At 48.4% G+C, this 52,198-nt stretch overlaps 1 protein-coding gene across 1 annotated transcript; it reads right to left on the bottom strand.

The window, feature by feature from the left end:
• Positions 1-22,124: 22,124 nt before the first annotated feature.
• On the bottom strand, positions 22,125-45,706 carry MOGAT2 (monoacylglycerol O-acyltransferase 2). The gene is made up of 6 exons (XM_074146271.1): positions 45,613-45,706; positions 36,776-36,954; positions 25,940-26,144; positions 24,478-24,652; positions 23,792-23,991; positions 22,125-22,279 (listed from the first exon to the last, which is right to left on the bottom strand). Exons 1-6 carry the CDS (start codon positions 45,704-45,706, stop codon positions 22,125-22,127), a joined length of 1,008 nt encoding a protein of 335 aa, XP_074002372.1.
• Positions 45,707-52,198: the final 6,492 nt, after the last annotated feature.

A 52,198-nucleotide genomic window follows, 5' to 3' on the forward strand; every position in this document is an offset into this window, starting at 1 on the left:
AGATGGGGACAGATGCGTCTGTCCCAACTCCCAGGACATTAAACCAGATTCTTTGTAGTAGGGTCATGTTGAGCCCAGTTATTAAATGGGGGGCTTTGCTCCAGCCTGGAGCAAAGCCTCAGACCTCTACCCCTTTCCTAATCTCAGTTTCATCTTCTGTCATTTGGAGAAAATAAAAATAATGTGCATTTGAGCAGCATTTTGAGATCCCTCAAGGGAAAACCCATTGAAAGCAACGAGCGTGTAGAGCTCCCCATATGCAGAGGACGGGTGGCAATCACCACCGAAACACCCCAAAAAGAGACTTCAACTTCTGCCTGGTTTTTAGGGTGGGAGCATGATCCTGCCTTGCTGAGCCAGCAGTTTTTTCCTGCTGCCCCTGGGGATGCCACCGCAACATCCATTTTTTGGCCCAGAGAGACGTGTCTACTAGTGTGTTTCGCAAAAAAAGTCTCTTTTTTTTCAGCTGTGGAGAGCTTAAATCTGAGCTTTAGAAGTGAAAGAGTGATTTATTTTCTTTCTCAGTCCCTTGCGGCATTCCCTTACCCATCTCTTTGAGTCAAACTGGCACCAGGACTTGTTCGCTCCCAGTTTGGCCATAGGGCCGCCTTCCAGCAGTTGTAGTGGCCTGTTGAAATGTGTATAAAAATGGAAAATTGCAAGAGCCTGTCTGAAGAAAGGGCCTTGCCCAACAGATTTTGGATGAAACCTCTAAAAGGGAGCCCAGAACAGAAATAAATCAGTGCTACAGTACTGCTGAGTGAAAGGGGAATGGTCTCCTGCCTGACTGTGTCCCCTGATGACTTAAATAGAGTTATCTGCAAGTGCAGAAAGGGCTGAGGTAGCTTTTCTTATCATTACCGGAATGAAAACCTGCAAAAAATTAGACTGCCAGGTTGTGACAGCGTGAGAGAGGTAGATAAAGAAATGTTAGTGTGCTGGGGCCTTCATCTGCCCAGATCCATCATCTTTCTATCGATTTATACCCACACTTTCTTTCTTACATTTTGGGTGCAAACTCTCTGAATCCTGATCATCATAGAATCATAGAATGGTCGAGGTTGGAAGGGACCTTTCAGATCATTGAGTCCAACCATCAACCCAACGCTGACCAAAGCCACCACCGAACCTTTTCCATACGCTGTAGTGGGGTTTGAGTCTGGAAGGAGGCATTAATAAAATAAATTTTAAATACTGATTAATAAAAGCCCCCTCCCTTAATGGAGTATTGCAACCTGCAGGAGTAAACCAAACCCACCACCACCGTAGCCCCAGGGCGAGCAGCAGCTCCAACACCTGACTTGTGAGTGCAAAACCGTGACGCCGCGTTTCTCGGGAGGAAGGAACAGTGGAGCCCAGACCCGTGACGACAGGACCGAGCCCTGGGGACAACCTCTGCCTTCACGCCATCCGAGCAGCGTCAGGGACCTGGCTGCTGCCCAGCTCCCATCTTGTGCTACAAGTTGTTGGTTTTGTTGCTTTCCTTCCTTCTCTCCTTCACCGAAAATCAGAAAACAGTCCCAAATAATAGATTAGAAATATCTTAACTCTGTTCCCTGCCAGGATATTTTTTTTTTCCCACCCAGAACTGTGGTGCTGGTTCAATAGATGGTGTTGGAAATGCTCGTGGCTTGTTTTCCTTGATGCTTACGTTGGCGCAGGAGATATACGACCCTGTCTATTATTAACCCGCATGTCTGGCACAATTATTCTTGAACAATAACATCCTTTCAAATACCCTACTATTACCTCACCTGAGCCTGAAAAACACGGGTTGTGGACGGAGTAATATGGGCAGGAGCCAATCTTCCAGCTCCTCGCAGCCAAGAACAATCCACAATAGTTTTAAACTCCTTTATTTCTGCTTTTTCTTAGCAGCAGCGGAATCTCACAGCAAAGCAGCAACGCACCTTTGTGCAGTCACATGTATATTTTTAATGCATGTATGGAATTTTTAGGGCTATGCCTATCGAATAAAGCTTTTGAGGACACATTTCTTTTTTCTCTTCCTGCTCCTGTTCAGGGACTTGAGAACTATTATGTATATGTCGAGTCAGCCATCGGTGTACAGCTCTGTAGTTTTGTTTCTCTACGGTTATTTATCAGCAGAAAACACCCTATTTTCAAGGCATCGGTGTTCAGCACTTTCACCCAGGGGCCAGGGTTTTGGCTACATGTATGAAATTGCCTGTATTTGGCATGTTGGGACACAACCACTCCAGTTGAGCTTATCTGTCTTTGTAATTCTCCTTCTCTGGCTTAAAAATGTAGAGTCATTTCCCTGCCTGTGGTTAACCCTCTGTTGATGGATGTTTAAGTTCCTTCTTTCCAGGCAGTATTATTTTTAGTAGATTTTTGTTTCCAGGGCTGCTAAGAGCCTTAAACACAGAGGGTTTACAGCAGCCGGGGTTGTCCATTAATCCATCCATCCCTCTGAACTGACTGCAATGGGCCTGTTCTCCCGAATTTCTCCTCCTGACCCCACTGAGAACATGATGGGACCATCTCTGTGGGACACACCATAGCTGCAGTACCGTGATCAGGTCCAGCTCACTGTGTATTTCTTCTGATGGCTACAGTGAGATGAATCCAGGTTGGACGTAAGGTCTGCTCTCATCGCAGACCACTCATGGTGCGTGAAGAGCATCCTTGTGGACAGGGAAGGCCTTGCATTGAGCAGGAGGACTTTGTGCCCCACCAAAGACCTCTCAACAGACCACAAGGACCTCCAGATCGCTTCTGCTTTCATCCCTGCATCTTCCTCTGAGCCGTAATCATCCCCTCACTGGGAGCGATGAATGTCTTATCATCAGGGGTGTAAACGACAAACCAGACGATAAGAGCTGGGATTTACCGAGGAGTTTGAACCTGAGTCAGCCAGTCAACAAGGTTTGCTTTTTCAGATTGCCAAGCAGACAAAACAGCAACAAGACCCTTCCTCACTCCTGCACCAGTTATTTTTCTACCTGCTGTATGTGTGACTTTGGCCAAGCTTACTTTGCATTGCGTGTCACCTACAGTCTTCTCTTTCCTCTGCTCTCCCTCCAAGGCCTTGTGTTCTCTTCTTTGCCAGTTAATTCAGCCATGGGAGCCCAGAAACGCCTCACATGAGCCCAAAATGTAACTTGAGCCTCAAAATGCCACGTCACAAGCAGCAATGCTGACAGAACATTGCTTGGTCATCTGCGCCCGCCTTGATGAAGGTCCATCCATCACCTCCCCGGAGGTATTTTTAGCATTTTGTACAGAGGTAGCAGAAAGTCACAGGAGGGTTTGTCTTTCCTTCCAGCCTTTTTCCTGCCTCGATGGGAACAGTTTGCAGTCCGGGTCATATTTATGGAAGAGTGCTGTTGGCTCATACATTGCCCAAGTGATGGACCTGAATTTTGAGCTAAGGGAGAAGAGGCATGTTCCCACATCCCCACACATCACCTGCTTCTCTACAGAGCTTCAAATAAGCATAGAATCATAGAACAGTTTGGGTTGGAAGGGACCTTAAAGATCATCTAGTTCCAACCCTCTGCCATGGGCAGGGACACCTCCCACTAGACCAGGTTGCTCAAAGCCCCATCCAGCCTGGCCTTGAACACCTCCACGGATGGGGCAGCCACAGCTTCTCTGGGCAACCTGGGCCAGTGTCTCACCACCCTCACAGGAAAGAATTTCTTCCTAATATCTAATATAAATCTCCCTTTTTCAGCTTAAAACCATTAGCCCTCATACTATGGCTCCACTCCCTGATACAGAGTCCCTCCCCATCTCTCCTGTAGACCCCCTTAGGGACTGGAAGGCTGCTATAAGGTCTCCCTGGAGCCTTCTCTTCTCCAGGCTGAACACCACCAACTCTCTCAGCCTGTCTTCATAGGAGAGGGGCTCCAGCCCTCTGACCATCTTCAAGACCCTCCGCTGGACCTGTTCCAACAGGCCCATGAACTTCCTGTGTTGAGGTCTCCAATGCTGGACACAGTACTCCAGGTGGGGTCTCACCAGAGCAGAGTAGAAGGGTGGTGGTCTGTCTGCAGGTATCTATCTCAGTACAGGCTCTGCAGAGGTGTCCTGGTGAGGGAGGTGGTTCTCCCTGCTCACTCAGCTCTTCCTGGCTCTGGATGTGGTGGTGGATGTCTTTGCACCCTGGCAAAATCTGAGATGGTGTCACTGGACCATGCAGATGGCCTTGCCCAGAGTGACTTTATGCATCTGTAACACATTGTCCTGTTATGCTCCAGTTAGGAAGCATCTGATCCATGGCTGTTGTCTGTGCAATGAGGGATGGGCCATGAAGAGTTTGTTGATGGATTCAGACATACCCCAGTTGGCACTTAATCTGCGTGTCTGAAATGTAGCTGGTTCCTGCCCTTATGGAAAAGACTTCTCTGGGGGTGGAGCACTTGAAAGAACCAATCTGGGCTCCTAAAATCATAACACCTAACTCAAAAGCATGGAGAGAAAATAGAGCCCAGGTCATTGCACTGGTTGGCTTTTTCATCTGGAGTTGGATCCACCTCATGTGGCCAGAGACTTGTCCAAGCCCCCACCCCACAGGCTGATTTTCAGCCAAGTCATGCTTTACGCCCTCCCCAGACCTTGGTGTCACGCCGACGTGTCATCTCGCAGGTATTTATCAGGTTTGGCCTTCAAAGAGTTTGCTTAGCAAGGGGATATTTGCAAGGCAGAGCCTTGCAAAGCCTTCCCTCCAGAGGGATTTCTGCATGTAGTACGGGCATCTCGGGCATGCATCAGCACATCCCCGGGACTTTTTCACCTGGACATCCCCAGGAAAGAAAGAAACAAAGAAAAAAACAGCATTTGGCCAACCTGGCAAAGCTTGCGTTCATCCAGATTGTGTTAAAGGCAGGTTTGAGAGAAGAGCAGCCCATCGGTGCAGGGAAGGGAAAAGCAGAGGGTCAAACCCCAGTGTGCATCTCACAGCTCTTCTGTCCACCTGTAGGACGCTGGTCCTGTATCCTTTCTGGATATATGCTCACCATATATTAGGTGCAGTCTGGGGTAGGAGCACCAGCGCTGCAAACCCCCACCTCATGCTCAGTGTAGACACAGCCACTATTTTTGGTAGTATTGGGGCAAAGAACACATCCTCTGCAATTCACTAGTTAATGGTACAACCACTTTGGAGCCCAAAGCTGGCATCAGCTATTTTCATAGCGCTTACTTTTTGGTTCACGGAGTTAAAAGCTATTTGACATTACAGAAGTTTTGAAATGGAGCCACTTCTTGTCCTTTTAAGCTGCACTTACACCTCTTTTTTCACAAGTGGAAGCAAAGTTCAGGCCAAAATTGCAAGAGAGACTTCACAGCTAGCTTTGTGCTGGAGAGCATTAAAAACAAAATAAAATACTTAAATATTTTTTTTTTTTTTTTTAAAAAAAAGCCCCACCCTCACTTTTCCCCACCAGACAGATAGGAAGATTTATGCAGGTCACTGAGCAGAGCCAGATTTTGGCTGTTGGCAGCAAGTCAGGGTATAGCTGCCTCGCTACGCTCTAAAATTAGAGCACCTAAAAATTAACTGTACGGCTACAGGACTTTGGTCCCTGTGCTGAATGAGCACTGGAAAATTCGTAATAGAAGGTTAACCAGCCCCACTTTTTGTCCAATAGAAAGGTTTTTGCAAAACAAGAAATGACATTAAAAAAAAAAACAACAAAATTTGACTTTAGTGGTTTTTTCAATTATGTTTGCTTCCTTCATTAAGAAAGGTTGGGGGGAATGAGGCATGGGAAACTGGTTAAATATAATAGGGAAAAAAAGTTTCCGTTTGTTGAAGGTGGGAGGCTTCCATGTTCTTTTAGGAAGCGTCACATTAATCTCATGTTATACTTCTCAAAAAAAAAAAGAGCCTTTTCAGCTCTCCCACATGACAAAGACTGCATTTCCGTAAAGGCTTCCCTGTAAACTCCTCAAATCTCTGTGTTTCCAACCAGAAAGTACCTTGGGACCACCACAGGTGGGGAAACTGAGGCACAAAGCCCAGAGGGGTGACCATCCAAACCCAGAATGTGCATTTCCGATGAAACCAAGGGCTCCTCCTCGCCTCCCTGCCTCCATCTCAACTCCCGCACCAGGAGAATCCCTCTTGAAAGCTTCTTACACCCTTCCATCCCCTGGGCTTCTCCAGGGCCAGCGAGGAAGGCTGTAATGCTATTAGCTGAGGCCGTCTGTCCCTCCCTGACCTTCCAGCCAGCACCACCTCTTGAGGGCTCTCCACCACCCTGGGGAGGACAGCTCTGGCCCCAAATCCTGTGCAGGCTCCATCGGTCCCAAAATGGTCAGGGAAAGTGGATTAAATAGCAAGAAATGGAAAAAAAGGAGGGGAAAAAATGACTCTCTGATTCTATGATAAATTGACCCTACAAACCACCCTCAATTTGCATGGGCATAACCAAGAATCGCCCAGAAATGGGATTTGCCCATTTCTGGTTCTTTCCATCTTCAAAGGGTTTTACCAAGCGTAACAAACCTTCCCGCCCCACTCTGGGGACATTTGGGCAGCAGCCCCCATGTGCTTCATGAGGAGAAAAGCAGAGGCTGGGAAAATCCTCTCCCTTTACCCCAGATTCCTGCAATCCTCCCGTAGGGTTTCAGCCCCGCCCAGAGCAAGGGATGACTTCTACTAGGGGAGCAGGGGAGAAGGAAAGATGCTCCCCATCCTTGCCCTGTAGCCTGGTGAGAAGGGACCACCTTTCTACAGGGCAGAGAGGCGAGTTTGCCACTGCTGCACAGGTATCTGGTTTCTCAAGGCTTAGGATAAAATATATGTATATTATATATACATATATATATATATATATATTCTGGGTACCTCTGGTCTACAAGAAGAGGTTTTGGGTTGTTTCCTTGGAGACTGTCTCTCTCCAGCCAGGGGATCTCTGCTCCATTAGGGTCTGCTGTTTGTTTCTTCCCTTGGCTGGAGAAAAGCTGGTGCTTCTTAGAAATTGGGACGATGCTTGTGATCTTTCTAAGAGCTAATAAAGGGCTCCTTTCTTAGATTTCTCCAGATTGCAAACTGGGAGATGTCAGTTTGGATGCAACAGGGGTTGCCTTGGTGTTAAGACCGTGTACATATCTATATCCAGGGATCTGTCTCAGTGGGAGGAGAGGAGATGGAGACTGCATGTGGGTGACCCTAAATATGTGGCTCTCAAAGGAAAAGAGCAAAGGGATGGGCATGAGAGCGCAGGGTTCCCAGCCCTGAAACATTGCAAGTGAAATTTCCTCTGGCTCCATCTTCCCTGGCCCATCCTCAGTCACAGGAGCAGAGCTCATGCGAGCTGCTTTGCAACGGGGAACGGTGCAGGAGAAGGACATGGCATCTGCTACACCTTGTTCCCCATTGCATGAGGTATGGGTCAGCCTGCAGGCTTAGGGACACACTGTCATTCACTTACCTGTGTTTTATATGGAGCTCAGAGGCCCAAGTTACTCCGTCCCAGCTGCCCCTTGAGGTCTTGGACCAAATGGTTTCTGCTGACGAGGGGTTGGGACCCAACCAAGGGGACACAGATGGTTCTCAGACCAAGTGAGTCTCCTTTCCAAGGATGTTCTTGCACACACCATCAAGCATGTTGGAGGTCTGGCTGGGTGTGAGCATCATCACGTGAGCATCGGGGCTTTGGTCTCTTTTGCTATGGGAAATTTCACCATTTCTACCAGAGATTTCATATTTTTTTTTCTGTATTTTCACAGGTTTTCACACTTGGCTGAGTCTGGCTGTGATTTCTATCACCAGCTACAAGGCAGGATCATGACACGAAATGACTCAATTCGCACTATGATACTCCTTGGACCACAGGTGAGAAGCTCCTGCAACACACATCAGTAAAAAGGATCTTAAATTTACTGGGACATCCAAAAGAGGCCCCAGATCTGCTGCAGATACTCTTTTAGAGTCACTCACCTTGGAGAAAAGCTGCAATCAGACCTGTGCTTGCTAATTATGCTGCGTAAACATAGTTTTGCCTCCTTTCACCCTGTCGCAGAGCTCTCCCCTGTGAATGCAGGAGAGCCTCACTCTTGGTGGCCTGGGAGAAGGCAGAAATGCTCTTGCCCTGAAGTGCCTCCTTCTATCAAAAGCTGAAGTTTTGGCTTCTCTGCACCACAGAAATAGCTGAGGGGAAGTTTCAGGGGTTGTTTGCAACGTTCCACTTTGTTGTTTTAGAGCAAGTGTGTTCACCAGTTTTATTTCAATTAACAATAAACACTGATTAAAACTGAGGGTTACTTTAACAAGGAAAAGACTTAAGTTCTCGATTACAAAATCGGAAGTACAGCTGCCAAGAGAAAAGCATAAAACCACTAGAGCAAAGACCTAGGACCTTCCTGACATTTCTCCTCATGTTCTTCCTGCTACTGGGGCTTCTTCTTAGGCACTTGCTGCTAAGAAAGCAGAAGGCCCTGCTTGGCAGAGCTCTGCTACTAAAATGCAATTTTCTCTGGGACTTTGACTCTCACGCATACTTGGATATTTTATATTGGCCCTTGACTTTCAAAGCACATCTCCAGAATCCATGCATGGTTGGAAATGCCTCCCCCTGATGAATGAAAAAGGATCTTGGAATAGAAATTCATCTCCTTCCCTTGGGAAGTCAGCTAACAAACCCTCCCCACAGCAAGGTCTAGAGCAGAAAAGGTTTGTGGACATCCCACAGGAGGTCATCTTTTGATTGCTCCTGCCTCAGCTGATCTGAGCAATAACCTGAGCCTTCCCAGGGTGTTAGAACAGCTTACTGCGAAAAACACATCATTTCTGCAGTATTTTTTCACGGTCCTGCAATTGCAGAGCTCTATGCGGCAATCACGTGCAATGGATCAATGGTGCCTCGGTCCCCCCACGGCGTTAAATTTAGCAGGGGCAAACATAGAACAACTCAGAATTAACAAAGTCTGGAGGGAAAAGGCACCAGCCTTGTTTCACAACTCCTGTGGGTGCCAGCGGAGTCGTTCCCTAGATGCAAGTGGGCAGCAGGCAGCAGACAGACCCGCTCCTGCCACCCTTTCCTCACCCAGGGAGTCACGTTGGCTGCAGCAAGGCTGGTGCTGGAAACGCTCTCTCTGCATCCCACGGCTGGTGGATCAGCCCAGGAAACGCAGCATTAGGGTGGTGCTCCTTGGTGGCATCTACAAGCTGAAGGAGAAAACCTGATCTGGCCACTTTAGGTTGTCTTTGCTCACTACAGAGCCTCTAAATGGCTCTTTGTCTCATCCCGGGATGCTGGAGTGTCTAAGAAAGGTTTCTATGAATACGTTGTCCTGATAAAAGAGAGCATCTATCGGTCATTTTACTGGCCAGCCCAGCTGAAACCACAACATACATATAGCTATATAGAGAAAGGGAGAAGGAAGAGTATCAATCTAGGAAGAGATAGGCCAAAAAACTTGAAATTAAAATTATTTTCATAGAATCATACAGGTTGGAAAAGACCCTTGGGATCATCGAGTCCAACCATCAGTCCTACTCTACAAAGTTCTCTCCTACACCACATCCCCCAACACCGCATCTAAATGACTCTTAAACACATCCAAGGATGGTGACTCAACCACCTCCCTGGGCAGCCTGTTCCAATGTCTGACCACTCTTTCTGTGAAGAATTGTTTCCTAATGTCCAGTCTAAACCCACCCTGTTGCAACTTGAAGCCATTCCCTCTCGTTCTATTGCTAATTACCTGTGAGAAGAGACCAGCACCAACCTCTCTACCGTGTCCTTTCAAGTAGTTTTAGAGAGTGATGAGGTCTCCCCTCAGCCTCCTCTTCCTCAAACTAAACAGTCCCAGCTCCTTCAATCGCTCTTCATAAGATTTATTCTCCAGGCCCTTCACCAGCTTCGTTGCCCTCCTCTGCACTCGCTCCAGCACCTTGATATCTCTCTTGGATTGAGGTGCCCAAAACTGGACACAATACTCCAGGTGTGGCCTCACCAGTGCTGAGTACAGGGGCACAATCACCTCCCTACTTCTGCTGGTCACGCTATTTCTAATACAAGCCAGGATGCCGTTGGCTTTCTTGGCCACCTGGGCACACTGCTGGCTCATATTCAGCCGCTTGTCCATTAGAACCCCCAGGTCTCTTTCTTCCAGGCAGCTTTCCGACCACACTTCCCCGAGCCTGTAGCAATGCACGGGGTTAGTGTGGCCCAAGTGCAGGACCTATTTTAAAGCAAGCAAGTTGAAATCACTGATTATTTTAAAGCAATCAAGCAGAATTGCTAAACTCTTGCTTAAAAAATGAGAAGGAAAGGGATGATGACCAGATTTGTCAGATATTTGGTACAAAACTTGTTTCCTTCCTCAGACAGTGTAAATAACACAGATAAAGCAAGTGTCCTCTCCATGCTAGCCCTGTGGCTCAGCAGTCCCTGCAGCTTCATCTCCTCTTTTGGTGGCCAACTCTGTTAGTCTCCATTTCCCCTCTCATTCCTTCTTAACCTGCCGGTCTAGTTGGCACCAGCTCCCTTGTAGAAACATTTGCAAGCCTGTTGTATCAGACCTCCTTGTGTCCGGGATGTCCACATCCTTCGGCCAAGGGCTGAGAAGGGATGGATTTCACGTCTAGCCGAGAGCATGTGTGCGGCACAGAGGTCACTGTTGCCCCGGCACACGACACTGATGGTGCCAGCACGTGCTGCTGGTTCTCCCTTGCTAAAATTTAGGGCTGGGCATGGCTGGAGCAGCAGCAGAAGAGGTGGCACAGCAGTAAAACAAGGAAAAATGTGGCCACTTGTATATCTCAACCCAGATGTAGTCCCCATCGGGGTCATTAAAAAGGACTTTTCTGCTGAAAACTTTTCCTTCTCCACCACCAAATCTTTCCCTCTCCACCCTGGCCATGGCTTCCTTCTCCCTCCCAGTCAGAAGGTGCTTTCCTTCATGGTAACCCCCAAAGGCCACGTTCTCCAGCCTGACCCAGGGCTTTCCACTGCTTCCCACTGGGTCCCAGCAGACCACCAGACCAGTATCCAGGATGAACCACTTAATCCAGTTCACAGGGAGTAATTTTCTCCTGGGATTCCCAAACTTTTCTGGAAAGTATTCAGGGACAAATACACATTATATGTTTAAATACTGGGGAGACTGAGTGAAAAGTAAAGGCCTGTGAGATGTGGAAGATCATAAAGCCTGTGGATTTCATGATATTTCCCAGATATTTTCTTTCCCCTTTGCTTTGCTATGGGGATTTAAAATTTTACTTGGCTACTTCTCTTCCACTTCTCATTATCTGGGCAGGATTTCAGGCTCGCCATTTGAGGTCATGTATATATGAAGAAGCTGATTGCGCTTGCATGGGTAAGAAAGAGGACAGATGACTAGAAAATGAAAATTTATACTGATGCGTTTGTGCAGGGATTGCACATACAACACCCCAATTCTAAGGGATTGTTTTGGTGCTAGATCATCTCAATTTGATTTCTTCTATGGCTCTTGGGAATGGGCTTAAGCTACTTTTTATAAAACCTACAAAACACGTATTCATGCATAGCCCAAGCAGCCAAATGGTGATGGGATCTGAGGAAGGAGCTGGTGTGTTTGCTTCAGTGTTTCAAAGGACATGGGAGTTTAAGTAGGTTTTGGGTCACCCTGGTGATCCATCAACCCATGCCCTGTCTCTGCTTATGGCCAACAGTGGGTACTTACAAAAAGGGAAGACTGGCTTTGCTGTAATTTTCTCTCCCAGAAAAGCAGGATATGGCATTTCAGGTTTTGCATTTAGGAGTCCCGTAGATGTCTCTTCCACAGATTTTTCTGATTCTTTTTGAACCTGCATGCTTTTGGCCACCCCAGCTTCTAACAGCTTGCTGACAGTGTGCTCTGGAAAAAGGGAAAACAAAGCAAACCCTTTTTCAGTTTGCTCCAAAACTGTCTGCCCAAAGATTTCTGTGGATGTTCCCCATTTCTGAGCTCTGAGAAACAATTCTTTCATCACCTTCTCTTCTCCATTCAGAGTTTCACAGGCTGTTGCTGCCATTCCCTCCATCATCTCTTTCCCAGGATGAGGACTCCTACCATGTGCTCTTCTATGGAAGAGATTTGTAGCTCCAATTATCCTATTTTGTCCTCCTCTAGAGGACAATGAGTCTTCTGAACTTCACTCATTGTTTGACTATTAACTCACATGATTAGTTTATTCAGTTGCACAGAAATGCTTTCTTTTTCATTCTTTATTCCTTTCCTAAGAATTCATATCATCCCATTTGCTTTTTTTTCAGCCAGTGCTAAGCAAAGTGCCAGTCTTTTCGGAGGACTACCCACGTGGACTCCAAGATCTCTTTCCGATGTGGCGGAACAAATTTGAGGTCCAGATGTGTGAAAGTTTCTGACTTTGGAAATAATATCAGCTGTGAAGATAAAAGGTTTGGAAAAAGTCTTCTAAGGGAACTGGGAAAAAAAAACATTCATAGGATTTACTATTAAATACAAAGATACCACCCAGTCAAGAAGACCCAGATTACAAACCTCTGGGAGCCGGGCAAGTGTTACGGAGGACATTTACATTGTGCTCATCTGGTTCTTCCCAGGCATCTGCAGTAGGTCACCAATGGAGAAACGCTACTGAAGTAGCTGGACCTTTGCGCTGAACAGATAAAACTATTCTATCTTCTTAGCCAGTGGGTGGGAAGAGATATGAGGACAGAGCCAAAGCTGGAAATGTTCTGTATATGCTGGAGAAGTAGCATTTGAGTCACTGTGGCCTACACACAGCTCATCAGTGTGGGGAGAAAAGAGACCTGGACCCCAGACACTTTCTCTGTGGTCCTCAGAGAGCTGGAGCCCAAGACATAACTTTGAAATCTCTCAGATAGAGCCAAATCCTAGGGCCAAGAGCTGGAGAAATGAAGACAGCAGTAAGTCCTGAGAGCCAGCTGCCTTCACCTCCCACACTGAGGGCCCAGATTCTGGACCTCAGTCCAAAAATAAACTTTTAATCTTCACTGAAAGCTTTATTTTGATAAGGAGTCTTCTTATCATCTCACTTTCTTTTTCATTGACCAGCGTAGAGCAGCAGAAGCACTGAAACCCAGTAACAGGCAAAAACATTGGACACTGGTGTCAGTAAGAAGGAAGAGGTATTGATCACTTCCTAGCAGGTCATGCTAAAGCTGGCCTCATGAAAGATCTGCTGAAGCCTATTAGCTAAGGCACATCCTGGAGGAAATCCTCTTAGAGCAGTGGAGGTGAGAGTGCGGATGATATTACTGTTCCCAGCATGGCAATCATAGAGAAATAGGGCTGGGAAGGGACATTAAGAGGTCGGCAGGGCCATGCCCTTTATCTCAAAGGAGGATCAAGTCCATCCATGTCATATGTCACCAGGCGGAGACGGTGTTAACGTGCTTCTAAAGACTCTCTATGATGAAGATGCCACAACCTTTCCAGCCAATCTATTGCTGACCCAAATATTCCTGACTGTAATTAAGCCCATTGCTTTTTTTTCTGTCTTCATGTCTTCATGTATCATGTCTTCTCCATCCGCAGTTCTGCAGACCATATCATGTTAATTTGTTCCGTTGGATCCAGCAAAACCTCCATAATCATCTGTAGTAGTAGGTGTGCTTGGGTGTACATACATATATATGTGTGTCCATGTATCTATATTTTGATGATCATCTCAACTTCTGGAGCTGGAGAACATGGGGTTTTCAGGACTGCCGTGAGTCTGAAAGTGCTTCCAGCAGAAAAGCGCTGTTGGGAGTTGGCCTATGAGAGGAGTATTTCCACTCTTCCCATTTATACCCATTTGTATTCTGTTCTTGGGCATCCCCGAAACACTGGCCCTTTTTTGGCTAAGAAATTTCACACGTGCAGATCACTGAAAACACCTTCAGCATAAGGTGCAGATGACAGATTCTGGAAGTGATCAGGAAAGGATCGGGAGGGTGCACAAGGTACTTTTCTGCTTCTTTCCTTTGTATGTGTTTGTGAGCCGAATCCATCCCCATCCTCACTCAGAGCAGCCCTGAGCTTCCTCTGATTTCCACTCCGTTCTCCCAAGGTCTCCTCCAGGGCTGGGAAAGTGAAGAGTGGCAGAAGCACAGGCTGCTCCAGCTATAAGTGTTTCCCATCTCAGGGGGTAGCCTACTAGAAGAGCCTCATTATTCAGCAAATTGCTGTAAATAACCTCCATCCTGGCTACCTTGCAGTGACTGCCACAGTTAGTCATTAATCATAGAATTGTAGAATCATCTAGGTTGGAAGGGACCTTTAAGATCATCGAGTCCAACCATCACCCTAACGCTGATAAAAACCCTCACTAAACCATGTCCCTCAGCACCACATCTGCCCAGCTTTTAAATACCTCCAGGGATGGTCTTCCCTGGGCAGCCTGTTCTAATGCTTGATAACCCTTTCAGTGTAAAATATATAATGTGCAGCCCCTCTGGTTTATAATGGGATGGTCTCTGCCCTTTGAGGACTTGTAGTACGATGACCGATTGCTCTAAGGCCAAGGCCAGGATTTGTCTGTACGTGAGAGGTGGTGAGGAACCCAAACTTTCCAGGTCTGAACAAGCCCTGCGTACAGACGCTACTATTGTGCTTTCATGGAAGAAGCTCATTTTGCTCTGGAGAGGTGATTTCTTAATGTTTTGGGGCTGGATGACCATCTGGCTCGATGGTTAGAGCCTTATAGCCAGATTCAAGCTGAGACGGGAAATGGGAATCTAAACCAGGAGTAAACCAACATCAGTGACAAAATGAGACAGAAAAACGAACCAGGAGAGGACACCAAGCTCTGAAGCACCAAAGTCACCCAGGGAGAACATCAGATCACACTTGTTACCCACAGGCTCGGGTGAGACACCCTACAGATTCCCTGCCTCCAACCCTGCTTCTGTGGGCATGTCCTTGGAGCAATCAAGTGCACCTTGGCCAGAATAGCTGTCCCCATGCGTCCCGGTTTTAAGTACAACCGAACCAATTTTCTGTTCTGTAATTTTACATCCTAGCTAGGCCTCCTCTAACTCTCTGACATTAACAGCATATTGTGGAGAAAACTGCTCGTTCTCAGAATGATAAGACCAATGTTTGTGCTCCATGCCAAGGGATGGTGTGCAGGGAGGCCCTTGCTTATCCTTATTGCTGTAACAACCAAGGGCAGCCAATTTCGTTATTTGCCCCCTTAGAGGGTTGGAAATGGAAAAAAACATAGAGGGGTCACATCAGTGGGGAGGAGTGGACAGGAGAGGTGACCCAAACCTGACCAACTGGGGTATTCCATCCCATCTGCCCCACGCTCAGTATAAAAGCTGAGGGATCAAAGGGTCAGCCCCCTTCCTGCGATGGCCGACGTCCAGAGAGGACTCTGTTCATCTGCCTTTGATCCCGATCCGTGTGTTCCTGACTCCAGAGCTGGAATCCAGTTCCCATCCGTTGCCGAGTCCAGTCTGGGACTCCCCCAGTGCCTGCCGGTGACGTGACTGTCATCCTGGGAGCTTGATATGGTTTTGTGTATATTGTATCTATTTCATTATTTTCTTCTTTATTTTTATTTTAATATTAATTCTTCATTAAAGTAGTTTAGTTCATTCTAAACTTCTGAATCTCCTTATCTCTTTCTCTCCTCTCTCTCTCTCTTGAGGCGGGGGAGAGGAGGGGGGGAAGGGCCATCTGTCGGTCTGGTTTCGGTAAATTCGGCCAAAACCACAACACCATGCGAGGAGCAAAAACGTCCTCAGAGGACAGTGCTGCTCCCATGGGAGAAGGGGATTTTCTGATCCTGCTCTAACCAGCTTTACACCCAGGAACTTGCCTTTTTATAGGACTTACATAAATGCCTCGAGGATACTTTGCTCCATGGGATTATTTGGCAAGGAATCTCCTCTCTGCCCAGAATAATTATGCAAAATCCAATTTCAAGATATGGTCTCAATTTCCATTCCATCTTTAACCACAATATGTGCCCTGTAGAGCCACAGGATGTCTCATAATGACTTAAGAAAACTCAAGACATTTGCTGGTTTCATGTATAGAATAATCCATGTTTGGCCTGCGTTTATACAGAGGTCCCTTCTTGCCGATATGAGGACAATTTGAAGACAGAGTAGAAGTGTGTGTTGTGCACTGAAATCCTAAAGGCAAGTACAGATGCTGGGAGGATTCTTCTGATTCATTCAGCTCCTGTTATCATTAGGTGTTGCTCATCACTTCTCATCTACAGAGAAACACCCCAGATGTTCCTGGCATTGGCCATGGGTGATTAATAGCTGGAGGAGTTGGTGGAGCAGATGTGACTGGTGCTGGGAGACACCATCACTTGCTTGAGTGCTTGGGAGAGAAAACCTCTCTCTGTCTCATTCAAGGCTCCTTCCTGTAAAGGGGTAAGATCCACAGGACCTGGAAAAGTGTCTATCCCACCCCTTTGGTTTATTTGCCAGGCTCTGCAGTTTGGGTACCCCTTCCTCCTGCAAATCCTTTACAATGACAGGAGCCAGGATGTCCAGCTGCTGCCAGGATGAGACCTTAAAACTGCAGCTGGGCAGGAGGGCCATCGAGGAGAGGACATTTAAAAGGATGCCTTTGGTGGTTGAAATGGGTCAGATATCTACCCCCGATCTTGTCTTCAGGGCTTAGCTATAAGAGGAAGGGCAGCGCCGTGGTTAAGACCCTGGGACATGGGATGGGGGATTCAGGTCTTAGCTTTGCTACAGATTTCCTGCAGCAGATCAGTTGGGTCTAGATGCACCAGGGATTTGGGCCACAGGGTCATGCTCATTCTTGCTCTCTGCCCCTGTGACACCCACGGTCTCAGGTTGACAGCAGCCCAGCATCAACTGAGGGGTTAAAGGAGCTCCCGCTCGACCTCTCTGGGGATTATGGATCGCATTTACTTGTAAAGTGCTTGGCAGTTCTTGGAAGCAAGGCACACCGTGGGATTTGTGGGTAATGTCACGGGACTGATATAAAATACAGCACGGAAAAACCCATAACGCAGCTCATTCCCTCACCTGAGGGACACATTGTGACTCCAGCGAGTGAGCACGTGGTGACACCGGGTCTCTTAAGTCAAGATTTTGAGCTGCTGGTGAGTAAAATGAGGTGCTTAACCTTGCTTGGAGATCCTACGGTGAGGCAGCTTAAAGGCTCTTTTTTTTTTTCAGAAGGGAGAAGCTAAGCACTTTGTAAACACTTCTGGAAATCCTGACCTTAGGGTATCTCCTCGATGGAAGAATCCTACAGCGGTGTTTAAGTGCTCTTGGCAATGCAGCGTTGTTCTCCCAGTTCAAAGTACTCCGTGATGTGGAGGTGAATTTCTCCAACATCCACACGTACCCTTGGCCATGAACAGTTTGTTTGCAATAAGCAACCAAGTTCTGAGTTTGCTGATGGTGGTGAAGATAAAAGCACTGCTTGCTTGCATTTGTTCCCCTTCAATTTTAGGTGACCAGAACAGACCAGTAACCCAGAACACTGTCTTCCCCAAGACCTGGCTGTGTATATTCTTTCTGTGCATGCAAGATTCTCTGTGCATGTATGATTTTATGCACATACATTTCCTGCAAGCATTTCATAAAAACAAGTGTTTTCAAAGCATTTCCATTGTGCTTTCTGTACCTAATTTTCAGTGCATCTTGAGTTGTGTATTAAAAATGTATTTGGGCTGCTTTTTGTTGATCTCATATGATCTAATAAGTTACAGGACAAGGGGTAATAGCTTTAAACTAAAAGAAGGGAGATTCAGGCTAGATATAAGGAAGAAATGTTTTACACTGAGGGTGGTGAGACACTGGCCCAGGTTGCCCAGAGAAGTGGGAGATGCCCCATCACTGGAAACATTCCAGGCCAGGTTGGATGGGGCTTTGAGCAACCTGATCTAGTGGGAAATGTCCCTGCTTATGGCAGGGGGGTTGGACCGCCCCTAAAGGGCCTTTAAAGGTCCCTTCAACCCAAACCATTCCATGATTCTATGAATCCGTTGAGCTCACAGACATTATTTTGTACCTCAGCATCCAAATGCTTGCTCATGACTACCTTATTTTACAGATATTTCCCCTCCTGATAAGTGCATGCTGCATTTTGAAGGTCTCATGCTGTCTGAAGCACCCGAGACCCCCATGCCCCAGAGATGTGGTGGCTTATCAGGTTGCTAGCACAGAGTTAATGGTTTAGCAGCTCTCAGTGGGCTGGAAATGGGACATGAGCAGGAGTAAGACTAGGCACAAGCTTGAAAAATGGATCAACCATGCCCAGTATTTCCTTAAATCCAATATAACATAGAATCATAAAATCATCTAGGTTGGAAGGGACCTTTAAGATCATTGAGTCCCAACATTAACCCAACACTGACAAAACCCACCACTAACCCATGTCCCTCAGCACCACGTCTGCCCGGCTTTTAAATCCCTTCAGGGATGGTGACTCCACCACTGCCCTGGGCAGCCTGTTCCAACGCTTGATAACCCTTTGATGAAGACATTTTTCCTAATATCCATCCAAAACCTCCCCTGACATACCCTTCTGCTTCATGTAGTGCATTGGTCATTGCAGGTTATTTCTCCTCTGGTGTTTTTTTATAACCTGAACAAAGCATTCTACCAAAGTCCTGTATCAGATGGGTCCTCCCAGAAAAGCTGTGTCAAAAGGCAAGCTCAAGTGATGGGAGATGCAAAGAAGTGGCTCGTTGGGTTCATATCAGACAGAACTAAAAAATTACCTCCCCAAAAGTGACCACATTCCTGTGGAGACCTGCAGTTTTTGTTGATTTTTAAGTGCTTTAAATGGTTTTGAAAGTAAAGTGATGGGTTTCAGATGGATTTGCAGTATTATTTCCTTTTTTGAAAAGGAAAAGGCTCTGCGGCTTGAAGGAGGGATGTTTAACATACCACATTTTGGGTCTTTATTGAATTAAAAGCAGGAAATCTTTCCCTGAGCAGAAAACCACACATTTTTCTAGCTGTTTGCCACAACAGCAAGCAACCTTTTAACCCCATTCCCAGGGCAGTAAAACAGTTTTGTGGGACTAGAGCCACAGAAGGGCAAAAAAAGCATTTTGCTTGGCTTTCCTCCTCTTGGGGAATTAGTCCGTATTTTGTATTCATCAGTCATGGGAGGTTTTCTTCTGAGCCTCATGATCTGAACCCACTAAGTAAGGCAAATCCAGATTAGAGCCTCTCACAACAGAAATACTGGAGAGATCATCAGGGAAGCGGCCGGAGGAAGAGAGAGGCAGGAGGGGAATACCCAATCACTGCACTTGTATTTTTTTCCCTGTATTTTCCAACTTGGAATTTCCATGGAAGTCCTAAAAAGGCTGGAAATTTGAAATTTCTGCAAGAGAGGCAATGAATTTATCCCTTCTTCTTGGGCTTGTTTCTTAAATCAAAGCCAGTCGCAGAAATAGGGGGTGGACATTCCGGAAGGAAACGTTGCGTTGTTTTAACTTTAAATGGTCCTTATTTGGAGGTGACAGCTTGGATACCCCCTAGTCATACCATTTTTGCCTCCAACTGAGCCAGTCCCCAGCTGCCGAGTCCAAACCCTGATATTCTGGTTTGACTGGCTGATCCGGGCACTCCTCTTTTCTTAAGTTTTTTCCTGCCTTGTGTTGCATTGGAGGAGTTTTAAGCCTCCAGACAGCTCCGAGCGAGGTTGAAATAGCACAAAAACTTCTCTTCTTACGGCGTTTTGCTCCACGAGAGCTCTGGCCTCTCGAGAAGATGAGACCTCGCATCACACTAAGCCCCCTGAGTAACCCTGGCCACAAGGAAGCCTATGAATTATTATTCTTAATGTTATATTTAACACAAGCCCGGGCACTGACCTCTCCTGGGTTATATAGGTCCCTGAGGGATCGAGGACACGTTCCAGTCTGTGAGATAAAACTGACCTCAAAGGAAGCCAATTATATATATAGCTAACACCCTCTGCTGACCCCTCTTCTCCAGCGCTGAGGTCTTCCTTTGCCTTCGGGTCTTGCACGCCCCTGGCCACCCCATCAGCCCTCAGACAGTTCCAGCATCCTCCTCCCCGTTCCTCACTGGGATTTTTTCCTGACCACCCATTTTCTGCCTTTTTTCTCTTTCAGCATGGCACCACCGGTAAGGAAGTTGATGGACCACCCCACCGCCCAAGTAGGAATGTCTCTGGCATCGGAGGGATCACCATGCCAGGTCCCCAAAGGGCAAGACTGAGGCCCCCATGGACGATTAGGGAGCACACCTTCTAATGCAGCTTCTCCCCTGGATTGGGGCAGAGTCGTGTCATTCCTATAGACCCAATCCCTCCTGTCTGTACCAATGCTTGTCGTCCTTGTCCATGACACGGGCTGGACCTTGCATCCTGCTCCCTCCCCATTTTTTACATCCCTACAAAATCACCACATCCAACCACCCATCTGACATCTCCCCAAATCCTCTCCCTTTCTCACTGCTGATTTCCACCCCAACAGCAACACCTTTACTCCTTTACCCATTGCACCAAGATTTCAACCCCTTGTCCCCTGGAGACCACTCCCATCCCCACAGCACCCCTTGGGAACATCCCCACCACCCCCCTCCAGCAGTGTTCCCCGTCAGGATGTCTGCAGAAGGTCATGGTGATGTTCCTGAGATCTGCTGATAGTAGGGAAGGCAGAGGAAAGGACAGGAAAAAACCAGCTGGATTTAGGGTAAAGCTTGCATGGTGACGAACACCAAAAGAAAAAGGTGGGATATAATTATTTTTATTTTCCTGGTGCATAAATCTTCCTCCTGCTTAGGCACCTCTGTCCTTAATTAAGGACAAAGGAAAAAGTCTATTAATAGAAAGCAAGCAAGAAATCATAGCAGGTGACCTGCTTTATTTGACTGGATTAAGCGTGGGATTACAGGAGTGTTTAGAAATGTCGATAAGGGCTCCATCAAATTCTTCCCTGTTGTTGCTTGTTTTCTGGGAATAGGAGGGATTTGCAGCAGGTCATTCAGATTAAGAAACCAGTGGAGTAATTTGATCAGGGCAGGAGGAAAGAGGAAAAGAAAACAGAACACAACGATGGCCCTGGTATTGTCAGTTTAGAAACAGTTCTGTGTGATTTCCTTGTTAAACTCAATTCTTGCAGCTGCAGTAACAAAAACCATGGATGCAACGCAGTGCTTATTCTCTTCAGGATTTTTGTTGGTTCCTTGCAGGTGGGGAATGGGATGTGCGGAAGAGAAAGAGAAATGAAGGGAGAGAGAGAAGGGGGTGATGGTATAAGGGCTCTACAGGGGCGATGTAAAGCTGATCTGAGCAGATGGCTTCCTGCCACCTAAAACTTCCACGTTGTGAAATTCCATTAAGCGCAGAGTTTAACAAAGTTCTGGATATCAGGAAGAAGCTGCTATTTAAAGCTTTGATCACCTTCCAAGCGTGGCTTTATGGGCCACATTTCCTGTCCCAAAATGCTTCTCTCTTCTCCCACCTAGCTGGTGGCTAGTTCAAGGCATTCTCAAGCAGGGGAATCTGGGGTTAAATTAATAAAATTATAAGCAGGACTCCCAGAGCATCCCAGGTAGGATGAACCCTCTGGATGAGCCCTTGCCCTTTATGAGAGTTTTATTTCTTTTGCCCCAGTAGGATATGGCATCATGTTGCTACCAAGGGTGCCCAGCACCGTGCTGGGAGTATGAAAAACCATGGGAGTCTGATAAACCATGTTTCAGAGGAGGAAAAAAGAGTCCAGAGCAATTAAATACATGAAGAGCACCAAGCAAACAATGATCATTTGTTGATCTAGACAAATTTTATTTAAAAAAAACAACAAACTATATGCATTCAGCAGAAATCATGGCTCATCATCCCATTTCCGAACGGAAATAATGCAAAGGGAACTTTCAATAACTCATCTCTGCCTGGAAATATCTTGAAAAACTGGCCTTCAAGGCAGACTGGAAATGTGAGTTTTCTGCTGGGGAGTTTCAATAGTGCTGACCACAGATGGGATTTTTGGTTTTCTTCTTCTTTATACTTTTTATGTGTCCTACAGGGAGAAAAAATGAAAACTCTGGCCCTACAGCCATGCAAATGCTGGGAAAATCAAGTCCTTCTCGCTACGCCATACAGCCCATATGTTCACTGTGACTAAGATGAAGTTGTGAAATAGTTCCAGAGATAGGGGAAAACTTGAAGCTTGAGCTCCATGGTTTCACCTTGCGTGAGGAGCTCTATATAAATTCCAGGTGTTTGTCTTCTGGGATGTTATATTTAGCTTTGTGCTCCTCAAATAGCTTGCACAATTCGTTTAGGTATTTCTGATGTACTTGATCAACCTCTTCTTCGGAGGGTCTGTGCTTCCTCTTCACTGGAATTGGCTTCCCAACTGGAAAACAAGCACAGGTGTTAGGAGGATCCCATGTCGGGTCCTTTTGGATACTTTACACATCTTGGTACAGAGCTGGCGTCTACCTCTCCAAGGGTACGATTGATGGATTGATAAGAACAGTCATGTCCTGGGGCCTGGGAGGCAGGAAAGTCAAGAAGATAGGGAGCTTCAGATCCTGTCTCTGCTGTTGGTCTTTAAGGTCACATCTCTCCTTGCCTCAGTTCCCCCATCTGAAAAGTTGGTTAACGCCAAAGACTCTCTGCGTAGCTCTTTGAAGTGAAAAGTACTGCATCTCAGTGCAGTCCCTACAGCTGCTCCCCTCATCTCGGATGTGCTGTGGAAAAAGACAACATCATCCTAATATTTGGGTTGGGCTTCCCAAGCTGTTCCCACATGGCCCTGGGAATCTGCATTGCCAATGGGGAAACTGAGGCACAGGGGAGCCCAAGACTGTCTAAATATCCCAGGGGTGCTCCCACTTTGCTCAGATTAAAGCTTCTGTGAATCATTTTATTTCTATTAGGCACAGAGTACCCATGTATCTTTAGAAAATCGTGCTTTTTTAAGGGGAAAATCTAATTAATTTGATTCCCAGCACTAGAAGAAGCCTCTTCCCATCTCCCAGAGCCACCAGCAGCAGGACTGGGTGCTTGCAGGGGACAGGGAAGTCCATGAAATACCTCTTTTGCTCTGGTGTCTTACTCAAATTGTGTTTGTCAAGTGGCGGCAGGTTTCATCATCATGTAACGCTGCTCCTCATTGAACTAATGAAGAGCCCTTGTGATACCGCACAGCTCATAAACCCATTGAGATAATCCAAACAGGTTGTAAAACAATTACAAGTAATTGCTGGACGTCAAACCTAATCAGTGGGGAGAGCTCTGACCTTTCCAAACAGCATTATTAATTAGACTAATTCACAGAGCATCAGCTGCACTGGTGGGCCAAGCATGGAGCTGCTGAAACCAGGCAAAACTTCTTCAAAACCAAAGACTTTCTTGAAATTTGGTCTCCTGTGGAGACGCTCTCTGGTCAAAACACCTTGCCTTATTCACGTGAAAAAATGTTGAGGTTTGCGGCTGTGTCTGCAGAGGACACTGAGCAAATCTGCAAACTGCTCAGGTGTTGTCCTACTTGTGTTTGTAAAATGGGCTTGGAAGAAGTTGAACCCAACGCTATTGCAGTGGTTCATCTCACCGGGTTGCTCTAGGGTTGGCTGCAGCCCACATGGGTGATGGGATGGCCATGTTTGCTCAGGAGCTTTCCCAGATCAGCCCAGATGATCTGGGCTCTGTCATAAGACCAAGCCAGAGTCTCAAACCAACGTGACATGGGAGCCATTGGGGATGCTCCTTTGCCAGCATGTTTCTAGCCCACCACAGCTCAGGCTCTATGTCATGAATCTCCACCTTGGCAGGAGGATGACACAGCCCAGGGACTGTCCCTGGTCCCATTTTGGGCAGGCTGAGTGTGGCCAGCATTGTGCCCGTGTGCCAAGAAAGGACTCACCCACAGTGAAGATGGGCCGGCGGTAGGGTATCAGCCCAAAGCTGTACTGGAAGACGCCTCGTGCGTGGAAGAGGGGGAGGGAGATGCCCATGATCTGCTGGAGCCGGTGCTGGAGCTGCCGCAGCCAGGAGCCCTTGGGGTTCCTCACCTGATTGAAGAGGTCATTCTCCCCAAAGGAAAAGATGGGGACCAGCGGGGTGCTGTGGGGAGATGAACCCAATGCAGGGGCGTGATTAGCAAAGCCCACCCCAAAACACCTTCTCTCCCCTCTCCAAAACCAACAGGAACACCCCATTAACCAGTCACAGACTGGAGCATCCCTCCCCAAGCATCATAGAATCATAGAATGGTTTGAGTTGGAAGGGACCCCAAAGATCATCTAATTCCACCCCCCTGCCCTGGGCAGGGACACCTCCCACCAGACCAGGTTGCTCAAAGCCCCATCCAACCTGGCCTTCAACACCTCCAGGGATAGGACAGCCACAGCTTCTCTGGGCAACCTGGGCCAGGGTCTCACCACTCTCACAGGAAAGAATTTCTGTCTGAGATCTCATCTCAATCTCCCCTCTTTCAGTTTAAAACCATTACTCCTAATCCTATTGCTATGCTCCCTGATGAAGAGTCCCTCCCCATCTCTCCTGTAGACCCCTCTCCTCTACACTCCTTGACCCCCTCCCCTGCATCACCCATGCTCGATGGCCAGGCGGACAAATCCCTTTCTGTTCTTCAGCAGCAAGGTGTAGGATCCTGGCCGGGCATCCAGCGCCTCCTGCGCCCCACCAACGATGATGGCCAGCACGTTCCCACCTTCCGGCTTCTGCAGCACATAGGATGCGCTCTCCTTGTCTGAAGACACAAGGCCTGGAGGGCAGAGAGGAAGAAAAACTGAGCATCTGTAAAACCCACACGACTGGTTTGCTCTGTACCTTTTTTTCCCCATTATCCAGCTCCGGAAGGGGTGCTAGACACTTTCTTTTCAGAGTTTTCCTACACTTTGGCAATGTCAGACGAGCTCCCCTGTAAGGCGCTGGACTTGTGCACAGCTCTGCTGTGTGAATATTCAATTATCCTTTCACTGTCTGGCCCAGAAGTGAAAAAGATAAAGAAAATCAGGGAAAAAAGTAAACTCAGAACTATCTACACTTAAGCCCCAGGGAAAAATCTGTTTCGGTTTGTTGTCGAATGAAACCGTGTCCAATCCTGAATCATTCTAAAGTCAGTGAAACATTTCCTTTAGGTCAAAACACATACGAATTTCACTGGATGCTGCTAATTTAAAGTGGAATTTAATGCAGAATTTGGTCCCTTGATGTCTTTTAGTTGCAAAAGTTAGAAATCTTGAATTCAGAAATGACAAAGCTGAAATAATTTGTAAATTAAAACCTCTTCATCAAATGGATTCAATCAACCTGAAAATGAGCTATGCACCAAACTCCCACATTGCACTGATTAAACCTTCTTTCACCCGGGTCATAACTCTCTCATATCTCACTGTTATGATTCCTCGCTCTCCGTGTAAATATTTTTTCAGCAGCAGAAGCCAGAGTTTATGTGGAAAACAGGGTGATGAATGCCCCGGGGTATCTCAGACGGAGCTGGATGCCTGTGTTTAGTCTATTGAATCCTGCCCACGCCATGAGCCCATTCAGATGGCGAAGTAGCCGTTCCCCAAGCTCCCCAGTGAAAGATAGAGGTCATCTCCTGCCAGTCTCCAAAAATCTCTCCAGATTCCCTTTCCCCTCTCTCCATTTAATTTTTACCTATTCCTTTTCATTTCTTCTTCCTCTCCTGCCACGGGGTCTTGCAACAGCATGAGCTGCTGTTTGCATCCTCTCTCTCTGGATGCAGCAGCTTCTGAAAAAATAGGTTTTTTCCTTTTCAGTGGTAACCACAATTTCAAGCCTGAATGTTGTTTGCATGGAAAGAAAGAAACACGGGACCACCTTGCCCTGCTGGTCTCAGCATTTCTGCTCATGGTTTGCTCTGCATTTTACTGTTACACAGCGCCTGGCACAGCAATGCCCTGAGCTCAGAGGCACTCTAACTAGTTGAACAACAGAGATAACATCTAGGAGGGCATTTTTTAACTTCAGAGGGGGTTTGGGTGCCACCTCCAGTAGCTGTGTCCATGTATCCCACCCTGCTTACCTCCGCTCATCAGGTAGTCCCTGAAGAAGGGGATGCGAAACCAGAGGGAGAGCATCATCAGGTGCGGGGTGATGCCTGGGAAGAGCGTGGAAAAGCCTGATGCCTCTGTGCAGAAGTTGATGAAGGCTCCTGCTGCCAGGACCCCGTGGGGATGAAATCCCATCAAGTAGTTCTGCCTAGGGTCCAGCTCTGCCGTCTTCACCAGCTAGACACAGGGATGGAGCCAAACAGGGGCCATGAGTCAGTGCTGTCCCCTTGGGGAGATGGAGCATTGGCTATGGAGAGCAGATAAGGGATTCCTGGAGGGGTCCCTAGCACCCACCATGCCTTCTGTTGACAAAGGTTGACTGAAACAACTCAACCATTTTTCACTGAGACATATTTCACTGCCTGTATTTCCATCTCCTCCCATCCATTGGCTCAACATGTCATTTCCAATGGCACAGTTCCTCATGTTGCCTTAAGCTGGCCTAGATGCTATTGGGAATCTACTTTGTTTAAAACATCCTCCAATACGTTTTTCTAATATGGGGGGGAAAAAAGCTAAAAAGTGATAAAAGGGTGAGTATTTCCCCCAACCTCCACTGCACAACCAGAACAGCAAATGGAGTGCAGAACTGCTCCAGTACTGATCCATGAAAGGCTGCTGTCTTGTTCAGGGACATGTCCCTCAATAGCACAGTGTGGACCCGACATTTGTCCTATCCTGAAGTACTTGTCAGGCGATTCGAGGATGCTTTTGTACAAGGTGGGCAGAGACCCAACTCACAGACATCTATCAGAGAAGAAGCTGATTATCTCCTGGGGTGCATTAAAAAGAGGGTGGCCAGCAGGTTGAGGGAGGTCATCCTCCCCCTCTGCTCTGTCCTGGTGAGGCCACATCTGGAGTGCTGTGTCCAATTCTGGGCTCCCCAGTTCCAGAAGGACAGGGAACTGCTGGAGAGGGTACAGCAGAGGCTACAAAGATGATCAAGGGACTGGAGCATCTCTCTGATGAGGAAGGGCTGAAAGACCTGGGGCTATTCAGCCCAGAGGATCTCATCAATGCTGAGCAATATCTAAAGGGCAGGTGGAAAGAGGATGGGGCCAGACTCTTGTCAGTGGTGCCTGGTGACAGGACAAGGGGCAACGGGCACAAACAGGAACATGGGAAATTCTGCCTGAACATGAGGAAAAACTTCTTTCCTGTGAGGGTGGCAGAGCCCTGGAACAGGCTGCCCAGAGAGGGTGTGGAGTCTCCTTCTCTGGAGATATTCGAAACCCACCTGGACATGTTCCTGTGCAACCTGCTCTGGGTAGACCTGCTTTGGCAGGGGGGTTGGACTAGATGATCTCCAAAGGTCCCTTCAACCCCTTCCATTCTGTAATTCTGTGATTCTGTGTTCTTTCCACTGGGGAAAGCCTGCAAGAACCCAGCTGTTTGTGCCTGTGTTAGGTGCCCAGGTAACCCATGAGTCCATCAAAGAGCCACGGATGTCTGCCCAAGGTTGCTGTAATTTTGCTGGGAGGAGGGAATGGGGAATGCCCATGCCCAGCTTCTAGAGATGGACAGCATGGCTTGCAGATACAGTGCAGCACATGGCCAAGCCATTGAGGGTTGGCTCAGCAGCTGGCTGAAATACTCAGCCAATCTGAAAGTGGATTTGGAGCTTAGGAGATGTTACATGGGAGAAAGAGTGCAACAACAGAAGAGGGGACGATTAAAGGGAGAAAGGGACAGCCAGGGTTTGGACTTTGTGGGTTACACCCACTATGGACTGCCCAGAGGAGAGGGGTTGGTGTGACAAACCAACCCTCTTTCTATGCCACCGAGAAGACCCTGCTGTGCCAAGATCAGCCAGCACATGCATAATGCAGGCAGAAGCTGTTAAAACTGAACACTGGTGTCTCTGCACCCTTTCTGTGGGTGCTGAGGATGTTCACAGCACCAGAAGAGGATGAACCTTTCCAAGGTTAACCCCATCCCTGAAAGTGTTCAAGACCAGGCTGGATGGGGCTTGGAGCAACTTGGTCTAGTGGGAGGTGTCCCTGCCCATGGCAGGGGGGTTGGAACACAATGATCTTTAAGGTCCCTTCCAACCCAAGCCATTCCATGATTCTATGACAGAGCCAGTATGAATTTCCAAACAGCTCAAAGGCATTTGTGCTCAAGAAGAACCAAAGCCCTTTGCATTTTAGCGCTTCACCCCTCCAAGTATCCCGGTCCCATCCGGTGCAGCTAATGGTGCATGTGTTTTCCTAGAAGCAGCCAGAGCCGCGGCTTAATCACGAGGGTGTATTTTACTTTCTTACATCGCAGCTAATTTTCCATCTGTCCTAAGGCACTGTTGACTGTACACATGTGCCCATTCAAGCGCCTGCTCCTAATGAGGGGAACGGACAAACAAGAGTCCCACCGCTGCCCGGGTGCGGAGGTGCCTCAGCAGGAAGAGGGGCAGATGGTTGAATTACTAAGTGCCCAGGGCCCCTGCCACCATTTGCTCATTTTTGAGTAATCTCAGCTCTCATCAGTGTTTCCTGCGTTCATCTTCAGCTTCCAAACAGCCTTTCATCTCTGCGTGATTTATAAGCAGGGAGGTGAGATGCTCGGGTGTGTTGGAAACCACTAAATCTCCATCTGTGTGTGTGTGGGGCAGACAGAAGGGAAGGGGGTGACAGCCTGGCTGCACCCCAAGGTCACACCATCCTCCTTGCTAATGAAGAGCCCAATTCAGCTTATCTGCTGAGCCATGCAAACTGCTTCAAGGGGAGAGTTCCCCTGTGCTAAGACACCACACATCCTTAAAAACCCTCCCTAGGAGACATCCAGCCTTGGTGCTTACCTCAGCTTAGGGGGAGGGAGTGACCAAATTGAATTATTTGACTTTTTCAGCTTTGTGGACTGGGCTCCATACATAAAGGAGGAGAGAGAAGGTCCCCACTTTGTCACGGTGTCTGCTCACATTTGGATGACTTGTCCAGAACTTACAGAGAAACCCAAGAGCTTGTATGAGACTGAGAAGGAAATCTGTAGCAGAGAGGAGACTTGGGCAAAGTCTTTTATGCCGTAGGTCAAGCCCCTGGACTCTAAACCACCCTACTCCTTCTGGAAACTCTTTAATGCAGAAACTCGATGCTCCCATCTGGATTGTTCCAACTGTTTATTCGCTTCTTCCCCCTCCTCCTGCCAGAGGTCAATCTCTGTACGACAGCCTGTTCTCAAGCTGACAGGAAAGTTAATACCTGACGCCGCACAGCCCGGCTCTCGCGTATGCTCCAGCCCTGACATACTTTAACGGGGCTGGCACTGAGGCGCAGAGGGGTGGGACTCCCCTCCCTCCTGCCTTGGCCGGGTTTATCGTTTCCACATCTGCTGCTCTGGTCTGTCTGGGTGAGCTGAACCTTTAATCATTGTCAGAGGACTCAAGGGTCCAGCCAAGCTGGTCTGTACGCAAATACCTAAGTGAGGCAGGTGCTTGACTTGAGGTTTTCTTGGTAAGACAAGAGCAGTTCCTCATCTCTCAGGCCTGAGGGATGCCAAATTAACATGTCTGACCTATGGTCCAAAGGCAAAGAGCTGTTATCAGCTCAGGGTTGTGATTTCCAAACTGAGCCATGGGTTTGGTGGCTTCCCTCAGCTTCTCCTTGGCGTGGTTGGGATCCTGGCTTGTTTCTTGACTGATGACAGTGGTAATGACCCTTTGTTGAAGGTGTTATGAGTCCTTCCAGATCAATGATCTTGGCCTTCCCAACAAATGAACTTAAGTTTATGCTTTGAAGGATGAGGTCTGCTTTATGCTTCTCTTTCATGAAGCAATATTTTGATAATTACAGTTGTTCAGTGCTCACAGTCATTACTCTATAGCAGAATCCCCCCCTTTTCTCTGTCTACTCACATGTGGGTCCAAGACATGGCTGAAACCCTGCCCCAGTTCCCCCAGCTCCTGCAGAGATGCAGTGAGACCTTCTCCATGCATTGTCAGCTGTGCCAGGGAGATGCATCCACAGACTTTCAGGAGCTCTGATAAGAGCCCACATACGAGAATCTTGCAAGGATCTCTAGCAAATTAATCCAAATTAATTTTAAACTGGATTAATTAAACCGTATTAACATCCCAAGTAGATGCTCTTAGCTGGAATTAAAGTGGCCTTCATTTGGAATTTGTTTTGGCTTGGTTGGGTTTTTTTTAAATTAATTTTGGAGTGGAATTAAGCTAATTGGAATTAGGGTTTCTAAGTGACTGTATCGGCACAGGAGTTCAGCACTGGTTTAACAAGGCTGCTTTAATTCACCCCTCAAGATGTGGCTGGGGTTTCCTGGTTGTCCCCCATGAATTGGACTGTCCTGCCCCAAACCATGGGAAGAGGGCAGACGGGCAATTCCTCGTGTAAGGCGGGTGCAGTAATGCCTGGGGAAAGTAAAATTCTCCTTGAATCCAAGGGGTTGGAGGGCTGGGTGCTCCAGCATGCCCTGGAGATGAAGTGATACCCAGGCCCCCAGCCAGCAGGGCTGGAGGGATTAAAAAGTCGTTAAGTGAGGAATTAGATCAAGTCAAGTGGAGATGAGTATAGTCACTGCAGGGTGTTTGCTGTGCCGGGGGACGTGCAGTCAGGGAGAGCACTGATATGCCGTGACATTGCATCCTTAGGGGTGGATGAACATGTGATGGGAGACAGGGAGTAACATGGCATCACCCCTGCAGCCATTCGCAGAGCAGAGGAGGATGTGGTCGGGAAGGCCGGTCAGCAAGCTTGTGCCTTGTTCATTTAAAGTCTCCCAAATTTAATTGCTATTGTATTTCTATCCTTCTCTGTCCCAAAACTCTATTTCCTTGGATGTTATGTTCATTAATCTTCTCTTAAGTAAGATAAACCTCCCTTCAACTTTGTCCTAAGCAAATCCTCAAGTCCCTTACTGCCCACCCGGATACCTCCAGAGAGCATCTCTGGCAGGATGGAACATACAGCCAGATTCTCTGTGGTGTAAAACCCAGCAGAGAAATCCAGAAACCCAGTCAGATCCAAAGGAGAAGAAATTGTGCCAAGAAGAAGAGAAGTGGGTAGCCCACCCAAGGGTGTCTGGATGGGAGACCAAAGGAAGGGTAAATATCTGCCAGCAGCTGCCAAGGAAGATGGGTTTCAAGTCCCAGCAATGGTGTGAGTCCAAAAGGCACAGCTGGAGAAAGAGGGCTTTGGGCACTGGGTTTTTCTGCAGGTGCCACAATGCTAGGTCAGAGATGTGTTTGCAGCAAGTATCAGGGGGAGGAGTCTGACCAACCAGGTGGGTTTAAATTACATTAAGATGGGACTTGATCACCCTCACTCCCAAAGCTAGATAAGGATAGCACCTCCAAAATGTCCGAGTCTTCCTTTGTTCTTGTGTGATGTTGCTTTTGGGGTCTTGTAGGACCTCCTTTATCCTGTGGCTTAGCAGTGCAGATGGTGGGATGTAGTCCTCTGGTGGATCTGACTTCAGCAGTGGCCTCTCTCCTACTTAAGGTCACCCAAGGGCAGAGAATAGAGGGCCAAAACACGGGTCAGAGAAGTTCCTCATCAAAGGAGAGAGAGAGGTGGCTTTGGGCCATTTGGCCATGTCTTGTTTTTGACCTAACAATCCCTCTTCTCTCCTCCAGCCAACAGAAGGAAGCAAAGTGAACAGCCAAGACTGCTGGAAATCAGAAATTATATTTAACGTCATGGGTCATGACACAAAATCCCCAGTTACAAATAATACCACTCTTCTATAAAAAAAAAAAAAGAAAACATTCCTGGCAGGACTTGGTTCACGCAAACTTGGGCTGTCCCCTTCTCCCCTTTCTGCGACGCCTTATACTTCCCCAGCACCGCAACACACTCAAATAACCCCCCGGCATGGCTTACGCAATTATGAGAATGAATGAGCCATGGGATGGAGCCATCCCAAATCACAGCTCCTAGGGGTCAACTAATTCTCCAGTAATTCATTTTAGTTATGCTAACAGAAAAACGATAACGCCAGCAAGTCCCCAAGTACAGTGACAGAGGTTGGGACTCTGCCAGTTGCTGTAGATAATAAGGTCCAACTGGCAGTTAGATAACCCCAGGGTTGGTAAGAAATGTCCTGTGACTCTTCACAAGAGAATAACAGTGCAGTGAAGACCACAGGGACCTTCTCCACACAGCAGGCACTTTTCAGGTTGCCCTCAATAAAGCCGGTGAGATGGCATCTGCTGGGGTTGCTCTGGATGATGAGGGTTGCTTTGTCCCTCTGAGACCTTAATTTTTGCTTCCTGCTGCTAGTTCTAACTCATAACCCAGTCTGTGTGATCTAAAGGTGAAATGTCTCATCTAAGCCAGCCCCGAGTTATGGTCAGCAAGAGAGATGGTGACTTCTGTTTGAGGTAGAGGCAGAGATGGATCTTGCCAAGCTTACGCTTTCCCCATTTCATCCACATCCTCACATTCTCCATGCCCATGCTGCTCCTCAGCACCTTGGCTATATGAGGGAGGTTGGTGACAGCAGCCTTACACTGGCAGGAGGGGATGGGGTAGGGGAGAAGAAGCAGGGAAGATGTGCATTCACTTTGCCATGTGATGGAGAAATTTGTTTTTACTGTAATGCTGGGTGCATTCTTCATAATAAAGATGCCACAAGGGGCAATGGTTTTAAACTCAGAGTAGATTTAGATTAGATATTAGGAAGAAATTCTTTGCTGTGAGGGTGGTGAGACCCTGGCCCAGGTTGCCCAGAGAAGCTGTAGCTGCCCCATCCCTGGAGGTGTTCAAGGCCAGGTTGGAGGGGGCTTTGAGCAACCTGGTCTGGTGGGAGGTGTTCCTACCCATGGCAGGGGGGTTGGAACTCAATGATCTTTAAGATCCCACAGCTTCTCTGGGCAACCTGGGCCAGTGTCTCACCACCCTCACAGCAAAGAATTTCTTCCTGAGATCTCATCTCAATCTCCCCTCTTTCAGTTTAAAACCATTCCCCCTCGTCCTATCAATCCACTCCTTCATAAAGAACCCCTCCCCATCTCTCCTGTAGGCCTTCTTTAGGTACTGGAAGGCTGCGATAAGGTCTCCCAAACAGGTTTAAAATAGCGGGGGGTGAAGCAGAAATAAGTTTTCTGGGCCATGCACTGGGGTCCCCCTTGGATTCTCAGTGATTTTTTCTCATGCCCTTTTTGAAATCACCTAAACTCATTCAGGTCCTGCCTGATCCTGACCCATAACTCCCAAACCCCTGGTGAAAATACAGTTAGGTCCGAGGGAAACAGCCCGAGGAGGGAAGCGGAGCGGTACTTGTGCACGGGTGGTATCGGCAGAGGGTGCTCCTTGCACGCTCTGCGGAGGCACGGCTTAGAGCCGGCATGCTCCCCCATGCCAGACGCTCTTGTTCCACATCCTCGGAAAACAGATGCTCATCCCAACCTCTCTTTGCTTCCACGATAGCAAACATGCCCAGGGATCCTTTAAAGGCAGTGTTTAAAGCCACTTCCTAAAATAAAATAGCAGGCAGCTCTTCTTGCCTCCAAACACCCGTGCTTGGCCATGCTAAGTTTGCTGCAGGGATCCGGTGGGATTAGGAGCTGCATTTAATCTTCCCAGAATGACTAATCCTCCAGGATTGAACGAATTCAATCTACACACAAATACAGCCTATGGTGCTGGGTGTCCACCCCTCCGTCTCCCCACATCCTGCTCTTCTTGTGCCCCGGTTCGGGCTGGGGCTTTGGGCCAGGGAAAGGTCCATGGGAGCATCCAGCTGTGAGTGCTCAGACCAAAAGCTGAGCTCAGCTCCTCGTGAGAGCAGCTTATCTTCCACCCTGCTAGGAAGAAGTCAGCTTGTTCTCGGCTATACGAAATTAAATGCCTTCCATGCAAGGAAGCAAACAAGTTTGGGGGTTTTGGGGGGGGGGGAAAAAGGCTGGCAGATAGGGGATAAAACAGTATCCAACCAGGAGAGGCAGGGGTAGGTGGGACAGGATTTGCTTGGGCTAACCAGGGTGTTAACCGTGGAAGGAGCAGGGAGCAGGGAGGTCTTCACACCGTGGGGTTCATCTGGGGAGCTTCTTGCAGGATGCTGGTGATGCCAATTTTTTTTCCACGCTCAAGGTGACAAAAGGTAGCGGGTACACTCAGCAAGGGCTGCTAAATCCTATATTCTGGCTTAGAAAGTCCTTCAGCTGAAGTGTGGAAGACTGAGTAAATTTTTGAAGGAAATAATATTATGTGATTTCTTAGTTATAATACCCTTTTTATTATAGTTTTGTTTTCTGCTGTCCTTTTGCCAAGCCTCCTCTGGCTTCTCCCACGCCTGCAGGAAGAAAGGCTCCACCAAACCCTCCCTGCCTTCACCCAGTGAGCTGCAGCCAAACCCAGTAGCCATGCTCCCTCTACTGGTCTTACTGGTTCTCCTGCCAGGTCCTCCCTGCCTGGCAGTGGCATTCAGGGAGGGAAGGACAGACGGACAATGCAGTGTGGTTCAGGAGGAGATTTGCAAAGGGACAGGAGAAGAGGTGTCCCTGGGCTGAGCTGGCAGCTAAGTTTTAGCAGAGAGGTTGGTCCAACACTGTCCAAGCAGTGGCTTACAGCCAAAAATAATTTACAGAATATATATTGTGTATAATCATTACAGCCACATAAATAGCTCATGGCAATTCTAGCATTTTCTAAGGCAACCTTGAGAATAATTTATTGGGAACTCACTTGGTGTTTCCTATTAAACATCATAAAATATTACCTGTGCTTTATGGTAAAACTCACCACAAGTTTTTCTGGGATGTGTTCCCGTTCCTCCCCAGAAGATTATGATATACCTTTTGGGGGCCGTGCTTTGAAGGTCATCCAGAAGCCCTTACATCACAAGTTAAGCTCTGAGATTAGCCATAAAATAACTCACTGCAGGTCCTCAGCATCACTTTCTGCCATGTCTTTGAGCAAAAAAACCTCAATGGCAGTAGGATGCACACAAGGTAGACTTACTCTGATGGATGGTCTTATAGAGAGGCAACTTGGAGATGCAGTTCACCCAGCTGAGGCAGTGGAAGTTTGGCTTGTGTACGCCAGCTTCCAGCACAAAATTAAGTGAATTTACTTGATTTTTCCACAGCAGTGGAAAGGGAGTGTGATGGTCTGGTTAAACCCAGCATATCTCTCCCTACCAGTTGCACCCAGGTCCTGTGAGAGGCAATCCCAGTTTGCACAGTGCTGGATGCCACTCACCACACAAGGTCATACACAACACTGCCCTTTGCTCCTTCACCTTATCCCAACAGGCATATTGGGGATGAGGTGAAAATTGAAATGGGAGTAGGGGAAATCAAGGCGAATCAGAAAGCTCTGGTTTTCCTTGTGCAACATTTGGTTTTGGAGCATCCTGGAGGTGGTGCTTTTACAGGCAGATCTCAGTATTTCCATGGTGTTGCTCTTCTGGATGCACTTTGCCTTGATATCGAGTGACGATTCCGCTCTGCTGAAAAGGAGCAATGTCTGCTGGGACACACTCTCTGTGTAACCACGTTGTGGCTTTGCAAAGCCCCCGTTTAACCTGCAGCACTAGGGTCAATATTGTACTGAGCTGTGGCCTGCAAAAGGGGATGATATGACATCAGAAGACACATTTTAAGTGCCACCAATTTAGGGCCAGATACGCCCATCTGACTTGTAACACAGGTATGTGAAAGATCCACTCAGAAATGGTAGGAGAGGTCCAGACAGACCCTACCTTCTCATTTTTTTTTACCCAGCTCTGACATGCCCTAGATTAATCTCTTTCCACATCAATCCTGCAGTCTGCACTCCAGGACCTCGAAAGTTTTGGGTGTGTTTGATTGAGGATGTGTGGTTTTTTTCTCCCTGACAAGCTGAAGAGAGAAACCTCATGTTTTACGGTTGAATTGTGGGGCTGAGATTCAAAAGAGCTGGCTCTTACTTCTGGTTGATGGGTGACCTTGGGCACATCATCTCTGGTCATCTCTTTGCTCCAGCTCCCCCTAATCCTTATCCCAGGCCCTACTCTATGCAGGATGGACTCTCAACCTGGGCTCTTGTTTTTCCTTTGGGCTGATGAGTCCTTTGGCTGTTTGGACTCCCCACTTAATTTTATCTGGACTGCAGCACACAGCTCCTGGCTCCAGGCTATCTCTAACCAGCTGTGCGCATCCCATCTGAGTTTCCTCAACAGCTGGTATTTCATTAAAGGAATTATTTTACAAATTCCCATAGCTTGGTCTACCCCAGAAACTCACTCCCTTGCATGGCCCATGAACTGTTCTGCTGCATTGCTCAGATTTGTACCGATTTGTGATGGCTCTTAGGCAGGACTTCATGCTGGTCCATGCATTCCAGCATGCCAAAGGGATACCAGGTAAAGATTAACATCAAAGCTCTGCCACATGTATTAAAGTAAATCTGGAAATGTCACAGAAGTGCCTCTCAGGGGAACAGCAACTCTGTGAGACTGCCAAGTCCACTCTCAGCTTCATCCATTCCCTCCAGAAGAAGGGGATGCTGATCTTGCAGGGTGCCAGAACCTCTTGGATTTTGGTCAAAACTTGTCTCTGTGTCCACTGGGTAAAAGCTGAGCAACCTGAAGAGCAGGAATGTCACAATATACGCAAGGGAAACAGTCACGGGGAGGTTTTCTTAACTGCTGGATGGGTAAAAGGCAAATAATTAAAGGATGAGGTTGTGAAAATGGTGGTCTACATTTTTTTTCTGTTTTTTGCAGTAATCTGAGAGCTGGGAAGGCAGTCATGCCTCGAGCCTTCAACACTGACCTCCAAGCACCCCATGCCTTGACTGCTGGCCCCAGATTGCCTCCAAACACCAAGGAGGTCCCTGAATCTCCTAAAAGCTGATGGTATCAGAGGCACTTACCGTGACGGGGAAATAGTCCCTCATGTACCTCCAGATGGTGCTGTTCCGGAGGGCTTTGATCTTCCTCCCACCTTTGCTGGGTTTTTCCCTATCTATGAACCACCATGCAGCGTAGAGGGCACTGACCAGCCAAAAACGGGTGAAGAAGAGGGCGATGAAGGCAGCTGTGCAGCACTGTGCTGAGAGAAAAGCCAAAGAGTGAGTTGGCAGTTGGGTTAGGTGAGTGTTGAGAGAGGATTGACTCACTTGAAGGGTCTCGGTCTTTTTGGACCTGGGATGGAGCCCAAGCCTTCACTGGGCTTGTTGCTGAATTATTTTATCAGTGTGAAGGCATCTTTGATGGAAAGAGGCGGTTTATTTCCTATCTGCCTCAGGAATCTGGATAGCAACCAAGCACCATCCTTGCAGCAGCCACCTATTTCTCCAAAGGCCACCGTGTCCCCCTCTTCTCACAAGACTGATGGATCCCACTGCATCCAGAAGGCCCTTGTGGATCAGATCTCTATCCTTTTGTTGTCTGGCTTTTCTCTGGAGTCAGTCTGACCTCTGCAATGATAATGCCTGTGTTTAACACCAGAAGTCCTGTTAATACCCTCTGATGACACCTGATATTTTGCAACAGGAGCAAAGTAGGGCACTATGCTCTGTACAGTCTACTATAGCTTTGTCCTGAGCTATCGATTCCCAATTTTAATTGTGTCTTGGATTTTTAATTTTTTATCTTCCCATAGATAAGGTTTTACTCTTTATTGAGTTTTTTCTTATTGATTTTGGAACTTTTCCTCCACTTCTCAGGTTCACTCTCAACTCTAATCCTGGCCTCCAGAGGATTGTCAGTTCTTTCAACTTGGTGTCATCACAGATTTTATAAGAATGCTCTATTTCATTCCCTAAGACATTAATGACTTGGGACTTTCCCAAGTCATTAAAGACTTTTCTAAGCTGCTTCCAGTCAGTGCTCAGCTTTGCCCTCCACCTTCATGCCCTGTGTTTTGGCAGGGGAACAAGAGAAGAAAAGTCTGTGTGCAAACAAGCACCACTTGGTACATCAAATCCCACCCAAGCCCAACACTGTCTGTCTGCACAGAGACTGAGAAGCGCTGATGGCCACCAAGCTGCCACCTGGTAAAGCAGATGTCCTAAAAAGTGCCTGGGAAGAGCTGTGTCCTCTCCATCTGTCCCTCTGAAAGCCTTAGTGTTGTCTGGAAAGGGGGAAACTGAACTAAAAAAAACCCATTCATCTAAGCCCTTTGCCTTCCCCAGCTCATGGGTTACATGGGCCATATGTGGTGGGCTATATATATTTTGTTCTTCTCTGGGTCTTCATCACAGATCTGGCACCCAGGTCTGAAGGACATGAGGATGGAGATGCCTGTTCAGCTTCAGCTTGTGAGATAGATGCATCCATGCCTTCATCCTCTGAGGCCTGGATTTTCATTTTTTGGGAGTCACCTGGCACCTGCCCTCTGCAGCCCATCTCAGCTAAGGCCTCTCAAAGAAGAGGTATACGATGCTCTTATTTAAGACTTCCTTGTACTTCCTGTTTGCTTTTACTTAAGGAGAGATGGGGAGGGACTCTTTACCAGGGAGTGTAGCGATGAGGGGAAATGGTTTTAAACTGAAAGAGAAGAGATTTAGATTAGATATTAGGAAGAAATTCTTTGCTGCGAGGGTGACAAAACCCTGGCCCAGGTTGCCCAGAGAAGCTGTGGCTGCCCCATCCCTGGAGGGGTTCAAGGCCAGGTTGGATGGGGCTTTGAGCAACCTGGTCTGGTGGGAAGTGTCCCTTCCCAGGGCAGGGGGGTGGAACTGGATGATCTTTAAGGTCCCTTCCAACCCAAACCATTCTATGATTTATCATAAATTAGTAGGTCTGGTTTGTAGTGGGGTTTTTTTTTGTGATAAGACACCCTGATCTCAAAGCTTTGCATGTGAAAACGAATCCCTGCCCCTTTTTAAAACACTGGCATGATGGTACTGATAATTCCTATGGGGGGAAAAAAACAATAATCTATCAGGATCCTAAATCTCCTTAAAGCCGAAATGGGATCTTATGTCCTCATATAGGTAGAGACACTGCGGTACACGCCTGGGTAGGCAGGAATACCGTGCATGGGGAAACAGGTCTAACCTGCATTGTACCCTCCTGCTCAAAATGACCCACTGCTCGTACCTGACACCACTCCTTCCAAGTGCCACAGATACAATCTTTATAACTCTTGAGGAAAACAGCATACATCTCCAGGGTCCACATGAGACATAAACACTGCTTGAGGAACAACGCGAAGGTTGCAATCTTTTACTGCTCCTGGGAGCCAGGTCATCAGGTCTGCTGCAAACCCACGCAAAGCCTAATTCCCTTTTTATCATACCGTGCAAAGCTCAAAGTACATTCTGCAAAAAGAAGGAGTGGTTCTGGTCCAAATCCATGCACTTATCATGCAAGTGAGGCTTTATCTTGCGATTATATAATTATTAATTTCTCCCTCGACTCATTTGCAATTCAACTTCTTTTTTTTTTTTTTTTTTTGCAGGGTAGAATTTGAACACAGTGACCTCCACTTAATCTCAAGATTATTTTTTTTTTTTGGTGCTTGTAAAATCTTACAGTATCCTGGTTGCTGTGGGAAAGAAGCATATTTGTGTCCTAGCATAGATCTTTAGTCCGAAAGTTGCTGTGGATGGGACCAAAGAGAGAGGAAAGTTCTAGAAAATGGACAGTTAAATTCTACTGTCTGCATCTGGGAGGGGTCTAGAGCACAAGTCTTGTGAGGAGCAGCTGAGGGAGCTGGGGGTGTTCAGCCTGGAGAAAAGGAGGCTGAGGGGAGACCTTCTCGCTCTCTCCAACTCCCTGAAAGGAGGGTGTAGCCAGGGGGAGTTGGTCTCTTCTCCCAAGGAACAGGCGATGGGACAAGAGAAAACAGCCTCAAGTTTTCCAGGGGAGGTTAGGATGGATATTAGGAAAAATTTCTTCACTGAAAGGATTGTCAAGCCTTGGAATGGGCTGCCCGGGGAAGTGGTGGAGTCACCATCCCTGCAGGTATTTAAGAACCAGGCAGATGTGGTGCTGAGGGACATGGGTTAGTGTGGGTTTTTTGTCAGTGTTGGGTTGATGGTTGGACTCAATGATCTGTAAGGTCCCTTCCAACCCAGACCATTCTATGATTCTATGAATCAATCCAAACCAATCTCAGCCTTAGGCAGACACATGATTATTTATGGCCTGTATTTTGGTGAGAGGGGGGCATTCAGCATTGCTGCCCGGTGTGCAAGGTTGGGGTCACCGGTCAAGGGAGATTGCTGTCCCCCTTCCAACTTTCTTGCAGATGTCTGTGTGTCATGTCCTCAAACTCTTCAATGGAAACAGCAGAGGCAGTACAATCCTGCCAGTTAGGCACCGAGACTTTCTGGACCACCAGTGGTGAGATATTTACCCCAGAGCTGCATCGCTGCTTCCTGAAAGCCACGTCAGGTCCCCAGACTGGGTCCACCACCAGCCCCACTGCCCAGGACTTCATGGTCTTCAGCCTGGCTCCAGGGTCTCTTTACCAGCACCAACCCAGCCTCTTTTAGGTTACACAGGTAACTCTTCACATTGTAGAGTGTCCTTGTTCTCCAAACCACTGAAAAATAACCTCCCACTGAAGAAAGGGCCAAAACCTGCATCCATTTGAGCTAAGGCCTGGAGGGAAGGACTGCACACCAGGAGCCAAGATCTATTTCTATTCCTGCAAATCCTGAGTATTTCCTGAATCCATGCTGGAGGGGAACACATACTCCCCTTCCTCTGCTGGTCATGTCCCAGAGGCAGAGCAGCAAGGACAACCTAAAGCCACCTTGTCATCCCTTCTGCTGGTTTTCTGCAGGACAGGGCAGAAGGGATGGGTGGCAAACAGGAATATTCGCTTATTTTGAGGCTGTTCTGCATAATCATTGCTTTCTTCCGTTGAAGGGAATCCCAAGAGGAAAATGAGGAAGGATGAGGGTTTCTTGCCTGTACCTCCCTGGACTGGGGGCCACTTCAGAGCTGCCCAGATGAGAGCCATATTTCCCTCAGCATCTGCTTTCCTAAAAACAACTGTCACTTTCTGGGCTACCTACCAGGCAAACACTTTAAAGGATATCACGAACATGGCATTAGACTCTTGGCCAGAGAACCTCAGCAGATATCTCCCTCCTGGGGCAAAACTCCAGCCTAGGTACAACCCACTGCACCCACAAAGCAACCCACAAAAGGCTGTCAGGTCTTAGAAATGTTGTTGGAAGAGATGGCAGATAGTGTCATGATGGGGATGGGGGGAAACCAGCAAGTCCCCGGTTCATTAGAAACCCATCTTCGAACCCCATTGGCTGCAAGGGCTCTGCAGAGCCAGACAAGCTCTCCAGCTTAAAATCATAGAATGGTTTGGGTTGGAAGGGACCTTAAAGACCACCTAGTTCCAACACCCAGCTTGGTCAAGGGCTCCATGGAAGCAAGCTCTCTGGTGAGGATGCAGGCACACAAATGGCAATGAGATGTGATTATAACATGGCTCTGCCTCACTGCCCTTATTCCTTAAGGGAAAGGAGGGAAGATTTGCCTTTAGCATTCCGCCATAGCATCACTACAATGTCTAGAAGTCCAAACAGGGACCATGTCCCATCAAGGTACTGCTGGGACCAACATTGCTGCTAGCTCAGCATTTGCTCATTCAGCCTGAAACAGGAAAAACAGCAGCCTATGGAAAGATATTCTTGGCATTGCAGCATCCCCAGAGTGAGTCAGATTCATACGGCAGTTGTCAGTAGGGATTGCAACATGCACATTGCTGAGGTCCCCAGTGCCAGCCTAGTGCCTCTGACAGTGACAGCCTGCACTGATCATAGAATCACAGAATGGTTAGAGTTGGAATGCACTTTAAAGATCATCCAGTTCCAACCCCCTGCCATGGGCAGGGAAACCTCCCACCAGACCAGGTTGCTCAAAGCCCCATACAACCTGGCCTTGAACCCCTCCAGGGACGGGGCAGCCACAGCTTCTCTGGGCAACCTGCGCCAGGGTCTCACCACCCTCACAGCAAAGAAGTTCTTCCCCACATCTCATCTCAATCTCCCCTCTTCCAGCGTAAAACCCTTTCCCCTTGTCCTATGGCTCCCCTCCCCGATCAAGAGTCCCTCCCCAGCTTTCCTGGAGCCCCCCGCTTTAGGGACTGGAAGGGGCTCCAAGGTCTCCTCGGAGCCTTCTCTTCTCCAGGTTGAACTCCCCCAACTCTCTCAGCCTGTCCTCACAGCAGAGGGGCTCCAGCCCTCCCAGCATCTCCGTGGCCTCCTCTGGCCCCACTCCAACAGGTCCACGTCTCTCCTGTTGGTGGCCCCAGAGCTGGAGGCAGCACTGGGGGGATGTGTCCCCAGAGTGGAGCAGAGGGGGAGAATCCCCCCCCTCGCCCTGCTGGCCACGCTGTTGGGGATGCAGCCCAGGGTGCGGGGGGCTTCTCATGAACCAACACCCCCATGTCCTTCACCTCAGGGCTGCTCTCAATCCACCTGTACCCCTCAGCAGATACAAGCCTGCCCAGGCTGTCCCATGCTGTGGACTACGCTCTGGTGTCAAGGGGGCCTGACTCACGCTCGCACTGCGTGCCCTTTGAGCCAACCTTGGTGGCTGAAAGGGTTCAAAGGCTGGGTGCCGTACACTGGGTCTGAGACGTGCACGAGTCTCCTGCCCCTGCACTGGGTTTTGTTTGCGCAGGTTCAGCCCTACACTAACGATTCTGCATGGTGTGTCTCCCTGGATGGAGTCCAAGTCCGTGAAGACCAGGAACGAGAGGAGGCAGCGGGAAGCAGCGCAGCAGGTCTGGGCTCCAGCCTGCTGATTTCAGTGCCCTGCAGAAGCCTGGTCCCGCTGCATTAGGAGGGGCCACTGGTCAGTACTGGGATCCTGCATGTGGAGGAGGCAATGGGGTCCCCCACTCCATGCCCTGCATCCCATCCTGGCACCATGCACTCTCCTTCCAGCAGCTGTCGGAAGCAAATGGCACCTTTTGTCTCCGTGCCCTTGCCAGGAGCATCCTCAGGAAAGGCGGACAATGCCCTGCCTGTTGCCAGAGATGCTGGGGCAGAGCTGCCACGCTCATCCAGCAACCACCACCCGGGGAATGAATGAGCCCCTCGCCCCGCGCTCGGCTTCTCAGGGGATGCATTCCCACAACCATAGCAACGGCGGCGGCTGTTGGGATCTGCAGCCAAAGGGCTGTGCAAATGCCTGACCGTGTGTTTTCCAGAGCCTTTTTCTGGCAGCAGAAGGAAGAGCCTGTTTCGGAGAGAAAGGAGCCAAATCCTCCCCACGAAAGGGCTGATGTCTCTGCCTGAGGGTCATAACTGAGTGTGGCATGGGGTGTTTGGCAGATGATGGGATGAAATGAAGGGTATCCACTAGCATCAAGCTGTCACAGTTGTTAAACTGGGAGCTTTTGGGTGGAAAGCTGCGGGCTTCAAGAAAATTTGTAAAATTAATCCAACCAGCTGGAATCGCTCCACAGGGTTTGGTTATCACCTTCCTAATGCCTTCATATAGCATTTCTTAACTGCTTTTCATTTCAGATTGCATCACAAAAAAAAAAAAGAAAAACAAAACAAAACAAAACCCAAGCCCAAAATCAAAGTAAAACTGTTACAGGGAAAGACAATAATCTCTGGAAGCCCAGCCATGGGGAAGGTGTGGGTTTGGGTCTCACCCTCATTCTGAGCATTCCATGTAGTGACAGGACGAGGAGTAATAGCTTCAAATCGCAAGAGAGTAAATTTAGGTTAGATGTTAGGAAGAAATTCTTTCCTGTGCGGGTGGTGAGACACTGGAACAGGTTGCCCAGAGAAGCTGTTGCTGCCCCATCCCTGGAGGGTTTCAAGGCCAGGCTGGATGGGGCTTTGAGCAACCTGGTCTGGTGCAAGGTGTCCCTGCCCAGGCCAGGGGGTTGGAACTCAGTGATTTTAAGGTCTCTTCGAAACCAAACCATTCTGTGATTCTGATTCCCTGCATGAGGCAGAGCCTACTTTTCGAGTAGCTCCACAACACCCTCTAACTGCACCAGGACTCCTCCCTCCTGGCCATTTTCTGGCTTCCAGATGGCTCCAGCAGTCATTGCCATCACTGAAAAGTCAAGTGCCAGCTTGAACCCGATACCAAGAAGGGACAAAGCTACAGTGCAAGATGTTTTGCTGGAAAACACAGTTAAAGCTCTGAAAGCCCCAGCTGCATCCATGCTGGGAATGGGGATGTGGTGTTTTATCCCTTGTTGACACTGCAGCCACATCTCTTCTGCCTCCCATCCCATCCAGCCACCATGGAAGGAAATCCAGGAGCAGGGGCAGAGAGGGAGCTACAGAGCACCCCAAAATGTCCTAGGCTGGCCAGTTGGGTCCAAGGCTGCATGGCTTTTGCCAGATCTCCCCTCCCCTGCACTGTTAACCCATGTCTCCTCCTGCAAGGTGGTCTCTGGTGAGCAGGGGAAGGTTGATCACAGCTGGGACCTCTTCTGTACTAGAAGAACCCAAGGTTTATAACACAGGTACAGGACGGCACCGAGTGCCCTGCACTTTGCCATGCCATAACCATGCCTTGTGGCAGTTCAGCTGGCTGTGCCTCCACTGCCACACCAGGACTCCCCCTCCATCTCGAGAGGGATGTCCTCCAGCTTGTCCCAGAGAAACCCAAGGGGCCACACAGGTTACACCTCTCCAAAACAGCCCAGCAGAGCCCTTTTGCTGACCCAGTGGGTGAATGGCATTGCCCAGTCATGTCCATGTTGCTGATTCTCTTCTCTTCCAATAAAGAGCAGCCTCACCCATCCTGGCTACCAGCAATGGTCCCTGGCCTCTGCCAGTGCCCAAACTGTGCCAACGTGCAGTTTGGCAGAGTATTTCTTAGCGTGGGCCAAACCTATGCCAAGAAGCATGCAGACAACTATGCCATCTAGACCAGTATGGCCCAGTGCTCTAGACCATCAGATACTGGTGCAGAGGTGGCCATTCAGCCTCAGGTCTGTAGCAGAATTTGGATGGAGGCATCTCAGAAACTTAACAGCGCTCTGAAGCATAGCCTATGCTTTCCTTGTAGGTATTGTTTTGGAGATGCTTGTGTGCCAGGACCCATATATATATATGTGCATGTCTCATTTCCATCAGCACCTGATGCCCTCTACAGTGAATCTGTCTGGGTCCCAATTTGCTAATGTGACCCTTCCCCAATGTGCTTGTGCTTTCCTGGAAAAAAAAATGCCCCTTTGGGGTGTGCAGGGGTATCTGTATGAAGTCAAGTGTCTGTTCCCAGGGTTGCAAAGCAGAGTACGCCATGCTTTTCCCATCCTATCACCCCTCAGGCCTGGGAATGCCATTTCTCACAACGAACGCTGAGCAGGACAGCACCTTAGACCAGGAAAATGCTAAAACCAAAGAGCAGGAGAAGCTGAAACCCCACACGGGTGTAGCGTTAAGACCCATAGGTGTTGCCCACCAGGGACGTGCAGACATGCACTTCCCTTCTGCCCTTCAGATCGGGTGGCGAGAAGAAATGAAAAAAAAAGAGGAAAAAAAAGGGAAAAAAATGCCTTAGTGAGAAAGAGCCTCCCACACTGCTCTTCATACAGCGAGACAAAGAGAGACATGCAAGTGCGACATCTGCTGCGAATCACTTGTCCTCACATGGCCTGGGATTCACTGCAGGCTCCCAGAAGATGCCTTTAAGGCCACTTTCCTTCTGTCCCAGAGCTTCAGTGGCTGACCTTCCTTGTGGTTGGGGAGAAGAGGGGTTGAGGCAAAAGCTGTTCTGCCTTCTCAGAGAAGGAGAAGGAGATGTCTCTTACCTAGAGCTAGGAAGCTGAAGACCCATTGAACCACCGATGCCGTCTGAAGCCTTCTCTGCAGCGGGATGGAGAGCGGAGCAAACTCAACCTTCATCTTGGGCTCTGTGTGTGCGTCTGGAAAGGAGAAGGAAGCTCCACAAGTGGCGAATGCAAAGTGCAAAGTCGCCCGTCAATGTTTGCCCAGTCTTACAGTGTAGGGGATTGTGCAATGTACAGTGGCAGCGGCGGCTGCCTGCAGCCACCCTCCCCGTGTGGGGAGGAGGGGGACGCTGCCAGGAGGTGTCACCAGCTTTATGCCAACATGACTCACCACGTGGTGAGACGGTGAGGATTTCATGCTTTTACCACCCAAATCTGGGAAGTAAACTCCCTTCAGGACTCAGCCCTGCCTTCCAGTGCCTCTTGCTTTCACATTCCAGTGCCTCTTACTTTCAATATGCTGGGCAGACCCGGTTCCTAGGGAGGTGTGATGCCTTCCTGGGTCAGAGACATTGCTAGGAAACTCCCCAGCCTGATTCATCCGTCAGACTACCACCCGCTATTGCTCTTTCATGTGGGCGGCAATGAGGTGGCAACACATCGCCCAAAAGTAATCAAAAGAGACTTGAGGGCATTGAGAAGGTAAATAAAAGAATCTGGGGTGCAGGTAATCTTTTCTTCTGTTCTCCCGGTTGTAGGCAGGGATTCTGAAAGAAACAGATGTGTACAGTCTGTCAATACATGGCTCTGTGGCTGGTGTCACCACCCCAATTTTGGGTATTTCAACAATGGGATGACCTACATGGCACCAGGGTTTCTGGCATCAGATGGGGTTCATCTTTCTCAAAGGGGGAAGAGGGTGTTAGCTGACAAGCTAGCAGGGCTTATTGACTGGGCTTTAAACTGAGTTTGCTGGGGGAGGGGGATATTATCCAGCTAACCCTTGACAAGCCAAGGGATGATGCTCCCAGATCTGTGGGAAGGGTCCCTAGCAAAGGCCCTGAACCGGTTGCTCTGAGATGTGCTGGGTACACTGCAGCACACTCAAAGTCTTATGGGGACGAGCGAGGGGCTCCTGAGGCAATAGGACTCAGGGAGTCACAGATAAAACACCTCAAAGGAAGGTCACCTGAAGAGCAACACGAAGGAAATGCAGCTGAAGTGCCTTCACACAAATGCACGGAGCATGGGGAACAAGCAAGAGGAGTTAGAGACGTGCGCACACCTCCAGGGTTATGATCTTATTGGCATCACAGAGACGTGGTAGGATGGCTCTTACGACTGGAGTGTTGGAATGGAGGGATCCAGACTCTTCAGGAAGGACAGGTTGGGGAGGCAAGGAGGAGGTGTTGCCCTCCATGTCAATGACCAACTGGAGTGCATGGATCTCCACCTGGGGATGGATAAAGACCCAACAGAGAGCTTATGGGTCAAGATTAAAGGGAGAACAGGGGCAGGTGATGTTACAGTAGGGGTCTGCTACAGACCACCTGACCGGGGTGACAGGGAGAATGAGGCCCTCTATAGACAGATAAGAGCAGCATCTCGTTCAGAGAGCCCAGTCCTCATGGGGGAATTCAACCACCCCAATATCTGTTGGAGGGACAACACAGCAGGGCACAAGAAATCCAGGAAGTTCTTGGAATGTGTCAATGACAACTTTCTTCTTCAGATGGCAGAGGAGCCAACGAGGAAAGGAGCCACGCTGGACCTCATCCTTACCAATAAGGAGGGGCTGGTGGGGAATGTCAAACTCAAGGGTAGCCTTGGCTGCAGCGATCATGAAATGGTAGAATTCTAGATTCTTAGGGCAGTGAGGAGGGTGTGCAGCAAGCTCACTACCCTGGAATTCAGGAGAGCAGACTTTGGACTCTTGAGGGATCTGATTGGCAGGGTACCATGGGAAAAAGTACCAAAGGGGAAAGGGCCCAAGAAAGCTGGTTAGTATTTAAGGATCACTTCCTCCAAGCTCAGGAGAGGTGCACCCCAAAAAAGAAGAAGTCAGGCAAAAAAGCCAGGAGGCCTGCATGGATAAACAAGGAGATCCTGGATAAGCTCAAAACCGAAAAGGTGGCCTATAGAGGGTGGAAACGTGGACGGGTAGACCGGGTGGAATATAGAGAAACTGTCCAAGTGGCCAGGAACCAGATTAGGCAAGCTAAAGCCCAGACAGAATTAAATCTGGCCAGGGACATCAAGGATAATAAGAAAAACTTCTATAGATATGTCAGGGATAAAGGCAAGACTAGGGAAGATGTGGTCCCTCTCCAGAAGGAAACGGGAGACCTGGTCACCCAGGATATGGAAAAGGCTGAGTTACTGAAAAACTTTTTCACCTCAGTCTTCACTGGCAAGGGCTCTAACCACACCGCCCAAGTCACAGAGAGCTATGAGAATGAGGAACTGCCTACAGTAGGAGAAGATGAGGTTTGAGACCATCTAAGGAACGTGAAGGTGCCTAAGTCCATGGGACCTGATGAGATCCATCCACAGGTCCTGAAGGAGCTGGCGGATGAAGTTGCTAAGCCACTTTCCATCATATTTGAGAGGTCATGGCAATCTGGTGAAGTTCCCACTGACTGGAAAAGGGGAAACATAACCCCAATATTCAAAAAGGGAAAAAAGGAAGACCCAGGGAACTATAGGCCAGTCAGCCTCACCTCTGTGCCCGGCAAGATCATGGAACAGCTCCTCCTGGAATCTCTGCTAAGGCACATGGAAAATGAGGAGGTGATTGGTGACAGCCAACATGGCTTCACCAAGGGCAAATCGTGCCTGACAAATTTGGTGGCCTTTCACAATATTGCCACAGACTTGGTGGACAAGGGCTGAGCAGCAGACGTCATCTACCTGGACTTACGCAAAGCGTTCGACACTGTCCCGCATGACATCCTGGTCTCAAAATTGGAAAGTCATGGATTTGACAGATGGACCACTCGGTGGATAAGGAACTGGCTGAATGGCTGCACTCAAAGGGTTGTGGTCAATGGTTCAATGTCCAATTGGCAGCCAGTGACAAGTGGAGTTCCTCAGGGGTCGGTACTGGGACCAGTGCTGTTCAACATCTTTGTCGGAGACATGGACAGTGGGATAGAGTGCACCCTCAGCAAGTTTGCCGACGACACCAAGCTGGGTGGTGCGGTTGACACGCTGGAGGGAAGGGATGCCATCCAGAGGGACCTGGACAGGCTGGAGAGGTGGGCTCATGCAAACCACATGAAGTTCAACCAGGCCAAGTGCAGGGTCCTGCACCTGGGACGTGGCAATCCCAGGCACAAATACAGGTTGGGCGGAGAATGGCTGGAAAGCAGCCCTGAGGAGAAGGACTTGGGAGTGCTTGTGGATAAGAAGCTCAACATGAGCCGGCAATGTGTGCTGGCAGCCCAGAAAGCCAACCCCATCCTGGGCTGCATCAAGATAAGTGTGGCCAGCAGGTCACGGGAGGTGATTCTACCCCTCTACTCTGTGTTCGTGAGACCCCACCTGGAATACTGTGTCCAGCTTTGGAGTCCTCAACACAGGAAGGACGCGGACCTGTTGGAACGGGTCCAGCGGAGGGCCACGAAGCTGATCAGAGGGCTGGAGCATCTCTCCTATGAAGACAGGCTGAGAGAGCTGGGGTTGTTCAGCCTGGAGAAGAGAAGGCTCCGGGGAGACCTTATAGCAGCCTTCCAGTATCTGAAGGGAGCCTCCAGGAGAGCCGGAGAGGGACTCTTTGTCAGGAGATGGAGTGACAGGACAAGGGGTAATGGTTTTAAATTGGAAGAGGGGAGATTTAGATTAGATACTAGAAAGAAATTCTTGACTATGAGGGTGGTGAGACCCTGGCCCAGGTTGCCTAGAGAAGCTGTGGCTGCCCCATCCCAGGGGGGTTCAAGGCCAGGCTAGAAGGGTCTTTGAGCAACTTGGTCTGGTGGGAGGTGTCCCTGTCCATGGAAGGGGGGTTGGAACTCGATGATCTTTGAGGTCGCTTCCAACACAAACCATTCTATGATTCTATGATTCTAAATTTTGCAATAGTTAGATGTTCGCAGAGAGGATGAGGCATTTGTGAGTGTCAGACAGGCTTTATTTTCCCCATTCCCCTACAAACTACTCTGTACGTGGCAGGAAGGGACAAGCAGAAGGGACAACCACAGGCAGGTCACTTGTATTTGCAAGCGATATGGTCTGGCTGGGTTTCAGTCACAGCCAAGGAGGTGGGCAAACGACACAAGGGTGTTTCACTGCTAAGCACGGGGGTACATGGCCAACCTCATGCCTCTGCCAGGAGATGGATGGATGGATGGATGGATGGATGGATGGATGGATCGATTGATCGATTGATGAGCACAGGGGTACACAAGCAACCTCATGCCTCTACCAGCACATGGATGCATGGGTGGGTGGATGGATGGATGATGAATGGATGGATGGATGGATGGATGGATGGATGGATAGATGGATGAGCATAGGGATTCATGAGCAACCTCACACCTCTTCCAGTGGATGGATGGATGGATGAGCACAGGGGTACACAAGCAACCTCACGGCTCTACCAGCACATGGATGCATGGGTGGATGGAGCAGACAAGTGCCGGTGTACATCCTTGCACACACTGATGTGGGTGAGAGACTCTCTCACTGATGTGAGAGAAAGGAAATAATACCTCCCTTCTGCATTTCTACATCCAACGGTCTGAACCTCTGCCTAGTCACACGCAAAAATCTGCAATTTAATGAATGGAAAAAAATTCCGAAATTTGGGGGGAAAAAATCCTCAAGGGACTGACAAGCCGCTCAGGTAAACAAAGAAATCATCTCATGAGAGGCCTGAGAAAACCAAGGGTCTCGTTGTAACCAGGATACAGAACACCGCTAACAGACTGAATTAAACAATAAGCCGATGCACTGGTACAGCACCGGCGCGCATACGAAGGCGTCGCTTGCTTGTCTGAGGGGTATTTCAAATCCCCAAGCTCACCGCTGCCAAGAATTACAGAGCAAAACTAAAAACAACCCGCCCTTGGCAAAAGAAAATCAGAGGTGTTAGCTGGAAAATAATCCCTCCTCTTTGTCAGGCCCTAGGAAGATGCTGGGGTATGAGGAATTTACGTCTGTTAGACTCCATTTTCCAGAGTCACTAGAAACAACAGGGCCCTGGTGAAACCCCAAGGGCTCTTTCCTAAAGGCACTGGTTGTTTTAATTGAGCTGAAACTGGCTTAGATTTCCCTTGCACCTCTCCCTGTCCTTTGTCTTCTGCTGCAAATGTCAGGACCTGTGTCTGCTTTGAGAAAGCAAAGGAGGCTTTTAACTCTTTCAACTCCGTTGCCTGGAGACGAGATGTTTCCTGCTGAGAAACCACTAGCAATTTCCAAAATGCTGTGGAGAGATCTGCAGGTCCAGGGCTTCTGGTCTTCCTGGGCTGTGCAACCCCTGGTATGATCAGGGAGGTGCATGGTGGGACCAAGGAGGATAAAGTCCTTGCAGGGAAATCCCTGGTCCACAGGTGACATTCTGGGGAGGTTTCCATCCTGCAGCCTTGTCCTCACGGGAGCCCAAATATACCAGAGAAATCTGTTGGTTTTTGCTAGTGCGAAGGGTCACACATGAGCCCTGGGGACACCCTAGCCCTGGAGACACCCAGACACGTGGGAAGTGTTTTCTGCTCCCAGATGTTTCAGACTAAGCCTTGGAACAATTGTATTGCTGATTCCCCAAGCAGTCGTACTGCAAAAAGTCCCAGCTCTTTGTTTGTGGTTTATTACAACAAGGAAAGCCCTGTGTTCTGGATTTATTATGAACGAGTTGACTCCTTGGAAGAGCTGACCAAGGAGTGAAGGAAGGCTCAGCTGGGTAATAAATTATGTCCTGTTTTGCTGTGGATGTGTCATTTGCTTTTTGTCTTTCGACTTGCTTAAATCAGGAAAGAAAAATACCTACTTATGGAGGGCTTTGAAATCTTCTGCTTAAATTAGAGAGGGATCAGAGATTTCCAGGCAGTCAGGAAGAGCTGAAAGAGATGCATCTCCTTGCTGGGTGTAAATAATATAAAATCTGTGGCTTGTTTCAGGGAAAAGCAGAGCTGTGTCTCTGAGGCACTAAACTAGCTCAGGAGTAGGTGGCATGCCCAAACTCTGAGCCCTGATCTCTACAGCCTGTGTCCTGGTATCCGGGTCAGCCTTATGCATGCAGTTGTCTTGGTTACCAACAGATGGTTGAATCAAGAGGTAAAACCAAGTGCTGCCAGATATGCTGAAGCCATTCAGGCTCTACAGACCCCATCCAAGCCCCAGGTGATCCTTATCCTCCCCCAGAAAGTGTTCAGGGCCTCTATATCCCCCTCAGACTCGTCTGATACTTTGGAAATGAAGAAGAAAGCAACCACAGTTGATGTATTTCTTGTCCTTGAGAATTTTGTGGGTGTCCCAGGCTTGGGACGGGGCTTGTTTTCACCCATACCTTACTAGTGCCCACAATATGGCCAGGGCAGTGATTCCTCAGTCCATCTTGACACTGGATCCAGTTTGGGGTCCTCAAAACCAGGCAGAACATGATAGATGGGAGTGAGCCTGGTGGGGCCACCAAGCTGGTCGGGGCTGGAGCTTGGGCTGCGCAAGGAGAGGC

The sequence above is a fragment of the Numenius arquata genome, chromosome 1 (genome assembly GCF_964106895.1).
Source record: "Numenius arquata chromosome 1, bNumArq3.hap1.1, whole genome shotgun sequence".
NCBI lineage: Eukaryota > Metazoa > Chordata > Aves > Charadriiformes > Scolopacidae > Numenius > Numenius arquata.

What these genes read in the sequence shown, in the direction of transcription:
- MOGAT2 (XM_074146271.1), bottom strand. Translation starts at nt 45,706, where the DNA reads ATGAAGGTTGAGTTTGCTCCGCTCTCCATCCCGCTGCAGAGAAGGCTT. An exon ending in CTTCAGCTTCCTAGCTCTAG is followed by an intron (nt 36,955 to 45,612) that starts GTAAGAGACATC and finishes CTTTTCTCTCAG; the next exon opens with CACAGTGCTGCACAGCTGCC. An exon ending in CGCCTGGCCATCGAGCATGG is followed by an intron (nt 23,992 to 24,477) that starts GTGATGCAGGGG and finishes ATCTCCCCACAG; the next exon opens with CACCCCGCTGGTCCCCATCT.